Genomic DNA, 72,089 nt, shown 5'->3' with positions numbered 1-72,089 from the left:
ACTCCGAAGGGGCGAATCCTACCCAAGCACTAATATAAAGCCTATAAAGCCTTTTGCTACGTGTAGCCCAATCCATAATAATAAATAAGCCTATAAGGCATGCTGCAGCATGCAACCCGATCGACAATAACACTCATAATCCGGCTCTCAGGCCCACCTCAGCCATCAATCTCTCAAATCTCAAGGGCTCATAAATCTCGTACCACTCAACCCAAACAATAATAACATGTGATGTAATAGTAAATGATAACAGAGACTGAGATATGATATGCAATGAAGAATCATGACTAAGTACATACTTGTAATTAAAGTAGATAATTCAAAACAACAGAAATAATCTCACTAGGTCTCAACAGAATAAACACATAGCCTAAACATGATTTCTAACATGAATCACAATTCAATTACTCTAACAAGTAAGCATTGCACGGATAGAACAAAACTTGATAACAACACAGTATAAAAGAATCAATCGGATCATAATTGCCACGATGCACGCCCACACACCCGTCATTTAGCATATACGTCACCCTAACACAACACAAATAACACATTTCCTAGGGATTTATACCCTCAGTTCCAAGTTTAGAAGTGTTACTTACCTCAAAGTGTGCAACTCAATGCTCCATCAAACCCTTGCCTTGCGAATCAGCCTCCGAACGACTCGAATCTAGTCGCAAACAATTTAATGTAATCAATGCAAGCTATAGGAATCGATTCCATACGATAAAACTAAGATCTTTAACAAAATTTAAAAAGTCAACCCAAAACGTCAATCCTGAGCCCACGCCTCGGAACCCGATAAAATTTATAAAATCTTAACACTCATTCAGTTACGAGTCCAACCATATCAAAATCACCTAATTCCAACCGCAAATCGACCCTCAAATCCTCAAATTTTACTCTCTAATACTTAGACCAAAAATCCCCCAAATTTCACCTCAGACACATATAATCTAGGTATAAAAACCAATGGATATTCCATATTTAAGGATAAAAGTGATTAAAAGTCACTTACCTCTTGAATTGTAGTAAAATCCCTCTCAAAAATTGCCCTTAGCCGAGCTCTACAAGTCCATAAATGAGATAAAACTCAAAACCCTTCGAAATATAACACTGCTAGGCATTACGCATCTGCAATCCATTCTTCACTTCTGCGAAACCGCTTCTGCGGTCTAATTTCCGCATCTGTAGAACTCACTTAAACTCCGCCCCACCGCATTTGCGGTCCAAAGCCCGCACCTGCAGGACCGCACCTACGGAACTTCTCCGCTTATGTGACTCATGCTCCCCAGTTGCCTTCCGCTTATGCGGACCATCCATCGCACCTACGGACGCGCTTCTGCGCATCTATGTCCGCTTCAGCAGACTCCTCATCCCAGCTCCTCAACCGCTTCTGCAGAAACAACACGCAGCATAATCCTCGCACCTGCGACCGACCAGCAACCTAGCCAAACACGCATCTGTGACCCTTGGGCCGCTTCTGCAGCGTCGCACCTGCGGAAAATCCTTCGCAGGTGCAATTGCATCAGAACTGAAGCTCCAGCATTTTTTCTAAGTCCAATTCTCAACTCGAATTCAATCCGACTCAAACCCGAGGCCCCCGGGACCCTATCCAAACATACCAACACATCCTAAAGCATGATACAAACTTAGTTGAAGCCTCAAATCTCCTCAAACAATATAAAAATCACGAATCGCACCCCAATTCAAGCCTAACAAAACTAATGAATTTCCAACTTCTAAAACCAATACCGAAACCTATCAAACCAACTCTGATTGATCTCAAATTTTGCACACAAGTCTTAAGTGACACAACCGACCTATTCCAGCTACTGGAATCAAAATCCGATTCCGGTATTAACAAAGTCAACTCTCGGTCAAACCACTCAACCTTCCAAACCTTCAACTTTTCAACTTTCGCCAATTCAAGCCAAAATAACCTACGGACCTCCAAATCAATATCTGGACATCCGCCTGTAACGACCTGGCCGGTCGTTTTATGTATTTTAGCCCTGATCCCCAATGTATTGCCTCCTCTATGTCATATTAAGGTTATGTGATTTGTCGGGGGGGTTTGGTTTTGGTTTCGGGCGAGTTTCGGAGTGGAATGGGACATATAATCCCTAAGTTGGAGCTTTAAGTGAATAGAGTTGACTGTAGTTTGACTTTTATGTAGATGAATATGAAATAGAGTTTATACAGTTCTAATAGCTCCGTATGGTGATTTTGGTCTTCAGAGCATATTCGGATATTGATTTGGAGGTCCGTAGGTCGGTTCGGCATGAATTGGCAAAAGTTAGAAAGTTGAAGGTCTAGAAGGTTAGAAAATTTGACCGGGAGTTGACTTTATCGTATAGGGGTCGAATTCCTATTTCGGAGTTGACATAGGTCAGTCATGTGATTTATGTCTTGTGTGCAAAATTTCAAGTCAACCGAAGTTGTTTTGGTATGAATCGATATTAGTTTTTGGAATTCTGAAGTTCATAGTTTCATAGGCTTAAATTGGGTTACGATTCGTAGAATCAATGTTGTTCGATGTGATTATTGACCTCGAGTACGTTGTTATGTGTTTTAGAACTTGGTATACTCGGACAGGGTCCTGTGGGCCTCGGGTGTGATTCAGATTGAATCCGGAATAAATTTTTGCTTGTTCATGTTGCTGAAGTCCCAGGCGTGCTGGTGTCATCGCACCTGCGAAGGGATTGACTGCAGGTGCGGACTCGCGAGTGCGAAAAATGAAGCGCATAGGCGAAAAGGAAAGCCCGGGGCTGGGCTCACAAGTGCGAACACCTGGGCGTAGGTGCTCCACTGCAGGCGCAAACATTTCTTTCGCATAAGCGGAATTTGGGAAGGGCCTTTGGGCAGGACCGCAGATGCGGTCATTTTTTTGCAGAAGCGGGCTTGCAGGTGCAAGCAATTGTCCGTAGAAGCAGAACCTCAGGGATTAAGTTAGAACTACACCTGCGATGGATTTTACGCAAGTGCGGCGTCGCAGGTGTGACCCAAGGCCCGCAGAAGCGAGGATCGCTGGGCAGAAAATGGGTCTTCGAGGGTTTGAATTTCATAATCCATTTTTGGACCTAGAGAGCTCGGTTTGTGGTGATTTTTCAGGGTTTTTCAAGGAAATCATTGGGGTATGAAATCCTAACTCATTTTTTATTAAATTACATGAATCAATTGTTAATTTCATCACTTAATTATTTATTTGAGTTGAAAATTTGAAGAACAAATTGTAAAATTTCTTAGGCTAAAATTAGGGATTTGAAAAGTGATTTGAGGTTGTATTCGAGTAATTCTTATATGGTTGGACTCGTTATTGAATGGGTGTTCGAATTTTATAATTTTTGTCGTGTTCCGAGGCGCGAGCCGGGGTTGATGTTTTGAGTTGACTTTTTATTTTGTTTTGCAAAGATCGTAATTTTGTTGTTCGAAATAGTTTTTTATAGTTTATATTTATAGTATGAAGTTATTTTGGATAGATTAAGGACTAAAGCAAAAGGGATTTGGGGGAAGGGAAAGAACCTATGGAAAAGAACGGAAAAGAAAAAAAGACAAAGGAAAGAGGCTAGCAATCTGGTGCTGCAAGATTGTTGTTCCTAGCTACTATCATTTCAGATTTCCAGGTATATTTTGTTATCCCATTGATATGGGTATATTTAGTCTATTTTGGGTTGAGTTAAATAGTGAGTTGATATTCAATTGAATTGGATACAAGAATACCCATGAGCAAGTTCAATTCCTTCGTTCTAAGTAATTAAATAATATCATGTTAGATACTTTATTGGAGAGATTGTGAGTGCTTGCAAAGCACTACGTGAAATAGACAAAAGTATTGATTTTTCAAGAAACACAAACTTTTTTGCCTACTTATAACAATAAATAAAGAAAATATAAACTAGGTTCCTATCCCTTTTAGTACTACCTAAGTCATTAACAAATAATCAATATCCATTTTCTAGAGGAATTAAACAGGAAAATTAATTAAATTAGACAGGGTTGGACCAATTACGTACGCTGCTAGTTCCAGAAGTTGATATATAGATTGGTTTTGTAATAATATAGGTGGTTGAAGAAGTTGAACCAAGTGCTCTCAAGTGACAAGTTCAATATTTGGCACGAGTACTGTGAGTAATAATCTTACCGCAATTTGTGTTTTCACAACCTGCATGGTTTATACATTATTTTAAAATTAAAATGTGTTTACCAAATGTTTGAAATTGCATGTGGGACAAGTCCTTTACTTGATATGGTACTGAATAATTTACTTGAGATATTTACAGTTATTCAAAATATTCTCACTGTTACTAGACATGTTTTACTGTTACTAGAGATATGATTACCGTTACCGAAATTGAATTACATGATTTTGATAAGAATTGAAATGCCTTGTACTGGTTTGAAAATGCTTCCATGTGAAGATTTACTGTTTACAAAGAAAAGTATGAATGGGAGGAGACTTTAAAAGATCTTGTAGCTAACGGTGGGTACGTAAGACATGGTGCACCTTGTATTTATCGATTACCGAGTACAGTTATAGCCCTCACTAGTGGGAAGGTAGAACTAGCATACAGTTACAGTTTTTTCTCGAGTAGGAACCTACAGTTATATTTGAATCCTTTTACGAAGGGGTCCACACAGTGATACAGATTACATGATCCTTTTCTGGAAAACCTCCCAAATATAAAGATTTCTATGACACAGTATTTACCGAGTTTATTACTGAATTGTTAAATTAATTTTGTTACAGGAAACACATGATGAGACTGATTATTATTACCGTTATAAAAAAGGGTATTTTATTTTGTGATTATTATACAAGCATGTTTCTGACTTGTCCCCAATTAAAAACAGTTGTGGTTAAGTATTATTACTCACTGAGCTAGCGACTCACTCCTTGCTATTATTTTTACAGAGACAGCAGTAGACGCAGGCGAGGATTCCATTAGTTAAAGACACGAGTTGGCAATTCCTGGTGAGCCCCGCATTTATTCGCGTGGGCAAAGATTGTTATTTATTTATTATAGTCTCTTTCTTAAAACTCTTAGGGTCGCTCCATAATCATTTTTATGAGTGTCATAAATATTCTTTTATTGATATAGACTTGTGACTCGTATTGGACTTTCCTATCGAATACTTGGAGATGAAGCTAGTATTATTGTGTTGGAAATACTTTGTGAATGAGGATTATAACTTGTTTGGTCGATATAGGTTGGTTGTGTTGTTGATTTCTAAGACATGTTTATTTGTGGATAGTCCTAAAACAGGAGAAACTCTATCCGATTTTCTATAAATTACTGATGAGGCTTACTTGGGAGCACTTGCTTCTAAGCGTCGGTCATGATCCTAAATTAAGTCGTGACAAAGTTGGTATCAGAGCTTTAGGTTATTCTTATGACTAATGGAGCACACGTCGGTAGTAGAATCTCAATTATGGTTATGTAGCCGGTCATTCCCATAATCGTAATTTTATGAGGGCGTGATAGGATGTGTCTTGTCTTTCTTTCTTATTCATCCGTACGTGTGTGGCGATTAGGGTCAAATAACTGAATCTGTTATTACTTATCCTATTCGTGTATGGCTCGGACCAATTACCCTATAATAAGCTTCAAACTTCAAAGACGTCAAATTTTGCCAATGGATATACAACCATCTCCAAGCAAAGAAATGCTACATAAGTAGTATACAAGACCAGTGAAAGGTTCATTGTGCCATATGAGGTGCTTCCCGGTAAGATGCGTAATAGAGTCCAATTCGAAAATTTGTACTAGTCTACCACTACAGCGATAGAGGAGTGCTATCACCAAAAGGTACTTACCTCCATGAAAACAAATTGAGATCTTTATGGATATAATGGATAAACATAAGAAGAATGAGCAACAGAATAGGGGCTCTTAAGTCCTCATGCACCTAGAAGATTATAGGGACAACAAAATATTCTTAATAAAGGTTCCTAAAGTTGAAACTACTAAGTTTACTATTTCTGATAAATCAAAGGATCCTTAAAGGTTTTAGTAAAATACTTACCACGTTATGAGCTATAGGATATTTCATGAAGTGGCCTATGGAACAAGCAACTTTTAGACTAGAGAACATGGCGAATACATGAAATGCTACTATACTTTTAGGGATGCCAACAAGAGCAACACAACTAATTTGGGAATAATTTCACTAAAGTGTTTATGAATCACTTCCTTCTTGACAGTTTATGACGTGAACTTGCTTGTTAGATCATTTAAGAAATTGATTTAGACGATGGGTATACTTACATATAACACCAAACTTTCTCAGCTGGATACGCAAGCAACATCTTAAGTTTAGAGATTATTGAAAGGTTGGTTAATTGTTTAAACAAGGTAGTAACTACATTTATGAAGACTTAAACCTATTCTGTAGTAGTTGCACTTACCAGAAAGATTGAAAAGTTGGACATGATAGGCATGCAAGAATTCACATAAGAAGATCGAGATTAGAATATCTTTTAGTATGGATTTTAATATGAGTCGGAGATCTAAAAATCAAGGACATTTTGAGATATTAAGCGATCCTTTTTGGGTTATCACTTATGTGAAAAATCTATAGTAGTTAGACATGTGTTTAAAGCTTAAGTTTCAAGTTAAGAAAAGGAAACCCTAGCTAACCAAGTTATACTTGATATGGTTGACTCTAACGTACTGATGGGTATGGATTAATTATCTTCTTACCAAGCTACCCAAGATTATTATAGAAAGATTATTAAGTTTGGTGAACTTTAAAAGCTAGTTTTGTCCAAAAAGGATATTATAGGTTTTAGAGATGAGCAAAGTATATATTTTGAAGGTCTAATGGTTATAAAAGAAAGGTTGTTTGGGTCTCATAGATACAGTAAGGGGAACAAGAGAAGAAACACTTAGTTTGAGAAAAAAATATCATAATGAGAGATTCTCTAATGTATTCCTAAGGATTTACTAGGACTACCTCCAATATGAGAAATAGACTTCGGTATTGAGTTGACACTTGACACGCAAATCATATTATATCGCACCAACATAGTTGAGAGAGCTGAATGAACAATTGCGAGACCCATTGGATAAGGGTTTTTATCATACCGAGAGTTTCACCATGTGGTGCACCAATATTGTTAGGAAAAAAAAAAAAAGAATAGGTCCCTAAGAATGCGCATCAACTACAGTTAATTTGAAGTCCGCCTCTAGAACTTGGTACATCCATTAGGAGTTACTTGTGATGCCTTTTGGACTGGCTAATGCTCCGACTACATTGATGTATATAATGGATATGGTGTTCAAGTTGATTTTGGAAAAAAAATAAGTTCATAGTTTTTACTTACTATATTCTGGTATATTCTCGAAGCCAGGAAGTGCACGAGAATCACTTGAAAAATACGTTAAAGAGGCTGCAAGAAAAGCAATATTTTACCAAGTTCTTCAATTGTGAACTTTAGCTAGACTCAGTAGTATTCATAGGACACATTGTATCTAAGAATGAAAAGATGGTAGATTCTGAGAATATAGAAGCACTTCCTAAATGGCCGAGACCCATTTCTCCTACAGAGATTGACTATTTTTTGGCTTGACAAGCTACTATAGGCATTTGTGTAGGATTTCTCTAGAATAGCACCATCACTCACCAAGTTAACATAGAAAATCGTTAAATTTCAGTGGATGAAGGAATGTATGACGAGATTCCAGAAGCCCGAGGCATGTTTGACAATCACACCAATGTTAGCTTATTCCAATAGGCTCTAGAGGATTCACGATGTTATGTGATACTTAGATGGTAGGATTAAGATATTTTCTAAAGCAGAATGGTCGTGTGATAGCTTATGCTTCAAGGAAATTGAAGAAGCTCAAGTCGTATTATGCCACTCGTGATTAAGAGATGGTCATAGTGGTATTTCTTTTTAGAATTTAGAGACACTATTTATACGAAGAAACCTATGAGATTTATACCTAGAACAAGAGCCTGAAGTACATTTAAAACCAACAAAGATATAAATATTTAGCAATGCTTATGGAGGAAACTACTAAAGATATAATTATACTATTTTGTATTGTTCGCGAAAGATAAAATATTATGGCTTATGCAAAAAAAAAAAAAATTGGAGGCAGTGCTTAGCCTTATGCAATAATAGAGGCAGTGCTTAGCCTCATGCAAAGAATGAAGACAATGCTTAGTCTCATGCAAGGAAAGTGTAATACCCCAATATTTTTAAATGAGGACATAGTGAACATTTAACAAATAATTTAAGTTACAAAAATGAAGGAACAAACTAATAAAACAAGGGGGGAGGGGGGGGAGTGCAAACAAAAATGCCGAAGCCCATTATACACACAATCCGCACCAAGAATGAAAGCAAAAGGGATTTGGGGGAAGGGAAAGAACCTACGAAAAAGAACGAAAAAAAAAAAGACAGAGAAGGGGGGAAAAGAGAGAAGAAGAAGAAAAAAGACAAAGGAAAGAGGCTAGCAATCTGGTGCTGCAAGATTGTTGTTCCTAGCTACTATCATTTCAGATTTCCATGTATATTTTGTTATCCCATTGATATGGGTATATTTAGTCTATTTTGGATTGAGTTAAATAATGAGTTGATCTTCAATTGAATTGGATATAAGAATACTCATGAGCAAGATCAATTCCTTCATTCTAAGTAATTAAATAATATCCTGTTAGATACTCTATTGGAGAGATTTTGAGTACTTGCAAAGCACTATGTGAAATAGACAAAAGTATTAATTTTTCAAGAAACACAAACTTTTTTGCCTACTTATAACGATAAACAAAGACAATATAAACTAGGTTCCTATCCCTTTTAGTACTACCTAAGTGATTAACAAATAATCAATATCCAATTCTAAGGAAATTAAACAGGTAAATTAATTAAATTAGATAGGGTTGGACCAATTACATACGCTGCTAGTTTCGGAAGTTGATATATAGATTGGTTTTGTAATAATATAGGTGGTTGAAGAAGTTGAACCAAGTGCTCGTAAGTGACATGTTCAATATTTGGCACGAGTACTGTGAGTAATAATCTTACCGCAATTTATATTTTCACAACCTGCATGGTTTATACATTATTTTGAAATTAAAATGTGTTTACCAAATGTTTGAAATTGCATGTGGGACAAGTCCTTTACTTGATATGGTACTGAATAATTTACTTGAGATATTTACAGTTATTCAAAATATTCTCACTGTTACTAGACATGTTTTACTGTTACTAGAGATATGATTACCGTTACCGAAATTGAATTACATGATTTGATAAGAATTGAAATGCCTTGTACTGGTTTGAAAATGCTTCCATGTGAAGATCTACTGTTTACAAAGAAAAGTATGAATGGGAGGAGACTTTGAAAGATCCTGTAGCTAACGGCGGGTACTTAAGACATAGTGCACCTTGTATTTACCGATTACCAAGTACAGTTATAGCCCTCACTAGTGGGAAGGTAGAACTAGCATAAAGTTACAGTTTTTCCTCGAGTAGGGACCTATAGTTATATTTGAATCCTTTTACGAAGGGGTCCACACAGTGATACAGATTACATGATCCTTTTCTGGAAAACCTCCCAAATATAAAGATTTCTATGACACAGTATTTACCGAGTTTATTACTGAATTGTTAAATTAATTTTGTTACAGAAAACACATGATGAGACTGATTATTATTACCGTTTTAAAAAGGGTATTTTATTTTTTGATTATTATACAAGCATGTTCCTGACTTGTCCCTAATTAAAAACAGTTGTGGTTAAGTATTATTACTCACTGAGCTAGCGACTCACGCCCTACTATTATTTTTACAGAGATAGCAGTAGACGCAGGCGAGGATTCCGTTAGTTAAAGTACACGAGTTGACAATTCCTGGTGAGCCCCGCATTTATTCGCGTGGGAAAAGATTATTATTTATTTGTTATAATCTCTTTCTTAAAAATCGTAGAGTCGCTCCATAGTTATTTTTATGAGTGTCATAAATATTCTTTTATTGATATAGACTTGTGACTCATATTAGACTTTCCTATCGTATTCTTGGAGATGAAGTTAGTATTATTGTGTTGGAACTACTTCGTGAATGAGGATTATAACTTGTTTGGTCGATATAAGTTGGTTGTGTTGTTGATTTCTAAGACAGGTTTATTTTTGGATAGTCTTAAAATAGGAGAAACTCTATCCGATTTTTTGTAAATTACCGATGAGGCTTACTTGGTAGCACTTGCTCCGAAGCGTCGGTCATGATCCTAAATTGGGTCGTGATAGAAAGGCAATGCTTAGCCTTATGCAATGGTGGAGACAACGCTTAACCTCATGCAAGGAAAGGAAATGTTTAGCCTTATGCAGTGATAAAGGCAGTGTTTAGCCCTATGAAGGAAGAGCAACGATTAAATGTGAGAGGGAAAAATAATTCTTTGCTTGACGTGTTTGTGTTTGTCAACTTTTGTTGGTGTGAAGATAGCGATCGTGTTGTATACATTTTTGGACATGTTTGTTATGTCCCTTGTGCCTGCATACAAAGAAAATTCGTGAGTTTTTGGGGAAAATGTTGGTTCGTGCCTTTGATTCTTCATTTCATCTTTGATTCTTCATTTCGCCTTTGATTCTTCTTTTCGCCTTTGCTCCTTGTCTTGCTGCCTTGTTTGAGTCACCCTGGTTAACATTTGGCTATTACAAAAAATGAAATTTTCAAAAATATGCATTTGTGATAGATCATTTATTTTAAAAAAATTGTTGTTCAAAGTATGTGATAATGCATAAAAGCAAATAATTTTGTTGAATCAGCAATTGTGACACGCTTTTGAGACATTGCAACCTCCTCAACTCGAAATTTTGAGGACCCTCCTCAACTCGGAATTTTGAGGACCCTCCTCAAAATTCTACCCCAGTTTAAATGCATACTTCTAGCGATATACTTCTTAGTGATCTTTGACATAATGAGATTGACGAACTCGAAATCTTGCCCCAGCTTCTGACCATGGGGGGGAATGAAGATTTTATTATGATGTGACCCAACCCATAGGGCTGCCTACGTATCCCCTCTTAAACGGGAATCAGGTCAAGTGTAGTTCAGGTTATATCAAATAGAGAGTGCAAACATAATCTTAAACGTAATATCTCTTAACTGCGTCTGAATTGATAGGTCTTGGCCATATTTCTCCATCCATATCTGCAAGTATAAGTGCTCCTCCTGTCAGTACTCGGTGAACTATGTAAGGGCCTTGCCATTTAGGTGAGAATTTCCATTTTGCTTCATCCTAATGCGGGAAGATCTGTTTCAACACCAATTGCCCCGGTGTGAATTGCCTCGATCTAACCTTTTTGTTGAAAGACCTTGCCATTCTATTCTGGTAGAGATGACTGTGACACACTGCGTTCATCCTCTTACCATCAATGAGAGCCAGTTGTTCATACTGGCTCCGTATCCATTCCGCGTCACGGAGCTCGGCCTCTTGTATGATTCTTAAGGAAGGAATATCCACTTCGGAGGGAATAACAACTTCAGTACTGTAGACCAGTAGATGGGTTGCCCCAGTTGATGTACGAACTGTGGTGCGGTACCCGAGCAAAGAAAATGGTAGCTTCGCATGCCATTGCTTGTAGTTGTCCACCATCTTCCTTAATATCTTTTTGATGTTCTTGTTGGTGGCTTCTATGTCTCCATTCATCTATGTCATGTATGATGTAGAGTTCTGATGCTTGATCTTTAATGTTTCACACATAGCTTTCATCAGATCACTATTGAGATTGACAGCATTGTCAGTAATGATTGACTCAGGTACTCCGAATCGATAAACAATACGATCCCGGACAAAATCTGCTACGACCTTCTTAGTCACAGCATTATAGGAAGCGGATTCAACCCATTTTGTGAAGTAATCTATAGCCACCAAGATGAACCTGTGTCCATTTGAAGAAGGGGTTCAATTGGTCTGATGACATCCATGCACCAAGCAGAGAAAGGCCAGGGTGAACTCGTTGCATTGAGTTTGTTGGGAGGTACTCGTATCATATCAACATGCATTTGGCATTGGTGACACTTTTGAACATATTTGATGCAGTCTGTCTCCATGGTCATCCAGAAATACCCTGCTCTTAATATTTTCTTGGCCAAAACGAACCCGTTCATGTGAGGTCCACAAGTTCTAGCATTTATTTCTTCAATTAATCTAGATGCCTCCTTGGCATCGACGCATTGCAGCAATCCCAAGTCAGAAGTCCTTCTATACAGAATTTCTCCGTTCTGAAAGAAATGGTTGGCCAATCTTCGAAGTGTACGCTTCTGAGTGTGCATGGCATTTTGTGGGTATTCTCCTTTCTCCAAATATTCCTTGATATCGTGGAACCATGGATTTCCGTCAAACTCTTCTTCAACATGAGCACAATAAGCCGGCTTCTTAAGAATCTCTATTAGGATAGGATCAATGAAATTCTTGTCTGGATGTTGTATCATGGAAGACAAGGTAGCTAATGCATCTCCAAACTCATTCTGGATCCTTGGAACATGCTTGAATTCTATTTTTATGAACCTCTTGATCAACTCTTATACACAATGCAAGTATGGTAATATTTTAATGTTCTTTGTGGCCCATTCTCCTAGTACCTGATATACCAATAGATCAGAATCTCTTATTACCAGCAACTCCTGAACATTCATGTTGATGGCCATCTTGAGTCCCAAGATGCAGGCCTCATACTCCACCATATTGTTGGTGTATGGGAACCTGAGCTTTGCGGAAACAGGATAATGTTGACCAGTTTCTGATACCAAGATAGCCCTAATGCCCACTCCCTTGAAGTTTTCTGCTTCGTCGAAAAACATCCTTTAACCGTCATATGTTTTAGCGATATCCTCATCTACAAATGACATTTCTTCATTGGGAAAATACGTCTTCAATGGTTTGTATTCTCCGTCTATGGGATTCTCTGCCAAGTGATCGGCCAATTCTTGCCCCTTGACTGCCTTCTGAGTCACATAAATGATGTCGAACTCACTTAGCAATATCTGTCACTTTGCTAACTTACCTGTAGGCATGGGTTTCTGAAAGATGTACTTCAGCGGATCTATCCTTGATATACGATATGTAGTGTACGCACAGAAATAATGTCTCAACTTCTGGGCTATCGATGTCAAAGCATAGTAGGTGCGCTCTAATAAAGAATATTGGTCCTCATAAGGTGGGAAGTTCTTGCTCAGATAATCTATCGCCTACTCTTTCCTCCCAGTTTCATCATGTTGCCCCAGAACGCAGCTAAAGGCTCCAACCAACACGGACAGATACAGCAACAGAGGTCTTTCTGGTTCTGGCGGGACCAACATGGGCGGTTTAGATAAGTATTCCTTGATTTTGTCAAAAGCCCTTTGACATTATTCGGTCCAGTTTGTCGCAGCATCTTTCCTCAACATCTTGAAGATCGACTCGCATATCACCGTTGATTGTGCTATAAAACGGCTAATATAATTTAGGCGTCCCAGGAAACTCATCACGTCTTTCTTGTTCTTTAGTGGTGGCAAATCTTGAATAACTTTGATTTTTGACGGGTCTAGCTCAATACCGCGGTGATTGATGATGAAACCCAGCAACTTCCCAACAGGGACTCCGAAAGCAAACTTTGCAGGATTTAGCTTCAGATTGTACTTTTGAAGTAGGTCGAAAAACTTCCTCAGGTCTGCTATGTGATCTGAACATTTCTTAGATTTGATGATAACATCATCCATGTACACCTATATTTACTTGTGTATCATATCATGGAAAAGGGTCGCCATAGCCCTCATGTAGGTGGCTCCAACATTCTTCAAACCAAATGGCATCATTTTATAACAATATACCCCTCATGGGGTAATAAAGGCTGTCTTTTCGGTGTCCTCCTCATCCATCCAAATCTGGTGGTATCCTGCGAGTTGCGAAGCAATCCACAAAGGATTGGAGTTCATGCTTGGCGTAGTTGTCGATCAATATGTGTATATTGGGCAACGGAAAATTATCCTTAGGGCTTGATCTGTTCAGATCTCGATAGTCAACACACATTTTGACTTTCCCATCTTTCTTCAGAACTAGCACAATGTTGGCTAACCAGGTCGGGTATTCGACCACTCGAAGGACCTGGGCTTTGATTTGCTTGGTAACCTCCTCTTTTATTTTCAGACTCATATCTAGCGTGAATTTTCTGAAATACTGGCGGACACATGGGGTTGGTAGGTAGCTTTTGAGCTACTACGGATGTGCTTAACCCAATCATGTCATCGTAGGACCATGAGAAAATATCCTCATATTCCTTTAGAAACTTGATGTATTCTTCCTTCTCTGGCGGTGATAGATGAATGCTTATGCGAGCTTCTTTGACTGTTTCAGAATCACTTAAGTTAATTGCCTCAGTTTCCTCCAAGTTGGACTTTGGTGTGTTCTCAAAATTCTCTACTTCTTTGACAATTTTCTCAAGTACTATATCATCTTCCAAATCTTCCGAATCACTGTTTCAGAATCCCCTAAGTTAATTGCCTCAGTTTCCTCCAAGTTGGACTTTGGTTTATTCTCAAAATTCTCTACTTCTTTGACAATTTCCTCAAGTATTATATCATCTTCCAAATCGTCCGAATCACTTTCCTGCTATTGCGTTGTCTCATTACATGTCACAGTTGTAGGTTCATCAGGATATGTAATAATTTCGCTGAAAAGAGTGTAGAAAGATAATAATAATTACGAAAAGCAATAATGCATTAATAAAGCTTAAAATTGTCAATAAGTACGACTCGATGGCTCGAGTAATTATTTCAAAACAAAAGACTGAAAATGTCCTAAATGCTCAAAAACAATTTAAAAATAAGTCATTCTAATTCTGCTAGGCTACTCAGGTACTCGGCGAGCCCGGGATGATGCATCGGCCTAGTTCTTGAGAACAGATCCTTCTCCCACTATTTGAATATTAAGGTCTTCCTCCTCCTCCTCTAAAATTGCACTACAGTCCATGTCTTCCTCGTTCAGAAACAGCTTCCTCATACCGTCCAAAATCTCATCTTCCTCGGATCCCAAAATCATGCCAGTCTGGTAGAATGTATGGTGCAGCAGTGGTATGGGTTGTTCCAGCGGATAGTAATCGGTGCCCCACAGCGGTGTCCAATCCTGGTACTCTTGCATGGTATATTCATATTTGAGCCCAAAGGCATGCCATGATATTGTGGCAGTATGGGTTCTGTGATCCCCTGAAGCTTTAGGCCAAGATCAATATGCTTTCTATCTTATTGCTCCACCATCGATCTTTCTCAATTGTGTTTACTCACTCAATGCGGTGGTATGTTTCTCCTCTCAATTTCCTCCTGTTTGCTATAACTGGCGCGGTCTGGTTTGTGTAAATAGGGTTGCTTCCATCTCTATGAATGATCACCTCCTGACGATTCCATTCGAACTTCACACCTAGTACAGGGTAGAAGAGACTGCCCCGACTGCGTGCATCCATGGTCGTCCCAACAACAGGTTGTAGGTGGCGGATATGTCTAGCACTTGGAATTCGACATCAAACCAGGTCAGGCCCATCCATAGATCAAGGTTGATTTCTCTAATAGTGGCTCTCTGAGATTCGTCGAACGCTTTCACATTCATGATCCCCATCCGTATATCATGCAGACCTTTACCTAATCTTTTCAGAGTGGTCAGCGAGCATATTTTCAGGCTCGAACCTCCATCTATCAAGACCCTGGCAATGAACTTGTCTTCAAATTGCACAGTGATATGTAATGCTTTTTTGTGGATCAACCCTTCTGGCGGTACCTCATCTTCGTGGAAAGTAAATTTATGACTCTGTCCGACCATGTTAGCCATCTCCCCGCTAGTGATACTGGCAGGCACATAAGCTTCACTTAACACCTTCATCAAGGCATGCGTCTGAATTTCGCAATAGTGACAAAATGGATATCTGGGCGGGAGTCTTGTTCAGGTGATCAACCACAGAGTATTATCTTGCATGTACCTTCTGCCAAAGATCATCAGTGCTCGTCTCAATCACAGGTGGCTTAGATGCAGCTTCTTTGCTTGTTCCTCCAAGATTTTCAGGTGTATAAACTCTGCCAGTTCTAGTCATACCCTACGCAGCATTTATTTCTTCCATTTTAGCTTTCTCTTTCCTTCTTGCCTCCCAACATAATCCCATGGGACGGTATCGGACTTATAAGACTGTGTGGGAGCTACTATCAAGGAGTAGCTACCTCAGCCTCAAATGGTGCCTGGGTTTGCACCACAATCGGTGAGAGGCTGATAGGAGATGTTTTGGGAGTATCCCCCTCTCGAATAAGTCCAATGGATCCCTTCTGATCCCATTCCTTATCAATTTTTATAACATTTACTCCCTCGCCCCTATGATCCGGGAGAGGGTTATTACGGACATTTGGCACGGCTTCTTTTGCCTATATAACCTTGGTGTCGATCAGTGTCTGAATCTTGTCCTTTAACATGTAGCATTCCTCGATGGTATGACCCTTCATGCCTGAGTGGTAGGCACAATTTTTGTTGGGGTTAATCCACTGGGAAGTGTTCTTAACAGCAATAGCAGGAATAGGGGTGATGTAAACAACGGCCTTTAGTCTCTTATACAATTGGGCTATGGGTTCAGCGATTGGGGTGTATTGTCTAGGAGTTCTGCGGTCAAAGTTTGGTCGTGGCTTTGGGTAGTTTTGGTAGGCGGGTGGAGGTGAATGGTAATATGCAGGTTGGGCATTATAGGCATGTTAGATGGTGGCAGGGTATTGGTATTTTGGAGGTGATGCTTGATATGTGGGTGGAGGTGTTTGGTATGTAAGGGGATACTTAGGGCCCTGGGCCACCATTACGGCACCCACTTACTTCTTCTTTGAAATTCCCAGGGGATTGCAAGGCTTCGTTTGTGGCTTGCAGTGCCTCGAAATTAGTCACCATCCCGTTCTTGATTTCTTCTTATATCCTTTATCCTAACTTGATGATGTCTGAGAACTTGTGATTATCGATAACCATCAGCCTTTCATAGTACTGCGGATCTTGAGCTCTAACAAAGAACTTGTTCATCTGTTCTTCTTCAATTGGTGGCCTTACCTTGGCGGCCTCTGATCTCCAACAAGTAGCATACTCGCGGAAGATTTTTGTCGGCTTCTTCTTGAGGTTTTGAATGTAGAAAATGTCTACCACATTCTATGTATTGAACCTGAACCTATCCATGAAATATGATGCCATGCTTACCCAATTTGCCCACTTCTTTGGATTCTGACTGATATACCAAAATAATGCATCTCCTGTAAGACTTCGCATGAACAGTTTCATGCGGATTTGTTCATTCTAACCCACTCCTACAAGCTTGTCACAGTAAGTTCTCTGATGTACCTTTGGATCGCCAGTGCCATCAAACATCTCAAACTTGTGAGGTTTGTAACCCTCTGGCAGTTCTACATCTGGATGGATACATAAATCTTCATAGTTTAACCTTTAACACCCTTCCCACCTTCAACCCTATGGACTCTTCCTGTCAGTTTCTTAGTTCTTCTGCCATGTTTCGAATGAGCAGGTCCTTCTCGGTTAGCTCAGGTATGTATAGGGTTTGTTGTAGGGTATGGGGTAAGGTTTCCATGTAGATCGGGTTGCCTTGATGGATTCCTGGAACTTGGGTATATGGGTGATCATTGATTGAGGTTTGAGGGGGATCGGGGGTAGGTTGTGGTGCGTTTTGAGGAGTGTGATAAGTGGTGGTTTGTGGATATTGGGTCACGTGATGGTTTTGTTGTTGAGGGGTTTGCACTGGTGGTGGGTTAAGGTTTTGGGAAGGTGCGGGATTGTGATACTGATGCGGTGCACAAAGATTCAAAGCTATGGGTGGTGGATTCTGGTTTTGTGTATTTTGTGGTGGTGTTTGGTTCTGAGTGGTTGTGGTTTGCTGGTTGATGTCAGGAACATTTAGGGTAAGAGGGAGGTTTCCCAGATTTCGGACCTGCTCAAGCTCACCTTGCAACTCCAGGATTTTCTGCTCCAAATGTAAGACCAACTTATTTTGTCCCGGCGTGCTTCTTTCGTCCGAGGTTTCAACATTCTCTGCTATGGTAGAATTGTCTCTTCGGTCACCTAGATCATCCATCTTCCCTTTGCCTTTGCCTTTATTTTTCGAGTCACTAGGTGGACGAGGAGGGGGAGGACCTCTGGATCGGGTGTGGTAAGTTGATGATGCCAGAATGCACGAGCCAACCTTGGGGAATGGGAATAATCAAAAGAAAGAGAAAAAAAGGTAACCAAGTCAGTAAGACGAAGTAAAAGAGTGCTTGCAATATTTAATCATCTATCACATAAGGTCATGCAATAATTTGCGTCCTAACTTTGGGGACCTCATTGTGCCCGAGGTAGGCCTAAGCGACACATAGACCTGGAGAAAATTCATGCCAATGTTTGCCTCATTTCATTAGTGCGAAAATAAGCTAAATCAATCTTTCACTATATCGACAATAATTATAAAGTCACTAATGGCATTAAGCCTTATTACATTGAAATCTAATCTAATCTAGAAAGCAGTAAATGACATTATCTCCTAGTCTACTTGGTCCTTGAAGGACCTTCTCCATGCTTGGCTCTCTTGACCCCATCAATCATATTCCCTAGATCGTGCATGTCCAGTAGCAAGTAAGCCTTTGCCAGCTTCCCTCCTTCATCATCGTCCATGCCTTGACAATCCCAAAGCCTCTTTCTCATCCTCCCTTCTAGTTCTATCAATCCTTGCTCCAGGTATTCTAACCTCTCTGTCGACTTATTGGCAATCTCTTTCCATTCCCTTATCACCTCCATGTTCACTTTATGTTGTTCTGGATGCTTAGCTTCGGACTCGAACACCCTTTTGCGTAGCCTCTTATACTTCACTTGTGCCTCATCCACCTCATCTATGATCCTATCCTTCAGATTGACTCTTGGTTTGATGTCCCCAGCTATGTCGTCCTCCAACCATGAGAGATAGTAGTACATATGACCGGTGTGATACTTGTCTGGTTCAATAGTGTCTTTTTCCATGATGATCTTTTGGTTCCACATGTGTTGCGCTTCGAACTTGAATGGGATGACATCCCCTTTGAAATCTGCCTTATACTGACCCGTGTTAGAAACCCGAGGTATGACTTATTTCCTTCCAGCTTGCCTCATTACCCTTATAGGAGCGTAAGGGTAGATGCCCGTAGTCCGATCAGTACTAAGTGAGTAGTTCCTTTGGATATGATAATGAACTCACTACTAGGAAACCATTCAAACATCCAATGCACCTGCTCATCTGTTAGATTGCTGAAGAAACGCACCCAGCCTACATCATTTCCATGCTTTGCAAACCTGTCTGGAATGAACGTCATTTTATTTGGATGATGACTACCTATGTCATCATTCAGTGGCTTCGCAGAAGCTCCTGGCGATACTCACCCCTCTGAAAGTGTTCCAGCAGCCAAACTTGGAGCAAGAGATTACAACCCTCAAAGTGTCCAGACCCATGCTTGCACCGATCCAGAGCACGGTACATCTCAACTAAGATAATCGGGATGATAGTGTACGTTTTCCCTTCGATACCCTCCATCAAAGTCCTGGCGATCATGGATAAGCGAGTATGAATTCTTCCCTTTTGCATCGGAAAGATCAACAAACCAAAGAAATAGACTATGAAAACATAAACCCGGTAGTGTACCAATCCCAAAGAGGTAATGGTTAGCTCCTCATGATAAAGGCGATATGATTTGCTCTGCCCATAACGCTCATAGAGAAATTCAAAGGGGATGTATGACTTCTTCAGACAGACCAGTTCATCATTCTTCTTAAAACCTAACATATTCAGAAAACCGCGTGGAGTGCAATTCTCTAGCACTAATAGTCTTGGAATATCCCATGGCAGCTTGGCGAAACCCCTTATTTCTTCTAGGATAGGAGTCATTTCTATATTGCCAAATCGAAAAACGGCTCTATTCTCATCCCAGAACATGGTAGCAGCCTCGATCAGTTCCCTGTTTGGTTGAATGTTCAGCAAAGATAGAAGGTTACCCAATACTCTCCTTACATGATTTCTGTTATAGGGTGCAAGGTCATTCTATCAGTCAATTAGCAAAGGCGGGATATTCTGGACCATACCAAACCTCAGGATTTCGTGCTTCATTTTCTGCAAACAAATAAAAGTTAGCCCTTTCCCCCTCCAGATTCGACTATTTACGCAATAATAATCAACATGTTGGCATGTTTTCTCCAAGTAATGCGCATAATATGATAGTGTACTTTGGGATTATGAAAATCCCGTTGGACTTTGGACAAGGTTCATCTAAGTGGGTCGTTATGTCAATGACGTCTCAATCCGTACTAGGTTTAGCATGATGCATGTATATTTCAAATCGGAGTATGGTTTCTAGGAAGGTCTAGAGTGGTACTCTCAAGTGGACAACTTGAGAGGGAAAGGCACGGGACCATCGACTGCATCACTGATTGACTAGTCAACTGCAAATAAGCCTTTTCGGTTTAAAAGGGTATTTTTTAGGAAAGCGCGGACACTCATCAAGCGCTGCTATGTTGATAATAGGCATACATGGAGTATGATGTGGAGCATGCTTTATGCAAAAATAGTAACACGTTGCTAAATATATACATGATGAAAGTGCGTAAAAACAGTAAGTAATGCGATAAAGACGAACATGAGAAAGAAAAGAAAAAATGAAAGACAAAAGAGGGAAGTCAGTTTAACTTATGAAAAGGTGTAAGAACGTAATGAAGCAAATAGGGAAATAGGGATGGGAGAGACATGATACTGGAGCCCGAATAAATCTTCCGATGAGGAGTTTGAAGGGCCCGGAAGAGGAAGTCCTTGCCCTCCCCCCCCCCCCCACACACACACTCAAAACCAAAACAAAAGAGAAAAGATCAGCCAAAAGAACATCTAAGCGAGAAAGAAACAGTCTTAAACAAGATGAAGGAAACAGAGAGAGGATGTACATGTCATATCAATAAAGGGAAATAGGGAGGGGATGTTCATGTCTTAGCAACTTAAACAAATAAAGGGAAATAAGGGAGGGGATGTACATGTCATAGCAATTTAAACAAATAAAGAAAAATAAGGGAAGGGATGTACATATCATCAAGTAATCCACATAAGTCAACTTCGTTATGGTAAGAGCCTAAGTGTAAATCCCCAACAGAGTTTCCATGCTGTCACGCCCCGTTTTCTCGTGAAAGCGGGTTTTTACATGTAGCAACTCTTTTAAATGGGTATTAAAAAATAAGAGTCGTCACCTAATGATTTTTAAGGTGTGTTAGGGCACCTATTTGCAAATAATTCTATTTTAACTAGTCTATGTCACCAACGATCGGGTAAGGGCTCAAATTACCTTGAAGAGAAGGTATTAGGCACTCTTCAAGGTCCACAATTATGGGTCCCGGTCAAAGTTTACACTATGTGGATTATAAATTACAATTGTCCTATGTGATCATATAAGCAAGGGAAGACAAAGAATTTAAAGGTTCTATTGTGAACAAGTGTAAGGAAAATCAGACAACAATTAAACTATATAGATAATCAGTACAAGTCTTTAGAGGTTACACAGTACAACTTAGTTAGTCTATATTTAATGACTAAGTATGAACAATAAACATATAAAAGGATGGGGGGTCCTAAGTTTTTTAGCCTAAAGGATCACCCCGTGCAACATAAATAATACTTCGCAACTCCCTTGAGGTAGGGGTTGCTCATATTATTCAGTGGCCATAGACTATCATCTCCCGCTACCCGATTACTATGTTAAAGTTATTTATCTAAAGACGCTCTAATTCAATTCTAGGTCGTGTCCTATGAGTGCAATACCCGTCCCATGTCTATGATCTAGGAGGCTTTGGACCTACTATTAGGTGGTTCTAGACTCTACTTAGGATGCTCAAAAGTGATAAAACTAGTGTACATTCAAAACATATAGGACTTCACATAAAGACAGTAAAAGGCTCAAGTTAACCTCCACACATAAACAGCAAATGCACGTGGCAGATTAGGTAGTAGACAGTTATTAGAATTAAGATGCATTAGAGTCGTTAAGTCCTATAGACATGGTTTCTATGTGATTCTGATTTCCAGTATCGTACAAGCAGTACTGCAGCTTTAAACTAACGCATAGGCAGATTAAAGGCATTGCAGGTCCTATAGGCATGATCTCTAATTGTTTGCGTGATGAGATGGTACACTGCTTGAAAGCTCAGGATTAACAACGCTGATTTTTATAAACATATTGTCTAAGACGAATAACAGTATCCAATGGGCAGGATTTCTAACAGTTGACAATTGAAATTGATTTAATAATACCTTGTCCCTATAGGCATGCCATCTAAGTGTGGCAATACAATGAAGCAACAAAAGTAATTGATTAGTTGATTAAGATCCTATAGTCATAATATCTAGATAAGCAGTGTACTAAAAGCAATAAGAGCGATTGACCGATTTCTATAGGCATGGTATCTAGATTAACAAAGCATATGTTATTACATCCTATAGGCATGTTGTCTAAGTATGCACTGTAGTAAACATAGAAACAAGTATGGCAAATACTTGGACTAACATGCGTGAACGTTGTACAAGTGAAGTGTGCATGATCCTTATGGGAATGATTTCTATGAGTGTGTAGAATAGGAGCACGTCAAACGAATAGCAAACAAAGCAGTTAAATCCTATAGGCAAGTTTTCTACCCGTTCATGCGAGAATCAGAATACCCCAACCCCTTTCACTAATCTCCCCCATCATTTAATGTTTACAAATTATTACATGACCAAAGATAAAAGAAGAAACAGACTCAAATATTACAAAATCGAGATTATTACAGGCCCAACGAATAGAGTAGACTCAAGAAAGCTAACCCAGCACTGCATGTGCCTTAAATAGACTCTTTCACTCGAATAGCAGGCCTAGATCCAAACATTTCCCAAAACAGAAGAGTATGCAAATTTGCACAGCCCAAAGCCATACATGGACTCATATCCAGCCCAATAGTTACAATATTGACCAATTTACCAGTCTGTGGATTCATAAACAAATAGAAGAGAAAATTAAGTGACAGCAACAGCTCGAATATCAGCAGCAAAGAGAACAACCAAAAGACCCAAATCCTAGTGCGTCAGAGTTCACAGGAGCCTCAAATGAGCCCCGAGTAGTGCTCACACTAGGGAGGTCAATAGATAGGGTTCCGGTGGCCTTGGATTTCAGCCGGCCAAGAGCCAAGAGTGCAGAAAGTATAGAAGAATCATAGTTGAGAGAACAGTAGTGGTAACGGTAGTTAAGTAATGAATCGTTCAGCCTTAAAGGGGAATGGGAAAGGGGGGTTTATATAGTAGCAAAAGTAAACATACAAACAAGGAAAAACATTCAATTAAACATAAAAAGGAAAGAATAGCATGCGAAATCGATTCAGAATCAATTTAGGAGAAATCAGGCGAACCCTAGTTCAAGATGGAGAACAAAAATAGTAACAGATCTCACTGAATCGGAGCCATATGGACTGGAGTGAGTGTATCCGTTTAGAAAATGAGTATAGTACAGAATCGAAGTTGAACGAACACCCAATGACTCAGCTTCCATAAATAATCGAGTACCAAATATTGTAACGTTGAGGAAATGGTAAGAACCATCATGTGAGCAAAAAAGGAAATGGGATATGAAAGATTTTCCATGTGATATCAGATTAGGGCTGGGGTTTGAAATAAAGGCGACTAGGGTTTCTTAGAGAAAAGGGAGAGGATGAGAGGATTTAGGGGCGGCTGTATCAGGAGAATTGGCGTTAGGGTTTGGGCGAGGGTAATTAAAAATGGGGGAGTGGTTGTGGGTCATTGATCATTTGAGATCAACGGGCAGGATCAAAGGAGAAGTGAGGCGGGTCGAATGAACGGGTAGCCACCGGGTTGGATTAATGAGGGTTGTTTGGTTTGGGCTCTGGGAATTGGGGTAGGGATTTGGGGTGTTTGGGCCATTAATTTGGTCCAAAAATTGGCTTAGGATTGGGCTAGATTTTAAATACAAGAAATTAAGGGAAAATAATTTAATAAAATAGTTAAATAAATATCAAAAATATTATTTATGCAACTTAACATTTTTAAATAATAGATGAAGGTTATAAAAATATAAATAATTACTCGGATATTACTGGGTATGTTATTGTTGTAATAATAGATAAAGGTTATAAAAATATAAAATATTATTTTGATCCTGAATAAAATGACGAAATGCAATTAATTATAAAATATAGGCTATTATTGCAAAAATATGTAAATAGTTTAAAAAATGCAGATGTAAGTATATAAAATGAAGTAAAAATGTTATAAAGCATATATGTGGATGTAAACAATAAATTTGGATGATTAAATCATCACAAAATAATTTGAAGGAGTAATTAATAAATATTTAAATAATTTAAATGCAAGAAAATTAATTTTAAAGCCTTAAAAATTATGAAAAATTACATAAGTACTTATATGACTCTTGTAAATTGGTGATGATGCAGAAATGATATTTTGAAAGTATATATATGATATTTTTAAAAATATGAGGGCAAAATTGGGTATCAACAACAGTCTGCCCAGTGATTACACATCGCGATCGCGAAGAACAAATTCTTCAACACCCAAAATCCTTCTACGCGAACGCACACTCCAGGTCGTGAACGGTGACCAATTTCCCTGACCTACGCGATCGTGGACAGCCTCACGCGACCACAATGAACATCGTGTGGGAATCCTAGGCCTCCAATTCCTTCTTCGCGAATGCGTCACCACCCACGCGATCGCATAGAACAAAATCCCATCTTCCAAACCTTACCCTCCACGATCGCTCCTCGTGATCGCATAAGCGAAAACCAGAAGCATAAGCATCAGCAAACTTCAGCAACTCTCCTAAGTCAAATTTCAATTCGTGAACCATACGAAATCCACTCGAGGCCCCCGGGACCTCAACCAAACAAACCAACAAGTCCTAAAACATCATACGAACTCGCTTGAATCCTCAAATCACATCAAACGACACTAAAACCACGAATCACACGTCGATTCAAGCCTAATGAACTTATGAACTTCTAACTTCCAAAACTAATGCCGAAACATACCAAACCAACTCTGATTGACCTCAAATTTTGCACACAAGCCATAAATAGCACAACGGACCTATTCCAACTTCCAGAACCAAAATCTGAGCCTGATAACCACAAAGTCAACTCTCGGTCAAACTTCTTAACTCTCCAAAGTTCCATTTTTTCAACTTTCGCCAATTCAAGCCAAAATCAACTACGGACCTCCAAATCAACATCCTGACACACTCCTAACTCCAAAATAACCATACTGAGCTATCGGAACCATCAATACTCCATTCCGGAGTCATTTACACATAAGTCAACATCCGGTCAACTCTTTCAACTTAGGCTTCCAACCTTGGGACTAAATGTCCCAATTCATTTCGAAACATCCTCGAAACCAAATCAACCACCCCGGCAAGTCAGATAACTATAAACAAACACAGAATAAACAATAAATGGGGGAACGAGGCTACAATACTCAAAATGACCGATCGGGTCGTTACAACTGTGTCCTTAAGGACAAGCAAAGGGGGGTCTTCATACTGATGCTCTCTGATGCGATCATATAAAGAAGACCGAGAAACCACGCAAGGAAGAAATCGATTGGGCTCTAAACATCCAATCAAACAAACTGGTTGGCCAAGGCCTGAACATCCATAGTTAGTGGCCTCTCTACTGTTAGCAGATATGCTAAACTGCCCAAGCTCTCTGCATTTCGACTCAAGGCATCGGCCACCACATTGGCCTTCCCAGGATGATATAGAATAGTGATATCATAGTCTTTAAGAAACTCTAACCACCTCTGCTACCGCAAATTAAGATTTTTTGTTTGAACAGATGCTGGAGACTCCAGTGGTCGGTATAGACCTCAGAAGGGACACCGAACAAATAGTGCCTCCATATCTTCAATGCATGAACAATAGCTGTCAATTCCAAATGGATCATTCTTCTCAGGGACCTTCAACTACCGAGACACGTAGGCAATCACCCTACTATTTTGCATCAACACCACGCCAAGCCCAATATGTAACGCATCACAATATACAGTATAAAACCCTGAACCCATAGGCAACACCAATACTAGGGTTGTAGTCAAAGCAGTCTTGAGCTTTTGAAAGCTCGCCTCACACTCCTCAGACCATTTGAAAGGAGCACCCTTTTGGGTCAATCTGGTCATAGGTGCAGTAATGGATGAGAAACCCTCTACGAAATGGCAATAATACCCGACCAAATAAGGAAACTTCGAATCTCAATAGCCGAAGACGGTCCGGGCCAATTCTGAATTGCTTCAACCTTCTCCGGATCTACCTCGATCCCCTCACTCGACACAACATGACCCTAAAATGCCACCAAATCAAGCCAGAATTCACACTTTGAGAATTTTGCATACAACTTCTTCTCTCTCAAGGTCTGGAGAATGATCCTTAGGTGATGTTAATGATCTTCCCGACTACGGGAGTACACCAAGATGTCATCAATAAACACAATGATGATTGAATCAAGATATGGCTGGAATACTCTATTTATTAGGTGCATAAATGTTGTTGGGGCATTGGTCAGCGCAAATGATATGGCAAGGAACTCATAGTGACCATACCGAGTCCTAAAGACGGTCTTTGGAATATTCGAATCCCGAATCTTTAGCTGATGATACCCTGCCCGCAAATTAATCTTCGAGAACACTCTGCCACCCTGTAGCAGATCAAACAAGTCATCAATACGTGGCAATGGATACCTATTCTTCACTGTAACCTTGTTCAACTGCGGATAATCAATACACATGTGCATAGAACCATTCTTCTTCTTCACAAACAAAACCGACGTACCCCAAGGCGGCATACTAGGCTGAATGAAATCCTTATCAAGAAACTCTTGCAACTACTCCTTTAACTCTTCAACTTTGCTAGGGCCATACGCAGTGGCGAAGCCACATGGTTATAAGGGTGGTCAGTTGACCACCCTTCGTTGAAAACTTGCACTATGTATATAGGTAAAATATTATGTTTTAGAGGTATATAACACACATTGAACACACTTTGTCGAGTTTTTTTTACTTCTTTCAAATTTGAATACCCTTTGGTAAATTCCTAGATTCGTCACTAGCCATACGATATAGTCGAATAGAAATGGGCTGAGTGCCCGGCAACAAGTCAATACCAAAATCAATATCCCTATCGGGCGGCATGACCGGAAAATCTGCTGGAAATACATCTGGGAAGTCTCTCACTACCAGAACTGACTCAACGATAAGAGTATCAGCATTGACATCTCTCACAAAGGCTAGATATGCATCACACCCTTCTCAACCATGCGCTGAGCCTTTAGCAATGACACAACCCTGCTAGGAACATAATCCAATGGACCCCTCCACTCTAACCATGGTAAACCTGACATAGCCAATGTCACAGTCTTGGCATGACAATCTAGAATAGCATGATAGGGTGACAACCAATCCATGTCCAAGATAACATCAAAGTCTATCATATTAAGTAACAATAGATCAACTCTGGTCTCAAAACCACCAATAACAACTAAACACGACCGATACACACAGTCCACAACAATAGAATCTCACATAGGCGTGTACACATAAATAGGAGAACTCAAGGAATCATGAGATATATCCAAATACAGAGTAAAGTAAGATGACACATATGCATAAGTGAATCCCGGATCAAATAAGACTGATGTATCTCAATGACAACCCGGAACTATACCTGTGATGACTGTGTCTGATGCGACTGCCTCCGTCCTAGCGGAAAAGTATAAAATCTGGCCTGGCCTTCCCTCTAGGGCGACCTTTACCCACCCATTACCCACCCCTAGCTGGTTGTGCAGGTGGAGCGGCAACTGGGGCAGTAACCATGGCTTGAGAAGTCTGTGGACCTAACTGAATCCGTGGAGCTTGAGTAGTCTGCGGAGGTGCACTCCTCCTGAGTTTGGGGTAGTCCCTCACCATATGACGGGTATCACCACACTCAAAGAAAGATCTCGGTAGGCGTGGCTGCTGGGACTGGCTTGAGCCTGGTCAGCTGGACTGACCGCTGAAGGCACCCCGTGCAGGAGGTGCACTAGAAAGTGGCTGAGCAAAGTGTGCAACCTGAGACCTTGGAATAACTGGAGCACCAATAGAAGCTAGAAGTACTGAGTGAACTGGACGACTCACATAGCCTCTACCATGATGGCATGTAGCTGCAGCGTGACCACCACTAAATCCTCCAGTACCTCGAGGCCTTTTGGCTTCCCTATCCTCTCTCTCACGGTCCCGCATACCCTCCAACCTCTGTGCGATCTCTACCACCTGCTGATATGGGGTATCTGTCTCCAACTCTTGAGCCATGCTGAACCTAATACAAGAGTTGAGCCCCTCGATGAATCGACAGACTCGCTCTATAACTGTAGAAACCAAAGTAGGTTCATGTCTGGACAAAATACTGAATCTGGCAGCATACTCTAACACTAACATTGTACCCTGGCATAGATGCTCAACCTCTGCACTCCATGCATCCCAAAGGGTCTGGGGAACAAACTCTCTTAAGAACATCTCTGAAAACTGAGTCCATGTAAGTGAAGCTGCATCGGCTGGGCTACCCTCCTCGTAAACCTGCCGCCACTAATATGCTACTCCTGACAGCTAGGGGTGTACATGGACCGGGTTGGTTCGATTTTTATCAAAACCAAATCAAACCAACTATATCGGGTTTTTAAATCTATAGATCAAACCAAACCAACAAAAGTTGAATTTTTCAATCTCGGTTTTCCTCGAAGTTTTTGGGTTTTTTTCGATAAACTTATACTCCAAATATTTCTTTAGTACCTTTCTTTTGAGCCTTTGCTCACTCCTGAAGAATGTTGCACAAGATTTTTTATATTGCATTCTACATACGAATTATCACCAATAATGCTAAAAACTAGCAATGCAATAACAAATATAACTTCCCCCACAAGAATGAAAAAGAACAGACAAATGGGCAAAAGAAAAACTACCTTGTCAAAATAAGTTGTTGGAGGAGGTATGACACCGCCTGCCCCCCATGACTGGTTTAGAAATGAAAGCAGCTATCTGAGGCAAAAAAGTAAATTAATCAGTAATAAATTACCCTAAATGCAGAAACTGAGCAGTAGTGAGTTAAAGTTGACAAAAGTTACTGTTTCAGGCCCCTCTTTGAGGATAAGATCTTCTAGATTTTTAGCCAATCTGGTTGAGAACTCCTCCTCCGTCTCACCTGGCTGATACATTTCAACAAAAATAGTATCTTACACCCCATAAGAACAGGACAAACCTAAGAGCTAGCAAGAATAAGTAATAACCTGGAAGATGATAGTGCCAATAATGAGGGCAGCCAGTGTGCAGTACAAATGGAGCAGGAAGATCAAATGTATTCGAGATTTGCACAAAATTGACTCAATAAAAGTTTATGAGCCAGAGGGATCTGAAACAGAAAAAGCATTCAAGTCAATGAATGAATACTAATCAATTGAACTACTTAGAAAGCTAATTAATTGCAAACACATATATAGGCGCGCTAAAAGTAAATCTTTTTCGTCGCTCTACAATGACTTCCATTTAGGAACCATTAAAATGTCACTACAGTAGAAGAAGCAATGTAAACTGAATAATTTTGTCAAAGGTCAAGTTACAAAGCAAAAGTCTGTAATAAACAATTAAAAAAATAGAAGAACAGAAACTAATTTATTTGCAATGCAATTCAAAAGTAATGGTTTTCTTTCTTTCCCGCTTTCTTTCTTTCTAAGGTTGAAAAACAGATTAAAATGTCATGGATAATACCTGAAATCAAGATGATGAACTGGTCTTAAAAGGAGGATGACAATGACGACTTGAACAAACCTTGAAGTTGAAGGCTAGTTTTTTACTTGCTTTCATAAAATGAACAACTACTGACATTAGGGATTTAGGGGTGTAATTTGCTTTGGGCTTGGGATTATTTTATTGTTCTAAAAGAGTGGGCTACAATTTAATTCCATCCTATTATTACATTGTTAATAAACAAAGATCTTGATAAATTTAAATAATGATTTGGAAATTATATTATATTAATATTTTAATCTATAAAATAATTCTAAAAATATATATATGTAATGTCGGGTTGGTTTGGTCTCGGTTTGACTTTTTTCCGTTAATACCAAACCAAATCAATTATGATCGGGTTTCTTTTTCCAATACCAAACCAAGTCAAACCAAACCACTATCGGTTTTTTTTTTTCCGATTTGGTGCGGTTTGTCGGTTTCAATTGTACACTCCTACTGACAGCTAGAATGTAGTGAAAGCAACTCCGCTCGTCTCCACAATACCCATGGTGTAGAGAATACGATGACACTTCTCTAAAAAATCTTGTGCATCCCCTGAAGCAAAGCCACTAAAAGTAGAAGGATGATACTTCTTGAACCTCTTAACTCTAAGCTGCTCTTCCTAAGATGCTACTGCCCTAACCTCGGGCTGAACCGGAATAATAGGCTGAGCTGGCATAACCTCTGGGACCTGATCCACATGGACCCACTACTCTGGAGTACGAGCCGCAGGGGACTGATCTCCTTCCCCAGCTTGAGATATGGCCGGTGCAAGTGGAATCAACCCCGCCTGAACTAGAGTACCTAACATGCTCAAGAACTGTGCGAGGGTCAACTGAAGTGCAGGGGTGGCAACAGGTGCCTCGGGTGCCTGTCCCCCAACTGGAGCTACTGGTGGCTCCTCAGCCGCAGCTCGGACAGGTGCTCTAGCTTTACCACGTGCCCTCCTTCGGCCTCTGCCCCGGCCCCAGCCTCTTGCGGCTCTAGCAGGGGGGCGAGTGTCTGATCGTCGGATCCAGAAGTGTGTGTCCTCGCCATCTGTGAGAGAATAGAAAGTCAAAGATTTAGATTTCGAAGTCAATCAATTCGCACGATAAGGAATCAAAGAAATGAAGTTTTCCTAACAGTTCCGTAGCCTTTCGAAGATAGGTACAGACGTCTCTGTACCGATCCGCAAGACTCTATTAAACCTGCTTATGACTCGCAATACCTATGAACCTCGAGCTCTGATATCAACTTATCATGACCCCAATTTTCCTCCTTAGGATGTCGTGATGGCACCTAGTCTCTAAGACTAGGTAAGCCTAACATTTAATAATAACTTGACAGAAATAATCAACAGAAATACTAAAGCAAGACTGATAAACTCATATAAACTTCCAAAATAGGATCTCAATAACACACTTCCCAAAACCGATAGAATTGAGTCATAGGCTCTACAAAATAATCTAGAATGTCTACTACAACATTGTCTGAATGAAAAATACAACAGAAATAAAAGATAAGGAAAGGTGACTCTGAGGCCTGCGGGCGCCGAGCATGCATAACTTGAAGTCTCTGGATGATAGCTATAATCAAACACAAACGTCCAGCCCGGGCAGACGTACCTGGATCTGCATTAAAGATGTGTAGAAACGTAGTATGAGTACACCATAATGGTACCCAGTAAGTATTAAGCCTAATCTCGGTAGAGTAGTGACGAGGCTAGGTCAAGACACATTAGGACATAATAAACGAAACGAAAACATAATAGCGAGAAGTAATGGAAAGCGGAGAAATAAATGATACGAAACAAGTTAATAACATAGACTAATGACATAATTGTAAGCATAGAGATAACATAAAGAAAGCAATTAAAGAGAACCACAATAGTCAAACGCGGACAAACTTGATAAGACAAGGAAGGATAAAAGCAACAAGAACTATTTCACCAATAACTCTTTACAACCTGAGATAAACAACAAGAATCACAAACGAAGTACCACCTCATATAAAACAAGAATCACAAACGAGGTACTGCCTCGTATAAAACAAGAATCACAAATGAGGTACTGTCTCGTATATAACAAGAATTACAACCGAGCTACCGTCTCGTATTTACTTTTCATAATTTCAATCACAATCGTTCCTTATGCCGCCACGTGAGCCTTACATTTAAATACTTTTGAAAACATTTTTTCCAAAATAGTTACACGCACTTTAGCCCATCTTATGACGTTGTGTGGCTTCAAGTAATTTCTTTACAAGCAACACGCACATAAGTCCCACCTTACGCCGCCGCATGCACATTAACCCCTATCCTTATACCGACGCATGCACATTGATATCACATCACAATAACAACTCGCACCACAAGTGTCCATATGCCACAACTTACCAATAATCAACAATATCAATATTTTCACAATAATAGCTCATAGCTCAACCACAATGTGTACAAGAATATCAACAGCAACAATGAATGTAAATTTCTCAACAGGAATATATCTCAACAATTAACAACTTCGCCTCAATGTGATAACTGCTTTTACAACTTCAACACCAATAACTCAACAATGAGAGAGATAATGTGTAACCACGATATCAATAAGAATAAATCACAATAGGAGAGATAACATGTAACGGGGACTTCAAATAAGGATAAGTTAACAAGGAAAGAGATAACGTGTAACAATGACTTCAAGTAAGGATAAATCAACAATGGAAGAGATGACATATAGCAATGACTTCAAATAAGGATAAGTCAACAATGGAAGAGATAACATGTAACAACAAAAGAGGCAACAACTTCAACTAAAGCATAAGAGCAAAGTATCAAGCAAGATGTAGAACAAGTGTTAACAAAGTCAAATACGGAATATAAGGATAGACTAACACAAGTAAGAGTAGATTGACTATGAGAATTTAAAACATGATAAGACAATTCAATTAAGGCATGGAAAGAGTCTAAGTAGCCTAAACCGGTCAAATACCACATATAACCCGTGTACCCACTCGTCACCTTGCGTACACGGCTTTCATATAGCACAAATAACACAATCAGTCCCAAATCCTAAGGGGTAGTTCCCCTACACAAAGTTAGGCAAGATACTTACCTCAACTAGGCCAACCCAATCCTCGAAAAATAGCTTTTCCCCTAAAATTTGCCTCCACGCGGCTCAAATCTTACCAAAAGTGACTTAATATCATCAACCAATGCAAGGGAAAACAATTACAATAGATAAAGCTTTGATCTTTACAATATTACCAAAAAGTCAACAAAATTCAACCCCGGGCTCGCCTGGTCAAAACCTGGGTCCAAGGGTAGATTCCGACTACCCATAACCCCACGAGCCCATTTATGTGATTAGTTTTCAAATCTGAGTCCAAATTAACTCTCAAAATTCAAATTCCTATTTTTCAAAAACTTGATAAAATTTTGTTCAATAACTTGATAAAGTTTCACAAATTTTCACTTTGATTCACATGATTTTGATGTTAAATCTAAGATATATTGATGAAATATAGTTGGAAATTGATTAGAATCACTTACTCAATGTTTGTAGATGAAAATCCCCTTTCCAAATCGCCTCCTACCAAGTCTAGGGTTCTAAAATGAGAGAATATGTAGAAAAATCCCGACTCCCATCCCTTTTGTCTAGTTGCAACTCGTAATTGCGGATCAGGTATCGCATTTGTAAACCCCGACAGCCTCAACAATTGTCGCAATTGCGAAGCTGGACACCTTCGCAAAAGCGAACAATTATTCCCAAAAGCAACCTCTGCCCTCAGGCCTGCTGACTTCGCAATTACGAAGGGGCCAGTCGCAATTGCGACATCAGAGACCCCCCTGTCACCTTTGCAATTGTGAGGCTGGTGCTCGCAATTACGATAATTGAGCACCAACAATGGCTGCAATTCATTTTCAGTTTAATTCATTCAGAAACATGTCTGAAACTCATCCGAGCCCTCGAGGCTCCAAACCAACCATCCACACAAGTCGAAAAATATCATACAAACTCGCTCGCGCAATCAACACACAAAAATAACATCTAGAACTACGAATAGGACACCTATACACATGAATTTTAAAGTAAGTTTCAAGAACCTCTAGAATTGCAACTAAACGTCTGAATCCTATTAAATCAACCAAACGATACCAAATTTTGCAGGCAAGTTTTAAATAGCATAGCAGACCTATTCCAAGTCCAAAAACCAAATTACGATTCTGATAGCCAAAAGTCAACCTACGGTCAAACTTTTCAATTTCAAATTGCTAAATTTCAGCAAAACAACACAAATCAACCTATGGACTTCCGAATTCGGTTTCGGGCATACGCCCAAATTCAAAATCACGATACGAATCTAACAGAGCCATCAAAACACCGTCCCGGGGTCGTTTTCACAAAAGTCAACTATTGGTCAACATAAATAATTTAGGCTTCTAAACCAAGAATCAAAGGGTCCAAATTAACCCGCAATCATCCCGAAACGAAACTAATTAACCCCGTAAGTCATAACCATAAACACACATGTGTGAAACATCAAAAGGGAAAACATGACGCAATTACACAAAACGACCGGTCGGGTCGTTACAAAAAAATTATAAATAATGTCATAAAAATCAATTTAGGAGAGCAATAAAAAAGGTGGGACGATTAGTTGATGTAACTACTTAGATTCAATATGTGAATATGGATTATTAGTTTGTTATTAGAATTATTAGTATATTCACGTTTGATATGTAATTAAATAAAGAGTGTCTCCGAAAACGGTGAAGAGTCTGGCTACCGGGCTATGGTTTTTTAAGTAACAAACTAACTTTTAACCAATTAAATGATTCAGAAGTGAATTTGAGAAGACAAAATTTTGGTAAATACACCAGGTAGCCACTCTAAAGGGCTACTATGTAGGAATTAGCCAGTGCGTCATGAATTTCAGTTTTCCAGTTTAATTTTTCGGGGCAAAAATATCATGAATTATCCTGAAGTTAAAATTTTTAGTTTAAAATTTTAGGACAAAATAAGTATTGAGTAATCTCTAAATAGCATCCCTTAGAATAGCTATGTGCACTTGCCCCAAAACTTTGGACATATAAACTCCCCGAACAAATTGGATTACAAGCAAGCTTCTAGGTAATTACTCTTTTTATTCTTGAAAAAAACATATAGCATGTATTTTAGATCATCTAACAACATTTGTAAATGATGTAAGACTCTAAGGTGTTTTCATCGGGTTTACTTTGTGCAATGATTTTTAATTATACTGAGATACCCAAATACTTTTTTGTAATAAATATATTTAATATTATTGAACAGCGTACGTGAATAACTATAAAAAATAACTTAAATAAGATATTGTTGCATAAACGATAATATATGTTTGGGTAAAGGTATACAACGATTTTTTTTTCGACAGCCGGTTAATATTTTCTTTTACATTTTCTGATTTTCAAATGACAATTATCCATATTTAGAGACACTAAAACAAAAGAAAAACCAAGAGATTAAAAGAAGTAATATAAATATAAATTAAAACAGACAAAGAAACACATAGATTGATGAATAATATTAGAAGTCTCAATATACTGTAATGGATTAATTGCTAATGAATTAAAAATTTACAATTAATGTCATAAAAATCGAAATAAAAAAGGTCAAACGATCAGTTCATGTAGTTATTAGGGAAAAGGTCGAATATACCCCTCTATTTTGGTATATTGTTCACATTCACCCTCCGTTATACTATTAGGCCACATATACCCTTACCGTTAGCCAAACTTTTTAAAAATACCCTCCACCTAACAAAAAATCATCAAATTAAAAAAAAATCATTAAAAAAAATATATTAATCCACAACCCGTTAAACCCATCATATAAAAATACGGAACCTAAATTTCTGAGACGTCTTAATACATTTTATTCATTTAGAGAGAGAGTGAGAATGATGGTGGCGGTAGGATTAGTAAAAACTTATATTTTGGTTCTTAGTTGTTCATGGTAGCATTAGGATGTCATGTTATCACTTTCGGTTGTATTTTTGTGTGGTTATATAATATGGCATCCCTTTGTCTAATGTAATGCACACTTGATAGTTGGTTTGTATGTTGGTAACAACTGATATATACTTTAACAATACTTGTGTTTAGTTAATATATGAAGTTAGTGTGCTTATGTTGTTAAGTTACTTTCCAACTTGGTGGTGTACTTTCTTTTATTCTTGATGAATTCCTTAGATTGTAGCTTGATATTAAATTGAATCTCCTCTAATTATTTTATAATTTTTGTTCATTATAAGTCCAGTTGTTACTAAGAATTATGAGTATCACACCCCATAACTTGGACTCTAACTTTGGTTCTTAAGGCGTAATTTAGCGATAATACTCGTAGCTCAAATGCTTAAAATAGAATAATAAAATCATAGTGCTTAAATACTCATCAATAAAGGCTCACAATTGGAGGAAGAAATACCTCGGTAGTTGCCTTAAGACTTCAAAACTGTCAACCTAATAAGATACTATAAACATTCAAGTCATGGTGGAAAGAAAATTATGATGAATACTCGGTACAGTTCGACATGACGAAAAAAAAACAAAGAGAAAAGCTAGAAGAAGAAAAAAGAAATTGGAAAAGGTAGAATATAATAAACATACATGATATTAAAAGAATTGTGACTAAATATATAAATGAATATATGGTTGTCGGTATTTTTATTTCTTTCACTTCTTCAGTTCAACAAGTGACTACGAAAGAGATGACTAATCTTTGAGAAAAAAGTGCAGCAAATAAAAGGGGTTTACGGGTTATTAATGGGTTTAAAAAAATAAGTCTTTTTTTTAATTTGGTGGTTTTCCGTTGGGTGAGAGGTATTTTTTAAAAAATTGGCTAACGGTAAAGGTAGATGTGGCCCAATAGTATAACGGAGGGTAGATATAAACAATATACTAAAGTAGAGGGGTATATTTGACCTTTTCCCCTAGTTATTAAGATTCTACTAGTTAAATTCAAGTTTGAATTCAAGTGTAATATGCAATCAAATAAAGAGCGGAAAATGGTCAGATATATCCCTCTGCTATCAAATATTATTTAAAGTTGTCCTCCGTTATACTAATCGATCAAAATTGCCCCTGACGTCTTACTATTAAACATATTTGCCCCTCATTTGATGGAAGGAACACGTGGCAGCCTTGTAAATATTTTAAATACCCAACCAATTGCCCATACTAAATACCTGATATCCATAACCCTATACGTGACCCATCCCAAGACTTAATCAATTTAATCCCCGTCCCTTTCTCTTAGTTTATCTCTTTCCCAAGTGAAGCTCCTTCCTCCATGCTTCCAAATTTCTTACAAATTGAATCTTTTTTGTTTTAGAGTGTAGACTAGAAAATTTTTAGAACAATCACTTGTTTATTTCCTTGATTTTCAGATCATAAATCATACAAAAAAAAAGGAAATTTCGAAAAGGAATTTTTGTGCTATTGGATGCTTGAAAATCCTAATATTGGTTTGATTGTTTGGAGCTGCTCTTGATTCAGAATTATGCTAGCAACTGATTTAAAGAACTGGGTAAAAATAATCGAACTCCAACTGTTGGGTTCTTAAGTTATCCAAGTTGAAACCAAAATTGTTGAAGTATTAGAATTATTCTACTGAAATAATTATCTGGGTCTATTTTGTTGAGCTAAAATCTTAGATTAACCACTAATTTTTAGTTTGGTTAAAGAAGATTTGCAAGTAAAAGAGTTGTGGGGTTCCTTGATGAATCAGATTTGAGGTTCAAAAAAAAAAAATCTCCACTTTCCGAATCGAAAAATTCGAGCAACTAAGCTTGAAAAATCTTGTTAGTGCTTCTATGATTGAAAAAAATGAAATTTAAGGATTTGACAGTACTTTGCAGTTGGCATTTGAGCATTAATCTTATTCTAATTTATAATGTTTGCTGTTGAGAATTGAGGTTGCAAATATCACTGCAAAATTAGAGTTCTTTGAACTTGAATTGTCTCTATATTGAAATTCTATTAAACATTATTTTCTTGAGAATTGAATCGTGGTGTTGTATGTGCTTAAATCAAAGAGATCAACTACTGCTCGTTGGAAGAATTTAGTGTTAAATTTAAGGACCACCATTTTTGAACACTTCCATATTTTGGAGGAAGGAGTTTTTCTTGTGAAGGAAATGAAATAAGTCTTGGGATAGGTCGGGATTAGGGTTGTGGATATTGGGTATTCAATATGGATAACGGGTTGGGTATCAAAAATACTTAGAAGGCTGCCACGTGTCCCTTCCGTCAAATGAGGGGCAATTATGTTCAATAGTAAGACGGTAGGGACAATTTTAATCGATTAGTATAACGGAAGACAATTTTAAATAATATTTTATAGTAAAGGGATATGTCTTACCCTTCTCCGAATAAAGAAAATCTACGGAAACACTGAAAAGTCGTATCGTTGCTTTTCAAGAATTTGAAACACATGGAATGCAATTGATTTTGTATAACTTTTATTACTATTAGTGAGTGACATTCTATTAGTTTTTTTAAATATTAGAATAATATGAAAAAGTTTTAGACAATGTATTATTTCACTCCACATTTATCTTGATATTAAATATTCATATTCAATTTTTATAAGATCACGTGCAAAGCACGTGTAGAGACTAGTCCTAAAATAAATAACACCACAAGAATTAACATAAAATAAAAAAATTGAACATTAAAGCGTAAAACAAAATCTTTTTATTTGTTCTTTCTTCTTGTCTTACCCAAGTTTATTGATTTCTTTTTTCTTCTAAAAGAAATTAACCTTATTTTGGTACAATAATTCCAATCGAAAATTAATATCCTAAATAACAGTAAATTCAAACAAATTAATTAATAACAACAAACTAGTTAGTCACTTCATTTCAAAGAGAAAGAGTCTTTTACTATTTGGGGATTCAAACAAGATTTTCTTTGATCATATTTTTTGCAAATAGTTTTTACATATTTTGAATTGTTAACTTTGCGGCTTATAGTATTTTTACGTAGTTTCTAAATATGTTAATTTTATTTTAAAAAAATGAAAGAATCAATTCACACAAAAAACTAATCAATTTTACCTTCGTACTCCGAGAGTGTTCAAACAAATTGAAACGAAGGAAGTACAAATCCCGACAGAGTGAACCTCAATAATATTATACCCAATTATAAAGATTAAAAATTAAAATTTACTCTGAACAAATGTTTATGCTTACCTCAATATTATTAATACCCAATTGAAAAGGTTGAAAATTAGAACATACTTATTGATCAAATATTTATGCGCATTATGGGTTATTTCTAAGCCTACCGTTACTGACAAAATTTAATCCTGATTTGCATTTGAGTTTATTAGTTAGTATTACTGTTATTTTAAGGTTATGAGTTTCAACCAGATTTAACTTTTTTTTTTATTTTTTATTTTTATTTTTTTATTTTATATTTAACCCAAAGGAAAGGAGCTTTCGTCCGGACCTTTAAACGTAGCTTCAGTCTTCACTCATGTTATTTTTTCCTGTGTCTCTTTTATTTAATTTGTTTTTAAATAAATATTAATTTGGTTAAGCATGCTCGGTTAAATTATGCAGGTATCAAAGCTGAAATATAGGTATGAATGAAATCATCGTTTTTCCTATAATAATAGTATATGTAAAGAGCAATTAATGGTAATATTGGATTGTTTACCTTATTCGTTCTCTTTTTTTTGGGGTTTAACAGCTGAGGGCGGGAAGAGTAGACTGTCGGCGAGAATGAAGTTCGCGGTGAAGGCATGGAGCAAGGGCAAAGCCCGAGTTGGTGTTGTTCAGCTGGGAAGCTGCCCTCACCCAATAGAGACACCTGCTCTCCTCCTTACAACTCGCAAAGGCTTGCCTGTTTTCATTCCTCCTGACCACTTCCCTTCCCTCCCTTCCCCTGATTCTCTCCTCTTCCATTTCAGCCCTCTTCACTTGTAAGTTTCCTTTGCTTCTCCGCTAAGTTTCTCTTAGTTTTACTAGCTGTCATAATTCAATGGGTCGTAGACAAGATGTTTGTTATTTTGTCCGTGCTGTAACTGTCAAAGTAAAGCCATGTAAATAAGTTAAAGGGATCCTTCAAGTTAATATCCACTAATAACTCGATTCAATCAAATATTTTTATATATATATATATATATATATATATATATATATATATATATATATATATATATATATATAGGATTCTTGTAATGCATAGATCGTATTGGCAAAAGCTACTAGATTCCATGAACCCACAAGTTACTTTGTGGATCTGCCACTGTAAATACGGGTGCTCTTTTCTTACTTCTTCAAGAGTGAAGACCAATATCAGAAAAACTAAATAAAAAGGTCTACCTCTCTATCCGTTTTAGTTTTAGATAAGGTGGTTCGCCACCACTGTACGTGAGGGGTGCACTCTGTCCCTTGTTGAAGACCAACAAGAATAAATTTGAAAATTTATAACCAAGTAAAGAGTGTTGGTTTTAGAACAGTTTAACCTTTTAGATGAGGTGATTCAAACAATTCAGCATTTTTGAATTTTCTTGTTCTAGCCTGGAAGGCATTTCCCTGAAAGCAATCTCAACCATTGGAGGATTGCACCCATTGCTTGGTTTACGTGATCATATACTTGTAGCTGTACCAAGGGATTCTATTATATCTATCCCAGACCATGACAGTACTAACAGGATTGGAGCTTCCTTTGAAACTCCTTCTGGTCGTATGTTGGTAACTTATTTATCCCTTTCTTTCTTATTTTTGTTTTTAATTTGACAGCCTTTTTGTTTTAGTTGCAACTACCCTAGTTACAATCCATTCTCTTGTATGTTTTTCCTCCCATTAAGTGTATTTGTTCAATGACAATTTTCTGTGTTGTTGGCAGATTAAGCCTGCAGAATACATGGAAATGATTTCTTCTATGAGGCCAAATTTATGGACCACTTTAGCCGATGAAGTTCCTGCTTGGGCTTCTGAAAAAAGGAACAAAGCCTCAGTTGAACGTACTCTAAGGTGGCTCGACGAATGCATCATTTCAAACTCGGTAGGCATGTCGTACTAGCTATTTATATATTCTCTGCTTTGCTGGCACTGTGTATGTGGATTTGATTATTTACAAGCCCGATTGTGATGTCAATATGCAACATGAAAAGCATGCAAAGGTGCCTATATAGTCTTGTCTATGGAATGTTTATTGTTGGTTGAACACCATTCACATGGCTAGACGCAGTAACTTAAGAGTTCCTTTTCTGTGAAGTGCCTAAAAAGGAGGTGCATTTATTACATTTTCATTGTCTGGACATAGGACACAATGTATTTTTCATCGTCTAGAAGAACAGTTTTTGATAAAACATATGGGAACTTTTGATTTTTCGTTGGAAATAATTAACGTCTCTGTTCTTTCTATTGAAATCATGCATGCAGGTCCTCTTTTCTTTTTTTACATTTTTGTTCTGTGTGTCATCTTTGCTGACTTTTGTCACGCTTAATTGGTCATTTTAGCGGAGATATTCACGACCAGACAACAACATGCCATATTAAAACTGAAAGTACAAGTTGAATGACAAGTTCAATCCATACTTTGTGGGGCAAATAAATTAGGAAGCTAATGCACTTTAAGTTGTTTTCTAGAATAATTTGATCAGGTAGTAGTGTGAACAGCTTAACCACGTAAGGTGTTGAATATTAACTTTAGGGTCTAGTAAAATTAGCTGATAAAACCTGGATAAAAACAATACTAAATAGTTAAGGTCAGCAGTGGTGATAAATCTCAAAATATTATTTGCACAACTAATTTCTTAATAGGAGATGAATGCCATAATGAGGCCAACCTGCCCTTTCCCCCTCTCTCTCTCTCTCTTATGGGAAAAGAAAATTTCGAATTAGCGAGAACTTGCAATTAACGCTTTCTACATGTTCTAATTTCCCATTATAAAATGAAGTCAAAATATGAAAAGAGAAAGCCCTTACATGATATAATCAAAGTTAAATCAAGTTATAAAGGTTAGGCATTGAAATTTAATAAATGAAATATTTATTAGATCTTTTGGTCTTCACAAAAGTTGTAGATATGTGTCTTAGTTTTCTCCAGAATTTTGAATCACCTTAATCCGAGTTCTAGAAAGATAGTTATAGTCAATTTACTAAATGTTGTACAGTAACAAACGAGATCAAGTTCTTAATATCAAGTGCACTAACTAAAAACTCAACCATGTCAAAAAATAAAGTTTGATTAATAGTCTTACCACAAGGAGAGCGATGTCTTTTGATTCTTCCAAAACCAAGTCTACATTATTTGTTTATATGGAAGACATAATGGATTTTAAATGTAGAGTTGTGTTTTCATGAGAAAAGAAACATGCTATTGAGAGCTTTAATGGGGGAAATGAAGAAGAAGATAAGTTGTGACAAAATGAGATTCTTCCAACGTGAGTGACAATAAAGAGGAGTGGAAAAGTATCCACTAGATCTTAGGCTTAGAATTGCTAAAGTAAGTGATTTCATGGTTCAAATTAAATGACTTAGCAAATTTGCGTTATAGATCCTCCCTGTCTTGGAGAAAGTACATGGGAGTCCTTGAGGTTCTAAGTCATGTAATAGTCTCCTTCCAAGATGATTTTTAACTTTATTATATAGTGTTCAATCTATGTCTATATTTCGTGAAGTGCAATCACTCGATATTACCCGGTAGGAATAATTCTCCTCAATTCAATTTATGTCTGAATATTTCTAAAGAATTGGAAATACCTTCTAATCAATAAGCATAGATTATATAGATTTATTCTCTATTAGAACAAAAATGTTCAAATAACACAAATATTTGAATTTCAAGAAAGGAGTGAAGAAAACATTTTGCACACCGTATTTTAAAAAACAATGAAGTGTCAATTATGATGCATATAATGTTTTTATCAAAATTTGAGTGTTACAACTCTCTTCCCTTAAAAAGATTCCCAAACAATTTATCTATACCAGTGTTTTAAAAGGCGTGGGCGTAAGGCGAGGCGTTTTACATATGCCTCAGCGGGGCGTAAGCCCCATAGGTATTTAGTTTTTAATATTTTATAAAATAATATAATGACAGTAAATATTTATAAACAGGTAAAATTGCATAAATATTGAAGAAAACTATATATGTGTGTGCTCCATCCCCACAAAAAACTAATCAAAACAATCTATTATACGTTACTTATAAGCACAAGTAATTTGAGTCAAAGAATAAAGTTTTCTATATGGAGGAACAAAAAGGATGATTAACCTGCAATTTGAACTTTGAATTTGCTGCTATGAAGAAGAATGTAGTTCTCTTTGTATTTGTAAAAAAAATTAAATATTCGTTGCTTTTGGGAGATATTAGCAGACTAGCGGACAAGATAAAAAATTGGGAAAACAATGAATTAGGGCTTAAATCAATAAAAAAGGTCTTTACTTTTAAATTTAATACTTTTGAGTTCCTTTTTAAACCTTTTGAGTAATTAACAAACTGACTTTTGAGAATTTGGGTATTATATGAAGGACTAATTCAACAAATTTTGTTTTAGTTTGAAAAAGTTTCTGGGGCTTACTCCTTACTAAAAAACGCGCCCCGAACGCCCGGGCGTACGCCCCAAATTGCGGGGCGTACGCCTCTTGAGACTTTCGCCCCACACCATCGCCCCAGGGCGTTTTTGGTACGCCTCGCCCCAGAAACGTCTTTTAAAACAGAGATCTATACTAGTCATGAGTAATGTGGATACTGTAGTCACATGTACTCTCCAGCTCCCAAGTAGCTCCTTTCTACAATGTTTCTCCAAAGGACTTTCCCTAAGGGAGTTTCATTACTGCTTTCCATCCACAAATAGATGGCCAGTACGACAGGGTAATACAAATCTTGGATGATATGCTTCGAGCATGTTTTATTGAGTTTGAGGGTAGTTGGACGAGTAGTTGGCGTGATAGAAACCTTGGATGATATATTTCGAGCATGTGTTATTGAGTTTGAGGGTAGTTGGATGAGCAGTTGGCCATGATAGAAATCTTGGATGATATGCTTCGAGCATGTATTATTGAGTTTGAGGGTAGTTGGACGAGCAGTTGGCCGTGATAGAATTTGGATATAATAATAGCTACTAATCAAGTATCAGCATGCCTCGTTATGAAGCTTTATATGATGTAAATATAGAACTTCTCTTTGTTGGAGTGAAGTTGGTGAAAGAAAACTTTTATGTCCTGAAATTATGCAACAAACTGAAGACAAGGTAAAATCATTAAGGACTGATTAAAAACTGCTCCAGATGGACAAAAGTCCTATGTTGATCTTAAGAAGTGTGAAATTGAACATGAAGTGGGTGATGAGGTACTTTTAAAAGTTTCTCTGTGGAAGAAAATTATGAGATTTGGCCAAAGGTGAAACTTAGTCCTCGATTCATTGGGCCTTAAAGAAGTACTTAAGAGAGTTGGCCCATGATCCAGTTGAATAGAAACTAGCCTTAGCACTTGAGTTAGACAAGATCTGTAATGCCTTCCATGTTTCTATGCTGAGGAAATATCTCTTTGATTCATCACATGTTTTTCCTGCTGAGTTTATTGAAGTCAATCATGACTTAACATATGAAAAACCTATCCAGATCTTGGTGCATGAGGTTAAGGAGCTTAGGAACAAGAATTTTCACTTAATGAGAGTCCATTAGAGAAGCCATTCTAGGAAGGAAGCTACTTAGGTATGGGAAGAAGACATGCCACTATAACGTCCACATTTACTCCATGACTAGTATCAGGTAAGTTTCAGTCAAATTTTTTTAAGGGCAAGAGTTGTAACATCCCAACTTTCATAAAACAGTATATGCATTATAATTGACCCTCATTTTCTATTTTTTAATATGATGTGTAAAAAAAAAAAATTGCCATATTCTTGAAATCCAATTATTTGTGTTATTTGAAAACTCATTTACTAATAGAGAATACGTTTGCTTATTGGTTAGTAAGTTCTTTCAATTCCTTAAAAATAGTTAGATATAAATTCAATTGAGTAAAATTATTCATATCAGGTAATTGGCAGTTAGTGAATGTTGAGGACCCAATAATAAACTTATAAATCATCCAACGTAAAGGACACCCTCCAAGAGAAGGAGGGTTTATAATGGAAGTTTGCCAAGTAATTCAATTTTAATCATTGGATCACTTAGCCCAACAATTCTAAGCCCTTGGATCTAAGGGACCCACCCCTCTTCTTTTTGAATATTTTTAAATATCAGATCTTATGTAAGTTTTTTATTTTATGTTTAAGGTGCAAGATCTACTTATACAAGCTAAGGAGAATTCTTTAAGGCAGTTGATGAAATCGTTTTTGCATGCTCTAGGTCATTTTTGAGCAGACCACTAACTTTCATCAAGTTGTTTTTTTTAAAAATAAAATAAAAAATGATATAGGAAAATGTCTCTCAATTGAAATTTTAACTTGTTAGAATATGTATATGCGTAATTAGTCCTAGTCCCATATGTAGTAAGAATAGATGTATTATATATAGGATTCATTGTACCATTGTTAATATATCAATAATATTTTTTCCCGTGTATTATTTCTCACATGGTATCAGAGCGCGAGTGAGACACATCCGAGAAAGTCAAACAGTCGCCGTGCGTCAATTTCCGGAGACTTCCTAGGGTTGTTTTTCGTAAAATCAGTTTCTATTGGTGTTGTGCGAAAACCAGCATCACTACAAGGTCCCCCATCCCTCGACTACCAAACCCAAAAAGAATCTCCAGCAATAGAAGCTTCATGCGCTCTCACGCGCTGGTAAGAGAATTTTTTTTCCAGCGAGATCTGTTCCACGCGCCTGCGCGTGGGACCTCTTCGGACCATTTTTTGGCCGACCTTCTTCGGGACAACTTGTTCTCAAGGCTCTTCCGACTCTACCTATCCGGTTTAAACCTAATTCCGATGACTTTTTTATTTTTCGGCGTTTTATTTGCAGTTTTCGGCGACTGTTCCGACAACTAGTTTCTTTTTCCAGCAAGCTACAGTTTCTGTGAGTTACAGTAGTGCTAAACCTATCTTCAATCCAACATGTCTCTAGGGTTTGATGTTTTTGGTTCTAAAAACACAGGTTCTGCAAATTCAACCTTTATGATTACTTCTGAATCTCTACTTGGGAGTTCAAATTATTTATCTTGGGCTTCGTTATTGTTGTGTTCAGAAGGGGTATCGTTATTACTCACCTGATCTTATAGGTACCTTGTGTCAGCTGACGTCATATTTTTTGAGTCTAGACCTTGCTTTACCTCTTCTAACCACCTTGATATATCTGAGATCTTACTTGTATCGAACTTTGAGGAGTTTACAATAGCTCCTCCTACACCCTCAACCACATAAGTCTTACCCATACCAACCGTTGAGGAGTCTAGTGTTGCTCCTACTAGATCCCCAGCTACAGAAACACCACTCTTGACTTATCGTCGCCGTCCGCGCCCAGCATCAGGCCCAGCTGATTCACGTCCTGCACCTGACCCTTCTCCGATTGCGGACTTATCTCCTCCTAGTCCACCGATTGCACTTCGGAAAGGTATATGGACCATACTTAATCCTAATCCCCATTATACTTTTGTATCTTCTTTGTCCTATGTTTTCATTCCTAAGTCTATAGGTGAAACACTGTCTCATCCAGGATGGCGACAAGCTATGATTGACGAGATGCCTGCTTTACATACGAGTGATACTTGAGAGCTTGTTCCTCTTCTTTCAGGTAAATCTATTGTTGGCTGTCGTTGGGTTTATGCAGTCAAAGTTGGTTCGGATGGCCAAGTTGATCGACTTAAGAACCGTCTTGTTGCCAAATGATATACTCAGATATTTGGGCTCGATTACAATGATACTTTCTCTCCCGTGGCTAAAATAACATTAGTCCGCCTCTTTCTATCCATGACTGTTGTTCGCCATTGGCCTCTCCATTAGCTGGACATTAAGAATGCTTTTTTTCGCGGTGATCTTGAGGATGGAGTTTTTATGGAGCAACCACCTGATTTTGTTGCTCTGGGGCGGTCTAGTGGCCTTGTGTGTCACTTACGCCGGTCACTTTATGGTCTAAAGCAGTCTACTCGAGCCTGGTTTGATAAATTCAGCACAATTATCCAGGAGTTTGGCATGACTCGAAGTGAAGCTGATCACTCTGTGTTTTATCGGCATTCTGCTTCAAATCTCTGTATTTATCTGGTGGTTTATGTTGACAATATTGTTATTACCGGCAATGATCAAGATGGTTTTACTAAGTTGAAGCAAGATCTCTTTCAACACGTTCAGACTAAGGATCTGGGCAGATTAAAGTATTTTCTGGGTATCGAGATCGTTTAGTCTAGCTCAAGTATTGTGATCTCACAACGGAAGTATGCCTTAGACATTCTTGAGCAGACAGGAATACAGCCTGTTGACACTTCGATGGATCCGAATTCTAAACTTCTGCTAGGACAGGGAGCCGCTTAGCAATCCTGCAAGATATAGGCGGCTGATTGGTAAGTTAAATTACCTCACAGTTATTATACCTGACATTTCCTTTCCTGTGAGTTTTGTAAGTCAGTTTATGGATTCTCCTTGTGATAGTCATTGAAATGCAATTGTCCGCATTCTTCGGTATGTAAAGTCAGCTCAAGGCAAAGGGTTATTGTATGAGGATCGAGGCCATGAGCGGATCGTTGGATACTCAGATGTTGATTGGGCAGGATCACCTTCTGATAGACGTTATACGTCTGGATATTGTATTTTAGTATGAGGTAATTTGGTGGCTTGGAAGAGCAAGAAACAGAATGTGGTTGCTCGGTCTAGTGCAGAAGCAGAATATCGAGCAATGGTATGGTGTAGATTTTGAGAAGAAGAAAAGGCTTCTTATATTTCTGTGTGTGTTCACGTCCCATGGGCAAGAGAATTTATACAAAGCTTCTAATGCTAATTAAGGAAATAAAATAAATCTATACAATCAATCCATCTATCAAATCAATTCAAATCTCCTAAATACAATCAAATCTTCTAAAATCATGCTAATCAATAATCTCCTAAATATAATCAAATTTCCTTGAATCATGTTAATCAACACTCCCCCTCAAGTTGGTGCAAAAATGTCGCACATGTCCAACTTGCAACTCAATGTATGGAAAGTTCGCTTGTTGAGACCTTTGGTAAACACATTAGCTAGCTATTTTTCCGATAGCACATGAAACAAACTCAAGACACCAGTTGTAACTTTTTCTTTAATGAAGTGTCGATCAATTTTTACATGCTCTGTTCGGTCATGCTGGACTGGATTATGAGCTATACTGATGGCAGCCTTATTGTTACAATTCAAGGAAAGCTTTCTTTTTTCAGACAATCTCAATTCCTCTAGTGACTTTTGTAGCCAAAGCAGTTCGCAAACACCCTGGGCCATAGCTCTATATTCTGCCTCTGCACTTGGTCTAGCAACTACATTTTGCTTCTTGCTTCTCCAAATAACCAAGTTTCCTCATACGAGCGTACAATAGCCAGATGTAGATCTTCTGTCATCTAGAGATCCAGCCCAATCCGCGTCTGTAAAGGCTTCTATTTGGAGGTGATCATGTTTGGAGAAAAGTAAATCTTTCCCTGGAGCAAACTTCAGATACAAAATATGACAGACAACTTGCATATGAGTATCTCGGGGATCATGCATGAACTGACTCACCAGACTAACTGAATAGGCTATATCTGATCTAGTGTGGGAGAGATAAGTGAGTCTTCCAACCAGCCTTTGGTATCTTTCCTCATCAACTGACTCTCCAACTCTGCTTTGTAACTTGTGATTTCTTTCAATGTGCGATTTTGCGGGTCTGCAACCTTTCATAACAATTTCTTTCAAGAGATCCAGAATATACTTCCTTTGAGAAATAAAGATTCCTCTTTTTGATCTAGCAACCTCAATTCCCAACAAGTACTGCAATTTTCCTAGATCCTTAATTTCAAATTCATGTGCCAACAACTTCTTCAATCTGGCCATCTCATCTTTGTCATCTCCTGACATTACTATGTCATCAACATAAACTATGAGAAAAGTGAGTTTACCCGTTTGATGTCTTATGAAGAGGGTGTGATCATCATTGCTTTGTTGGTAACCGAAGGAGATCATTGCTTTGCTGAAACTGTCAAATCAAGTTCTGGGGATTGCTTTAGTCCGTACAATGCTTTCTTCAATCAGTATACCTTTGCTTGACTTTGTGCAACATCAAATCCAGGAAGAATCTCCATATACACCTCTTCTTCTAAGTCTCCATTGAAGAAATGTATTCTTCACATCAAACTGTTGCAAGTCCCAATCAAGATTAGCTGCACAAGACAAAAGAATTCTAATAAAGTTCATCTTAGCAACGAGGGCAAATGTCTCTTGATAATCCACTCCATCAGTCTGAGTGAATATCTTAGCCACCAATCTAGCTTTGAATCTTCAATTGAGCCATCAGCTTTGTGCTTCACAGTGAAGATCTATATGCAACCAACCAACTTCTTGTCTGGTGGTGAAGTGACAAGTTCTCAAGTCTCATTTTTGACAAGGCCTTCATTTCTTCAATCATAACTTGCTTCCATTTAGGATCTGCAAAAGCTTCCCTCCAATTTTGGGGAATAGACACGGAAGAAATAGACAACGCAAAGGCTCTATAGGAGGGAGACAATGAATTATAAGAGACAAAATTAGATAAAGGGTGTTTGGCGGTGCAAGATTTGACTCCTTTTCTGTGAGCAATAGGCACATCTAACTCATTAGGAAATGTAGACAACTCACTAGTAGAAGAGGTTCAACTTCGGTTGATTGCATGATGGCTTCTTCTGCTCTATTTCTCCTTGAGTAGGTTTTCAAATCAGGCCTATCCAAACGCCCAATAGTCTTCCTCTAAATTCTTTCTCCAATTTCAATTTCCCCCGTGACAATGTCATTAAGAGGTCCAGTAATGGAACTAGGTAGAATCACGATCACCTCTTCCTCCTTACTGTTCTCTCCCTGAAGAGGTGATGAGGTAATACTGAAATAGGACTTAGATTCTCGAAAGGTAATTTCCATGCTAACAAAAGATCTCCTTGAGGGAGGATGATAACATTTGTAACCTTTCTGTGTTAGAGAATACCCAATGAAAACACACGTTATAGCTCTAGGATCAAGTTTCCCAGAATTCCTAGTGTGGATAAAGCAAACTCACTCAAACACCTTTGGAGAAACAATATATTCATTTTACCCTTTAAAACTTCCAGAGGACTTTGAAAATTGAGGGTTTTAAGTGGCATTATGTCGATAAGATAGGCAGCCACTAGAATAGCATCCCCGGTAAGGTTTTGGTAGATGCATGGTGAACATAAGAGATCTTGCTACTTCTAATAAATGCCTTTTTTTTCTTTCAGCGACCCCATTTTGGGCACTAGTGTAAGGGCAACTAGTTTGATGGACTGTCCCATTGGACTCTAAATAAGCACAAAATAATCCATGTATTTATTGCCATTGTCAGTTCTCAAGATTTTTATTTTGGCATCAAACTGAGTATAGATCATCTTATAAAATTGACTGAAAACAAGAGAAAACTTCACTTTTGGCTATTATCAAATATACCCAAGTCATCCTAGTGCAGCAATTAATGAATGTAACAAATCATCGACTACCAGACAAAGAAACAGTTTGGGTAGGACCCTATACATCAGAATGAATGGTCATAAATGGAGTTGTGCTTCTATTATCACTACTCATAGGATAAGAGTTTTTAGTATGTTTGGTGTATTTACACGCATCACAGAACAAAGATTCAAATCGAGTCTTTGAAAACAAATCGGGATATAACTTTTTAAAAACAAAGAATGATGGGTGTCCTAACTGTCTAGCCGCTGTATTATTTCTTGGTTGACATCCTTACTTTCTCCCAAAAATGGCTTGACCAGAGTTTTGAATATCCATCTAATATATACAAGTCACCTCGCAATTTATCACTGCCAATCCTTTTCCCTGTTTGAAGATCCTGAAAAATACAATGATCGGGAAAGAACTCGATTTTACAGTTTAGAGCTTTGGTGATGGCACTAATAGATAAAATATTGATGGGGAACTCAGGGACATGGAGCACAAATGATAGTTTAATATTAGGAGTACAAACGACAAAACTTGTTCCAAAGATAGGTGTTAATGATTCATTGGCTATTTTAACATTATCTCCTTTGAGACACAAAATAGTTTTGAATGTCTTTAGAAGAGCCTGTCATGTGTCTATTTGCACAAGAATCAACAATTTAAGAATTAAGGTGAGTAGTAAAAGCATTACCTGATTGCACATGATCGGATGTGGCAATATTAGCGGAGTCAAGTTTTGGCTAGGAGGCGACAGAGAAGCTGAATTTCATCCGAAGACAAGATTTCTCTAGAAATCGTCTCCTTGAATGTCTCTATATTTCTGCCCAATCAGAAGGAAATCTGAAGAAAATTGCTCAAAAATAATATGCCTTGAAAATCAAATTTGTGTCGACAGAACCTTAACTCTGGTGAACGGAAAAATCAAAACTGGTAGGGATAGGCTCAGAATGTTCCAGCGACCCCAATAGAAAAGAAAATTCCAAAAACAAAACTGACCAGAAGGAGTTTGTGTTGCGGACAACCACCAAGAGAGAAAACTCGACCTCTCTGATAAAAAAAGAATCCTAGTGCTACGAGGGAGATAACTCACCTAAAAAAGGCAGCTATGGCTCTGATACCATGTAGATTTCGAGAAGAAGAAAATGCTTCTTATATTTCTGTGTGTGTTTACATCCCATGAGCTAGAGAATTTATACAAAGCTCCTAATGCTAATTAAGGAAATAAAATAAATTAATACAACCAATCCAGCTATCAAATAAATCAAATAAAATCAAATCTCCTGAAATCATGCTAATTATCAATCTCCTAAATATAATCAAATCTCCTTGAATCATGCTAATCAACATATGGCAATATGTGAGCTAGTTTGGATCAAACAGTTGCTCAAGGAATTGAAATTTGGTGAAATCAGCCAGATGGAACTTGTGTGTGATAATCAAGATGCTCTTCATATTGCATCAAATCCGGTATTCCATGAGAGAACTAAACACATTGAGATTGACTGTCACTTCGTCAGAAAAAAGATATTCTCAGGAGATATTGCTATAAAGTTTGTGAAGTCGAATGATCAGTTTGCAGATATTTTTACCAAGTCCCTTACTGGTCCTCGTATTAGTTACATATGTAACAAGCTCGGTACATATGATTTGTATGCACCAGCTTGAGGGGAAGTGTTAGAATATGTATATGTGTAATTAGTCCTAGTCCTGTATGTAGTAGGAGTAGATGTATTGTATTATATATATATATATATATATATATATATATATATATATATATATATATATATATATATATATATATATGTATATGTGTGTGTGTCTCTATCGGAAACAACCTCTCCAGCTTCATAAGATGGAGGTAAGATCTGCGTACGCATTACCTTCCTCAGACCCCACTTGTGTAATTCCACTGGGTTTGTTGTTGTATCATTGTTAATATATCAGTAATATTTTTTCCTGTGTATTTTTTCTCAAACAACTGATTGCAAATTAAAATCCCGATTAGGTAAGCTCTACATGGTTAGAACAAAGTGCTACTCATATTTCTTAATCTTTGTTTAACTGGGTCATATTATGATATTTTAGAATGAAATATACGTTCACATTCCATTCCAAAGCAATGTGGTAAAGTAAATCTTTACATTCCAAAACCCCTAATCATAGATTGCTAACACTAATCCCAACAGATATCTAAAAATATACTTATTTCATATAAACAAAAATGAAGCTACCCTCTATTGGAGAATCACACGTGATAGGTGGCTTGAGGTTGGAGGTGGGGTAAAAAAGAATTGTGGAGTCTGAGTTGGAGTGCTCAGAAATATGTAAAAGCTAGAGAACAGATGAGCGATCAATGTAGTTTTTTTTTCTTTTCTTTTCTTTTGGGGAATAATATTAAGCAATTGAAAAGAAAAAAGAGTTCTTGATTTTTGAGACTTTATTATCCTAAATAATGAAGCTTCTTTAGAGCCATGATTGTATTTGTTTTCTTTTTCACATGTTTTCTTGGAATTCAGCTGAATATCTTTGCTGATATAGTTGGTGTTTAGTGTCATTTTGGGTTCTTATTTAGTTAGTTGTAAAAATAAATTATGATGAAGCCTGTATGTGGAATTGAAACCTTGACTTTTCATATGGCAAGGAATGGACATGACACTGGATTGGAACAACTCCATTTGTCAAGTGGTGTTGTCCAAATATAATTATTCCCTATTTCTTTTTTTAATTATTATCTGCATATATATTTAGTAAAGTTCAGCATGCAGTGTCACATGTAGCAACGCGCATCCATCCTTATGGTCATTATGTACTGTATTTTTCTTGCAATATGTTTTAGGAGGGTATTTTTTGTGTTTCCTTGGTCATGTATATATAATTAATAGAATGTGGTCATATCATCTTGCTAACTAGGTACATACTTTCATCCTATTTGTTCCTTCTCCTATTTCCTTTTCTTTAAAAAAAAAAATTATATTCAGGTGTTGTTAGACCTACCAAGTATATTGCTATACATAATCTCATCAAGAAGTGTTGTAACTGCTGACGTGTAGAAGGATGGAGCAGTGTTTGGATCTATTGTTGGAGGCTCTAGGGTTGAAGTGCGCCGAAGTTGTGCCCAAGAAGTTGCTAGGAGGAATGTAGAAGGTTTGTTCTCTCTTTGAGGACATTTACTTCTATTGCCACTGTATTCGTAATTGTAACTGAAATCCAATCCTATGAGTAACACCAAAGTCTAGGTCAAAAAACACCTAGAGTATGTGGCAATTGTAAGTGAAATCCTCTTAATAACGAATAAAGTCAATTAGAATTTTTATAAAGTATTAGGCTTTTTCTAAGACATGCCTAAACTGATCTTCAACAATGTCGGAGAAAGTTCTTTTGTTTCATGTGTATCTTTACATCTGAAAATATCTTGCACCCACTAATGAATTTCCTTTCACGGAAAAGACTTTTCGGCAGAATTGAACAATTACAGCTATTATCAGAGAGGGGATTTTGGTCCTTTCTGATCTGCCATCTTTTACAAGTGATTCTGTTGCACTGAAGTTTACTTTAGTTAAATATTCAAAGGACTCATGTCTATATATTTATTTTGGTCACTTGTAAATGTCCTATTAATCTTTAGAACTTTTTTGGTCAATGCAGGATTTTGGATTGGTGGATTTGGACTAGGGGAAAGCATGGAAGAGCGCAACCCCCTCCTTAGTGCTGTTATGGTATGGTTCTCTTATGGTATTTCAGGCTTCTGTTCTTTTTCTTTTGGCAGGAAAAACTTTTGCTTCTAAAGAAGTTCTGCTCTTGAGACGAATGTGGAAGGCAAGGATAGGCCCACCGCTGTTTTTGAACTTACCTAATGGGCATAAAGATAGGATTCTGATCGTAAGATGTCTTGATAAGCAATTTGCTTTAGGTCTATTCTCCGTATACCAATTTTTTTGCAAGTCAAATGAAGAAATCTGTTGTTTCCAGCTTCGAAACTTAGTGGATAATGGGCCCTCTCCTCTAATTTTCTCCACTTAAACACTAAACTTGGTTCCCCGGCAGAATTCAAACTCGTCACATGCGCCTACCACATTTTCGCGCTCTTCTACTTTTGCCATTGGACCAAACCTTTGGGTGCTATTCTCCTTATACTTTAAGGAGCTCTGTTGACTACTTAGCACCTTATGTAATGTAAAGTGTAAACTGATCTGAGTTTGACTCGAATGCCGCATGAGTCAAACTTTTATCAGGTTTTTAGTTTATTTGAAGGTTCATATCGATAGTCTGCACCTACGTCATCCCTCTCGAATCGGGTGCATATGGTCAAAGTGAAGAGTCCATAACATGGGTTCTTAATATTAGTTGTGGATCATGTATGGTCCTGCGTTTCTTGGAGTAGTTTGGTGCTGGTGCTTATGTCATGAGAGTGGATTAAGCGGTTCAAGTGCCACATTTGCTATGCATGTAATCTAGTTATAGGTGGTTCTGTATTGTGTAAAGATTTCCTTTATGATCTCCTTCAGGTCCATAAATTGCCACTCATTTTCATTCAGTCTCTTCACTTGAAGGTCAATGTTCATGCTAACTTTTTATTTTTACTAATGTTAGTTTAGGAGAAATGGGTTTCTGCGAGTTATGTTTACAATGGTACTTTATTGGATTTGGTACACTGTAAATGATTTCACTTGTTTGCATACAGTGGAAAACTCAAGTTTTTGGTGACTTATTATGTTACTGATTGCAGGATAGTTTACCTGAAGAAAAACCACGTCTTATAAGTGGCCTCGGACTACCAGGTAAAGACATCTTGAATGTTCACAATTCCTTGTTCATCTCTTCCTGTCTTCTCCAGTCGGTCTTCTTCTTTCACTCATTCACTGTTGCACTCACAGAGAAATATTTGCATTACCGGTGCATGCCAACATAGTGATTGATATTGTGTTTGAAAATAGAAGAGGAGCTTGTTTGTTTTATAGCTAGTCTAAAGAAATAACTTCAATATACCAGATTTAACCCACTTGCTTTCCGCTGTGAAAACTTTTGGATATTTAAATTAATAATTATATACTTTTTTGTGGCTGAATGGATTAAATCTTTTATGTTTACAGAAGAGGTCTTGCAAGGTGTTGCTGCAGGTATTGACCTATTTGATTCCACGTAAGTGCTAGCTCAGCATATTGGTGACTTCTTTCCTCTCTATATCTGATTCTCTGAGCTTTGCTATCGTGACATTGGAATTATTTTCCAGCTACACCTACCATCTTACACTGGGAGGCTTTGCTCTCACCTTTCCGCTTGAAAGAATAGAAACACAAATTACAAAATACCAACCAAATAGTGATTCAGGAAGTGATGGCACAAAGATAAATTTGAAAGCAACCATGTATAGGTAAGTCTTATTCATACTTCAGACTTCTAGTGATACTCAGTGTAAGTGAAATTAGCAGCATACTGGCGTAGCTACAATTTATGACCCCTCAATAACTTAGCTTGGGGCCTCCTGGGGTGGCTTTCTGGCAAAATAATGAGATGAAGTTCTCTGATAATGCATTTTCTGTCCTCCCTCGCACCCCTTCTTGCAGGAAGGATACATCTCATATCGTCGATAATTGCAAGTGTTATACTTGCCAAAATCATACAAAAGCATACATCAATCACCTCTTCAATGTCCATGAGATGCTTGCTCATATTCTTTTGGAAATGTATGAAGCTCTTGTGCCCTTTTCTCTCGCCTTTGTGGTCATGTCTTCATGATACCTAATGTGGCTTGTTTTCATTTCCCAGACATAACACACATCATTATCTGGGATTCTTTCGCTCTATCAGAGAGGCAATTCAAGAAGGAAAATTCGAGCAATTCCGGCAGAAGTTCATAGGAAGTAGGCGTGAACATCTCTTTTCTGCTGCTTTAAGCATCTAACTTGAAAATTACTGGTTGTTGATTGACATCTTATCATGTCCTGAGTCCTCTGCTTTTTACTTGGCTAGTTAGCCGCATGAGGGTAATTTTACATTTAAAAAAGAAGATACTAGATCAATGCAGATATGCAATCTAGTTAAACTATTTGTGGAGATTTTGGAAAAGAAATAGATTTTTTTGGACAAGTCTTGTGGAGATTTATTGAGAAAAAAAGAGTTCACAGTCCAAACTCTATTAATTCTGTGATTGAGCAAAAACTTTTGGTCCAAACGAATAGATTGGATAATTGTCGGCAAAGAAACAGCCGATAAGATATTAGTTGAAGGAGATGACAGAAGTCAGGAGGTCATTATCAACCATTCTGCTATAGCAATCAATTATATATGTAAGGCGCACTTATTCAACTGTAAGCTACAAAATTATATTAATCGCATTAAAGTAATTGAATTTTATTTATTATAACAGTCAGTAATTTTCCCCCGGCCCACCATTAAAGTGTATAACACTTGTATATAACATACATAATGTATATATATACAAAAAATATACAAATTTTATATATTTTTTTGGCTATTATTTTTATAGCGGCTATACAATGTCATTTTTCCAAAGATTTTGGGGTATTTGTTCAATGGATATTTATTTCTTTTTCATACTGACGTGATTTTTGACTTTTCAGATTGTAGAATAATTTTACCTTTTAACTTAAAGGCTTTATGATTAAAATTTGTGAGATCCACGAGTTGAGTGTAAATAACATTTCATTCATAAGTCCGTGTGAATTTCACATGGTAGTAGTTTCCAACTGAAAGCCAATTAATATTTTCTTATTTATCATAAGTTAAATTGCTCAATAAGAATTAAGAAAGCCAAAAAAAAAAAGAGGTGCAAATCACTAGACAATTTTTCTTTTAACATTGAACCAAATTCGAACTACTCGAGAAAGCATGAACATGAAGACCACATGGCAGTATATGCAAAGTCAACGTAATTAGAGCAACATGGATATTGTTTACCCGAAAAATGGATAACAATTGAATTTATACGTGGTTTTAAGGATACGTGATATAACTTGGTATAAATAGAAAAAATACACATATATGTATCGAAATTAGCTATAAACGAAATAAATATTGAGAAAATAAATATGTTAGTATTGAAATTAACTGTAAAAGAAATAAATGCAAACCAAATGAATCAATTAGCCTTGGCCCTCAAGTTCGATCACCCTCAAACCAAGTGGAGAATAAACTGACACGAAAACAAAATGACTAAATATTGAAAACCAGAAGAAATGCAGTATATTGCTTTATATTGCATAAAAAATCTCTCCCTCTACAAATGATCAGACCCCCTTTATATAATAGGGAAGTTCTACTCTTGATATAATTCTAAATACAGTAAGGAATCTCATGATAGGTTAATTAATTGGCCTTTCCTTAATATGCGCCGGGATTTCCGCCGTGATTCTCGCCCAATTGCGGATATTCCGGCTTTCTGTTTTTTGGCTCGATAAGCTTCCCCCGGTTTCGCTCGATCTCTATCTTGTTTGGTCTCGATCTTGGACGGTTCCGATATCGATCGATCTGTAGGTTACGAGCTCGACACTTAAACTTCGCATCATGATTCGATATTGCACAAGTTCGAACCTTGTCCTATTATGTTCCAATCTCGATTAGTCATACGAAGGGCATCTCGGTTTTGACCATATACAGATAGTCCCCTCGTTTCTCGGAAAGAAGATGGCGAGAAACGATATGAATTTTCGAACTCCGACTAGATGGGTAATGACGTCAGCGACGAGCCCGATTATGACGTATGCGATGAAATGTCCCGTCGGTCCAGTTACCAAGGCATTAAATGCCTGTCAGTTGATGGTCGGCCATTACCGGTTCCGAACCGTCGCTAGCAACCTATAAGAATTCAAACTTTCACACTCAAAGCTCTTTCTACTTTTGCTTCTTCTTCAGAAAATCCCTTTGCTTCACAATTTTCACACCCAAATTTCTAGAACTCTAATCAAACCGCATACCATCCTAATTCTCTTTTCCCTTGTTCATCAATGGAGAAAACTTCCAAAACCGTGCTGCAGAAGCAAAACGCTTCTTCATCACGATCCTCCGGTGGCGAGGCTACGGCGGACCTCACCCTGAGAAATTCGTTCTGGTAGTGTGCCCAACCATCACTGATTTTAGGGTCTAAAAGGCCTCCTCGGTACCAGGCCGATGTGAGCCGGTCTCGAGCTATATATGCATAATCACCGAAAAAATCCTCGACAAAGTTATAGAGGAATGCAACAGGGACAAAAAAGCATGTAGTAATCCCATTGCCTGAGGAATCGATTACTACCCACGTGGAGGGGTTTCTAAGTATTTACACATACCTCTTCACGTTGGGTCCCTTAGACCCTATCATCGTCGCCTTTTGCAAGAGATACGACATGACCCTTGGCCAGGCCTATCCTTCATTTTGGAGAATAGTGATTCTCATCCGATTTTTCACCAGCAAAGCCGAGGGATGTCTTTTCACCCTCGATCACCTTATACGCCTTTACAATCCCTATCTCTATCGGGGAGGGCTGATCAAGCTTGCTCGCGGGCCAACACAGCCCCGTTCTCGAGCATAAACGAGACTCGTGACCGAGGTTGGATGGACCGATTTATCCGAATAAGGACTTTGGACCTGATCCCTGCTAAAGATATGCCGTTTCCTGAGAGATGGAACATGAATCGTGAGTAGTATTTTGCCGTTTCCTGAATGTTCAATTTTGCTGTTTTACTTCTTATCTTCTTTCCTCATCTATGTTTTTGGTGTTTCCGCTGTGGCCCAGATGCCGGACCCGATTTCGAAACTCAATCAATGGGTCGAGGGCCTGGTGTCACAGAGACCATACTCCAAGCGTGCCTGGATGGAGTTATCAAAGGGTCGGTGGGAGGCCCGCAATCATGGTAAGTTTCTCTCTTAGAACAGTTATTGTTCTGGCTTCTTCTCTTGTTTACTCCCCTTTTTTCCTTTGTAGGCCTCGGGAAGGATGTTGCAATGAGGCCCCCATCTGGTGACGAAGAAGCCCTTCCACCTGCTCCGAAGCAGGCGAAAAAGAAGAAAAGAAAAGGGGCTCCGAGTTCCCCGGGCTCGGAAAAGAAGAAACGGACGAGGAAGTCTCGCAAGCCCAAGGTGGACACCGGTGTTATGCCTTTGGAATTAATCCGCCGATTAAGGGACGAGCCCGAAGAAGGAGAAGAGGAAGATAATTCCAAATTAGTGGCCCGTGTGCGGGCTGGTACTTTGATACAAAAGTCCTCCGAACTGGCGGAGGTCGATGAGGGAGCTTTGGCCGAAGTTCCTGAACCAATAAGAGTTAAGGCCACCCCGTCAGCTGAGATGGTCGAGAGAGAGATCGGGGGCGATGCTTCCCGGGCAGCGGAAGATGTCTCGAGGGACGAGCTCAGAGTGATCGATATTTTTGGATCCCCTTAGATTTTGGACGCTATGATCCGCGAGGCCAATATGTTGGAAGGTCGCTCTTACGAAGGTATTTAGGGGGCGACTGATATCCATGGCTTCTTGGATGGGTTTGAGTCCGCTGCCTCGGAGGATGTTAGCGGGCTTGGTGGTTTACCGGTACCGAAGAAAGTACCATCATCGGGCGCTACCAGTTCTTCATCGAGCCTAAAACTGGTGGACCAATTCCCGGCCCCAAGTGTTAACCCCCATCGCAGGAGGAATATAGTGCTTTCTATCCCGGAGGATGCCCGAATTTTCTCTCCCCCCATGTGGATTGCTAGCTACCTTAGATCCTTGGTGACCGAGGAAGACCAAGCTGTGATGAACGCGGTGGGAGCCGCTTGCCTTTTTAATGAGGCCCAACATGCTCTGAATCGGGTAAATTCGAGGGTCTCTCCATTATTTCTTTTAAACTAGGAGTTGTAGATAATTCTAACATCTTCTTCCTTGTTTGCAGGCTTCGGTGTTGCATCACGAGGCTTTCCTCCAAATCCGGGAGGAGAAAGAGGTTGAGGTTTGGGACCTCACTGAGAAAAGTGATACCTACAAGCTTCTTAGTGAGAAGCTTCAGGCCGATTTAGTAACGGCTTAGGATGAGCATGTCGAGATGGCCGAGCAAGTATTCCAAGTGCTTCACGATAGTGAAGATGAATTGAAGATAACTACTAACGATCCGATTCTGCAGGTCCGGTAGAGGCTCGAACAAATCGGACGGCTCCAAATGTAGGTGGATGTGATACAGGCCGAGGCGGAAGAATTCAAAAAGAATATGGACATCTTAGCTTCGAAAAAGGAAACCGTCCAAGTGCAATTGGAGTCAGCCGAGACCCAGCTCCAAGCTGCAAAAGAGAAGGCCTCGGTGAAGGTCGAGAAGATCAAAGAGCTTCGGTCTCAGTTGGATTTGGCCGTTTCTGATAAGGCAAGCTTGGCCAACGAACTCGAAGTGGCCAGATCTGAGGTGGCCGTGGCCAACACAAAAGCTGATGCTAAAGTGGCCCAGTTTAGGGTCGACGTCGAGGCTGTTCAGGCCAAGGCCAATGGCATGGTGGATCATGCAAAATGGAAAGCTCTAAGGGAAGCTCTCGAGGGAGTTAATTCCCAGGGCTTTGATATTATGGCCGAAATCGAAAATGCCAAAGTAGAGGAAGCCAGGGCCCGAAGGCTGGCCTTCCTTGAGGAAGACTCCGAGAGCTCAAGTGAATTCGAAGTTGGAAAAGATCCCGAGGATGGAGATGCAACCTCCGATTAAGATCAAGCCACTTAGGACTTTATATGTTTTGTTTTTCTTTTGCATTTTTTCTGAGGCCGTTTTTGGCCGTTGTAAATTTTTGTTTTAGACCGATTTGGCCTTTGTAAAAAAAACTATATAAATATAAGGCTTTTCTTTCCCTTTCGGCTCTCATATTTTTCCTTTGCTTTATTATTTGTATTCACAAAGGTTGAAATGACTTAGCATGAAACAATAAGGTTGTGTTCGGGGGTTCGAACAAACCTTGCCTTTATTGCCTTTCTGGGTTAAGGCATTATTGGGGTTCGATGTTACCAAAGTTTTTCCCGAAAATATCTTAAGTTTGAGACTTTACCGAGGGTAGCCTTTAGAACCGGTTGTGAAAGAGCATTTTCTTTTTCGAAGGCCTGTATTTGTTACGGATGTCGGACGTCTCCAAGCCGTATTAAATTGCCCGTAGCCTTTTAGTTCGAGAGCTATCTATTGGGCTTGTTTTGTGTTACAACCCAAATTCGCATACCATAGATCACGCCGTAAGTTAGTCGACGTAAATCCAAGAAGAGATTATCTTTGAGATGATAAGAAGTTAATCCTATTGGTCTTAAACGATACAAGGGTGTATAAGAGTGGTTAACAAGTATTTGAAGTTAAACGAATCAAGGATGTTATAACCCATATTTTCGGGTAACACTAGAGGTAATTAATTGTCCCAAGAGGTCTTGTTTTAATGTATTTGAATCATATAATATCCGCATCATAAGTCTTGAAGTCAAGCGAGTTATGAAACAAAAGTCGATAAAAGTTATCGCAACCTAGGTTTATAATTTTACTTAAACTTTAGGTCAAATGTTACTGCATTTTTCTCCCAATGTGCTTGGAATTATGGGGTGATCTACCTATCAAATTTAAGATCTATGAGTCTAGTTTCCAACTCATTAAACCATTCGTCAATACGATCTCGGAATAGAGAGATATTCGCGTTTTTGCGAGAGTGCGCCAAGCTGCTCTCTATGGGGCCCACAAAGGCGGTTTAAGACATATGGACATATATAAGATACCTCAACCCCGTTTTAAGTCATTATTTTTCAGTATATTCAGACCTTATAACCCTAAAAACAGTCTCTCAAGGTTCTCTCATGATCCAAGACCCAAACAAAGGGCAAACAACACAAATCAAATGTCGGAAATCCCGTGGCGCTAGTAAGTTTCTTGTTCTTCTTGTTGTTGCTGATTTTTGTGTTGTTCCAGCTCGTGTGGGAGGCTGTTTTAAGTGTTTTATGTCCTGTAAATACACCTTCAAGTTTTTAATGTCAACCCTAGGTGATTTCAAGTCTTCTAAAGTAATTCTAGTGCCGAAAAACCCGAATTAATTGCTAGTTTCGCTTCCTTGTTCTTGTGGCAGAATTGAAGGGATATTTCGTGGAAAATTAAGGTCAAATTGGAGTTGTTCTTTCTGTTTAAAGGTAAGGAACCTATTACTCTATATATATTTAAGATTATCCAAGTTGCAGCTAAGTCGTTGAAGCTAGAAGTTGTGAAATATATATCGAAAGGCTTGGTAGTAATGTTGTTGGTTGGTGGACTGTTTTGGAGGCTCAATATGATTATTAATGATGTTGTTTGGGCTGTTTGGTGATTGTATTGACTTTTGGGAAGTCATACAAATAGGGGAGGTGCTGTCCGTTTAATCGTAAAGTAGGTTGTGGTCGATACATAATAGTTACGACGCTTAAACGATAATGATAGTGTCATTTGTCTTATTGTAGACTAAGGAGTCGTGACATTTGCATAGCTTGAGGTTGGGCAGTATATACAAGGTATGTGAGGCTATCCCCTTCATTCTTTTGCACGACTCCGATTGTACATAATGTAATGAACGAGCTCCCAAAGATACTCTACTCTTAGAAGCTAGCAGTACTTACATTGCTGCCCTTCTTATGAAACGATTGATATTGATGTTACTTCTCTTATTCTTATATTATCAATGTTGTTGGTAGTTCCTGATTCTTATAAGATTCTTGATGAAGAGTTAATCCTAATAACGTGTACGAAGGATACCAACCTTATGTCACTCCGAAAGGTTCAAAATGTGATTCCAATGAGTCCAGCATGCATCATATATATGTATCTATTTTACTCTACCGAGCCGCGCTATAGTCGGCCGGGTACGGCACCTATTATGCAACCACTGATCAGTTGGGTTTTACCGAGCTCCACGTGGCCGGGTACGATTTTACCGAGCCCTATGATGGCCGGGTACGTTTTACCGAGCCTATTATGGCCGGGTACGATATGATGATGGTGATGCCCACAAAGGCGTATGTTTTAAAATTTATGTATATATATGTATGTATCATGTATTTCATGTCAGTAGCCCTCAGAGGTACCCAGATGTCACAGGTTGTATATTCTCTATCCCTGTTTACATTACTGTTCTTACTTATGCTTTCTTGCCTCACATGCTCAGTACTTTATTCGTACTGACGTCCTTTTTATTTGTGGACGCTGCATGTCGTGCTGCAGGTCCTGATAGATAGGTAGACGTAGCTCCCCCACCACAGTAGGCTGTCCAGTTCAGCGGTTATTGGCGAGATCCCTTCTCCGGACTTGCCGTGGTCTTGGTATGCATTTTTGTAATAGACATTATGGGTATGTCGGGGCCCTATTCCGGCAATGTTGTAGCACTTATGTTTCTTTAGAAGCTCATAGACAGGTGTCGACTTATGTATGGTTTAGAATGCCTTGTCGGCTGATTTTTGTTGTATAGTCTTTCATGGCAGCATGGTAGCTTGTACCTTATATATAGTTTCTTGACAGTCTTGTCGTCCCAAGTTATGTATATTCATGACATTATCTTTCATTGTTGGATGTTCATGATCCATGTCTACTATTTATATTGATCTTGTCGGCCCTTAAAGATAATAAGGAAGGTTAGATAAAATGTACGTTGGTGCTCGGCAAGTATGGCCCGGGTACTAGTCATGACCCTCCAGTTGGGTCGTGACATTTTGGGATTTTATCTAGGCTTGCCCAAGATAATAGTCCCCGAGTGGGATGGCCGTGACCTTTAGAAATTGGGGAGTTGCCTATTAGGTCTTTTGCTCCCGAGGCCCGATAACTTGGGCTGTTTGAATCGGACAGCAGTCCCCAAGTGAGGGAGCGACCGTTTGTATTCCGGTTAAGTATTGCCCTTTGGGTTCGTTATTAAAAACATAAGATATTTGTAAAGTACTTCTCTTTATTCTCGATCAAAATATGGCTCGAACAATCTACGTGGGTACGGTTCGTTTTGACCGTTTGACCCTTATGATAAATCCTATCTATCGAGACCCTCCCTTTATGAAGTAGTCTTCTCGCTAGAGTTGATATTCGAAGATAATGCATATCCGAGGGTAGGCCCCCATTATTCTAGGTTGATTGCAAAGGAACCTTGGATATTGTTGGATTGATCTTCGGTGCTGATTCGTAGTCGGGCTTGATTCTAAGTTAGCACGATTCATCGTTGCCTCGTCAAAAACCTCTCCGAAAAAACCCATTTGGGACAAAAATAAGTATGAGGGAAAAAGAGTGCAACACGTGCTTTCATACCTAAAGACTTCGTGCCGTTCGCTGAAAAATCCATCGTCGTTTTTTGTCGACCCCCTGTAAGTGTTAATCTGAAATAGAAAAGGAATGGAAAAAGGGGCGTACCTTAGCAGTAGTACTATTTTAGGTGAGATATGTTCCAATTGCTTGGTAGTTATTCCCCATTCATCATTCCGAGCTTGTAGGACCCTTTTCCGGTGACCTCGAGAATTTGGTACGGTCCTTCCTAATTCGGACTCAATTTCCCTTCATTGGGATTTCGGGTGTTGGGGGTGACTTTTCTTAGCACTAAGTCCCCGACATTAAAATATCGAAGATTGGTTCTTCGATTGTAGTATCTCTCGATCCGTTTCTTTTGGGCGGCTAATTGGACGAGAGCGGTTTCACGCCTTTCATCCAATAGTTCTAGGCTCGTATTCATGGCCTCGTCATTTGATTCCTTTGTTGCATATCGGAATCGGATACTCGGCTCTCCGACTTTGACCGGTATTAGAGATTCGGCATCATAAACTAATAAGAATGGAGTATCCCTGGTGCTGGTCTTCGAGGTTGTGCGGTATGCCCAAAGAACTTCGGGTAGAATTTCCTTCCACTTTCCTTTGGCGTCGGTTAGCCTCTTCTTAAGATTTTGGATGATGGTTTTGTTGGTTGATTTGGCTTGTCTGTTCCCGCTGGGATGATAAGGTGTTGATAGGATTCTTTTGATCTTGTAATCCTCGAGAAATTTGGTTACTCTGCTGCCGATGAACTATTTTCCGTTATCACACTCAATTTCGGATGGCATCCCGAATCGACATATGATGTGATCCCAAATGAAGTCCATGACTTCCTTCTCCCTAACTTTCTCGATGACCTGTGCTTCAACCCACTTAGAAAAATAATCAGTCATAAACAAAATGAATTGAGCTTTACCAGGTGCCCATGGAAGAGGGCCAATGATGTCCATTCTCCACTTCATGAATGGCCATGGTGACAAGACCAAATGGAGCAGTTCCCCGAGTTGGTGAATCATTGGTGCATGCCTTTGGAATTTGTCACATTATTGAAAAAACTCTTTAACATCTCTTTCCATGTCGATCCATTAATAACCGGCTCTGATTACCTTTTAAACCAATGATTCGGAACCGGAGTGATTTCTGCAAGTGCCCTCGTGAACTTCCCTTAGAACATACTGTCACGACCCAAAAATAACCCCTGTCGTGATGGCGCCTATCGTGGAACTAGGCAAGCCGTATCATTTCCAAAACAAAACGATATTTTCATTTCAAAGATAATTTCAAGGTTATTTAACATAAAACCTTCACTAAAGGAGTTCAAATCAAAGAAAATCAGAAGTGCGGAAAAGAAAAAGTCCAACATCGGGGTGTCACTAGTGATGAGCACATACTAAAATTTGTCTAACAATATCAAGGCTAACTCAGCCCGGAATATAGCTAAATACAACTAGAGGAAGATAAGAGAGAGAAGAGCAGGGGCTGCGATCGCCAAACAACTACCTTGCTATCTCCAAGAAAAATCTGCAACCAGAACACTCAATAACCGCTATCGTGTCCAGCTACACCTGGATTTGCACACAAGGTGCAGAGAGTAACGTGAGTACGCCAACTCAGTAAGTAACAACAATAAATAAAGACTAAGAAGTAGTGACGAGCAATAAAGCATATAACGTTCATATCAGGAAATCTCAGTAAAATACCACATGCTCTTAAAAATCAGGATTTGAATCAAACATCTCGTTTAAACCCAGTTCCACTAAAAATCATTTTAAAGACATTTTTTCAATAGTTTTTCAAACAAAGGCTCAATGCAAAGGTGAGCAAAAATGATGAAATCATAAACAGCCACTCGGGCAAACCTCACAGTCACTCGTGCCACTCGGGCATACCTCACAATCACTCTTGCCACTCGGGCATACCTCACAATCACTCTTGCCACTCGGGCATACTTCACAATCACTCATGCCTCCCAGTCACTCAGCACTCGGCACTCGCACTCAGTAGGTACCTGCGCTCACTGGGGGTGTGTACAAACTCCGGAGGGGCTCCTTCAGCCCAAGCGCTATAATCTGCACGGACAACTCACGTGCGATAATAATAAAGTATGCTGCAGGAGGGCAGCCCCGATCCACACTCATCCTCACAAATTAGGCCCTCGGCCTCACTCAGTCATAAACCTCTCAAGCCACTCGGGCATTTCAGTAAAACAGGGAATTCGGCCCAAAACATTTATATGCATCAAAATAGAGTCATAAAACAGAGTTATGCAGTAAACAAGTATAAACATGACTGAGTATAGACTTTCAATAGAAAACAATGAGAGGATGGTAAGAAACAGCCCCTAAGGGTCCAAACAGCATTGGCGCAAGGCCCAAACATGGCATTCAGCCCAATTTACAGAAATTCTTTCTAAAATATATAAGTATCATATGGTTTCAACAAAGTCTGCAACTTTACAGTTGTTACGGGATGGACCAAGTCACAAATTCCCAACAGTGCACGCCCACACGCCCGTCACCTAGCATGTGCGTCACTAAAATAGTAGAATGATACAAAATCCGGGGTTTCATACCCTCATGACTAGATTTACAATCATTACTTACCTCAAACCGGTCAAATCTCAACCCCGAAATGCTCTTGCCTCTGGACTCGGCCTCCAAATGCTCTAAATATATTCACAATCAGTATAATACCATCAATATACGCTAATAGAATGAATTCCACAAGAAAAGCTTCAAAATTAGACCAAAACCCGAAATTGGCTCAAAAATCGCTTGTGGGGCCCATGTCTTGGAACCCGACAAAAGTTACAAAATACGAAAGCCCATTCAACCACGAGTCTACCCATATAAATTTTACCAAAATCCGACCTCAACTCGACCCTCAAATCTACAAATCTTATTTCCAATTTTCTAAGTTCCAATCTCGGATTTACACTTCAAAATCATGTAATCTAGTCAGATTATTCGAGGATAATTCAATATTATGGAGTAGAAATGATTACAAGGGACTTACCTCAAGTTTTCCTTGAAAATATTTCAAAAATCGCCTCTCCTCAAGCTCCAATTTGTCAAAATGGCAAATGGGACGAAGTCCGTGTTTTTATAATTCTGCCTAGACAACCTCGGTTCTGCCTTCGATCTTGGCCTTCGATCGAGGTCCTCGATCCTGGTTCTCGGTCTTGGCCCTCGATTATGTCTTCTTCCCAACCTTCGATCGTGACCCTCGACCCTGAGCTCGATCATGCCTTCGATCGTGACCCTCGACCCTGGGCTCGATCATGCCTTCGATCGTGACCCTCGACCCTGGGCTCGATCATGCCTTCGACCGTGACCCTCGACCCTGGGCTCGATCTGGGCTTACATCTAGGCTCGATTTCTGGGCAGAAGCAATTTCCAACAGAAGGAAATTACAGCAGCTGTTCTAGTTCAATTTTTGATCCGTTAACCATCCGAAACTCACCCGAGGCCCTCGGGACCTCAACCAAATATACCAACAAGTCCTAAAACATCATACGAACTTAGTCGAATCCTCAAATCACCTCAAACAACGCTAAAACCATGAATTACACCCTAATTCAAGCCTAATGAACTTTGAAATTTCTAATTTCTACAAACAACTCCGGAACCTATCAAATCACGTCCGATTGACCTCAAAATTTGCACACAACTCCCAAATGACATAACAGAGGTATTCCAATTTTCAGAATCAGATTCCGACCCCGATATCAAAAAGTCAACCCCCGGTCAAACTTCTCAAAAAATAAAACTTTCGGCATTTCAAGCCTAATTCCTCTACAGACTTCCAAAAAAATATTCCGGACACGCACCTAAGCTCAAAATCACCATACGGAGTTTTTGGAATCATCAAAATTCAAATCCGAGGTCGTTTACACATAGGTCCATATCCGGTCCACTTTTCTAACTCAATTTTTCAATTATGAGACTAAGTGTCTCATTTCACTCCGAGTTCTTCCCGGATTCGAACCCACTAACCCGATATAACATAATATAGCTGAATAACATAAAAAGAAGTAGAAATGGAGAAAACGGGGTTATAACTCTCGAAACGACCGACCAGGTCGTTACATCCTCCCCCTCTTAAATTTCCGTTCGTCCTCGAACGGGTCTAGAAACTTACCTGGAGTCTCGAATAGGCGTGGATATCTGCTCCGCATCTCCCGCTCGGTCTCCCAGGTGACCTCCTCCACAGGCTGACCCCTCCATTGCACCTTCAATGAAGCTATATCCTTTGACCTCAACCTTCGAACCTGCCAATCTAAAATAGCCACCGACTCCACATCATAAGTCATATCACCCTCCAACTGAACCGTGTTGAAATCCAAAACATGGGACGGATCTCCAATATACTTCCGGAGCATGGAAACATGAAACACTGGATGCACACTCGACAAGCTGGGTGGCAAGGCAAGCTTATAAGCCACCTCTCCTATCCTATGAAGCACCTCAAAAGGCCCAATGAACCGGGGGCTCAACTTGTCCCTCTTCCCAAACCTCATAACACCCTTCATGGGTGATATCTTCAGCAAAACCTTCTCCCCAACCATAAAAGACACATCACGGACCTTCCTATCCGCATAGCTCTTCTGCCTAGACTGCGCCGTGCGAAGCCGCTCCCGAATCAATTTCACCTTATCTAATGCGTCCTGGACCAAGTCTGTACCTAAGAGCCTAGCCTCACCCGGCTCAAACCATCCAATCGGAGATCTACACCTCCTCCCAATTATACCACAATCAAATCTGATAGCATCCATTCTAGGCCCAATGACCTCGTCTCATCCAACACGACCACTCTAATGATATGACACATCAATACAATCTAAAGCCATAACCCGTGCAATCCGTGTACCAGATAGCAATATTCCAAATGTACCCAATCGTAACAATGACCCAAACAGGAGAACCGTTCTGCAAGCTCGACGAGTACCACCCCGACGCAATGCTAAGAACCCATCACACACCGCAGAACCATAACACACGAATCTTACACGAGGGATCATATTTCCACATAACTCTACTGTAATACGTGACCCTATCCAAATACTGGTCCATATGAAACACCTCAAGTCACCCTGCTAAAAATCAATAACCATGCGCAATTCGACATCAAGTACTCAAAGTGCATTACCATAACCACAGAGAAGCAAACGACACCATGCCACATAAAACCCGAAAGAACACGACCAATACGTCATCAACTAAGCGATATCCAACACTATTCTCGCTCAAATTCCGCTATAAGGCCATAATAGAATCACACCATATGTGCATATAACCACGAATCCCAACTCCTCGTAGCCTAGAAGAGTAACTCACCGATCATTTCAGAGCACGAATAAGCTTCACATCAACTGAATGGCACATCCTTCAACAATAGTAGTATGGAGCTAATCAATCCGGTTCAGTGTAAAATAAACATCATAATTGGGCCTACCAATGGGCCCCGAATCAACTATGGTCAGCCACCAATAGATAAACAACCTCCGAAAGTCCACAATGAAAGAATCATACCATCTTCTATCATCTGGCTAGCTCCGGCCACAACTTCACAGTCCCCACCATGAAACAATCTGCTCATGAGAACTCCCAATCTTCAATTCCATAGAACACATGAATCACCCTATTTGATTCCACCTCCACCGCCCGAATGCCTAACACCTCTCTCATACACAATCCTCCCATGAGAAATACTTTGAAACTTCTTCCGTGCTACCTGGCAAAAATTTGAATATCAATAGTCGATCAACCAGGAGAGTGTCGCAATACCAGCGAAGTACCCATTAATCAAAACACACTGCCCCTTCTGAAATGTACACTTTCATCAAGCTATACCAGATAGTAATATCATTTACCTAGTCATTGGAAACCGTTCATACTGCCTAAGAATTTATGTCCTTCCCTTCAAAACTGAATAGTGACCTAGTACATGTAAATCATATTCCCGCACAACACACCACATCTATTATGCCATCATGTGACAAGCATAAGAATTCCATTATCAACTCTGAGTCACTAGCAAATTACATACATTATTAGTCAGAAACCTCTTTCTTACTTCTTTCTAGGAGAAAATCATAACACACAATACGCTCCGTACATCAATAGAAATTATCCGGTTTAAACCATGGTAGAACCCATCATGAACACTTTGAAATCCATTTGCACATAATTAAGCTATCTGGACCGAATTCCTCTAACTTCACCAAGCCACACGGGTTGCCAAATCCGGGAGCAATTCCACGAAGCACATATAGATACTAGCCACGTCATAAGTACACAAATAACCGATCATACCCATTACTGTGCTACCCCAACCTACTTCCAAACTGCCCTATTTCCCCAAGTCCTTTCCAAATTGCCTTCAAATTGCTATTTTATTTCCTTATTAGAACACTTCTATCCTAAACTAAAACTGCCCCCACAAACTCTAGCATAGAATCACACCGCCCTAAGGCTTATAAGCCGCCGAATACCCTTTTTATGTATTCCAAAGGTTCCACAACCAAACATGCTTACTCGGGAAAAAAAAACTTTATAGGAACCTAAAACCATTTCCTTCACCTTCTTGATACTGAAATGCATAATTCACAATGATATGAGATGCAACAAGTCTCAACACCGTTCAATGGAACTCCCAATTTTCTAGTCATATTTATAAATCTTGAATCCATTGTACCCATTCTCGAATTAACCGACCAAACAAACCGAAATGACATGTGCCCCATTAGCACATCAACACCCAAGGGAATAAAGAGTAACCCTCACTCCTACGCAACCGAGCAAATTCCCGCTCCATGTACACTACATTCTCTGTGAATAAACACTCAATTATTTTTATGGTCCTCCCATAACCATAGGGTGTAATACAACTTGTGTCCAGAAATTCCTTTACCCGAGTTATCCTCGATCTCGACCTCTGTAAGTCATAACTGATTCACCGGTACACCCCAAACCGAAACTAATACGACCTATAACCGTGCAATCAACTCGTCGATAGCAGACTCCCCCACTTAGCCTTAAGCTGCAATTATATAAAATTAGAACCCATAAGGATTTCTCCTTCTCAATTACCAAGGTCTCGCACCGTTAACCTGCCAGACTTCTCGAAGTCTTTTATTAAGCCTTTCATGAACATTCTGAATCTCCAGCCAAAATTACACACGCGACCTCCTACTGGGTAGTTAGTAATATTCCTCACAAAAGCTTCATCAACATCACGCCACTACTAGCTGCACACAGGAGATAACCCACATGTGGAATTCCTTACCGACATCTCCCAATGACACTGCACTGAGTGCAACAACCACGAAATTCGTAAATTCCCCTAAGTTCATGCTCGTCCACCATTTATATAAGTCTACACTTTCCCTATTGACATCAACTATACGTCAAAAATACCTTCCGAACTCAAGTCATATTGCA

At 38.8% G+C, this 72,089-nt stretch overlaps 1 protein-coding gene across 2 annotated transcripts; it reads left to right on the top strand.

The window, feature by feature from the left end:
* The first annotated feature begins 39,330 nt into the window (after nt 1-39,330).
* Nucleotides 39,331-56,563, top strand: LOC107796861 (uncharacterized). Of its 2 annotated transcripts, XM_016619692.2 has the most exons (11): nt 39,331-39,461; nt 39,572-39,803; nt 40,404-40,578; nt 40,733-40,891; nt 53,483-53,576; nt 54,078-54,148; nt 55,159-55,210; nt 55,523-55,571; nt 55,663-55,803; nt 55,997-56,116; nt 56,199-56,563. In XM_016619692.2, the coding sequence occupies exons 2-11, from the start codon at nt 39,604-39,606 to the stop codon at nt 56,332-56,334; spliced, it is 1,197 nt and encodes a 398-aa protein (XP_016475178.2). In that variant the 5' UTR covers nt 39,331-39,461; nt 39,572-39,603; the 3' UTR covers nt 56,335-56,563. The 2 variants fall into 2 exon arrangements, with proteins under 2 accessions (XP_016475178.2, XP_016475177.2); XM_016619691.2 differs by lacking the exon at nt 39,331-39,461 and having other exon boundaries at nt 39,497-39,803.
* The last annotated feature ends 15,526 nt before the right edge of the window (nt 56,564-72,089 follow it).

This window comes from Nicotiana tabacum, chromosome 21 (assembly GCF_000715075.1).
Source record: "Nicotiana tabacum cultivar K326 chromosome 21, ASM71507v2, whole genome shotgun sequence".
In the NCBI taxonomy this organism is placed as follows: domain Eukaryota; kingdom Viridiplantae; phylum Streptophyta; class Magnoliopsida; order Solanales; family Solanaceae; genus Nicotiana; species Nicotiana tabacum.
The sequence above is the reverse complement of the archived record's forward strand: the minus strand, read 5'-3'. Positions and strand labels throughout refer to the sequence as shown.

Coding starts and splice junctions, on each gene's coding strand:
- LOC107796861 (XM_016619691.2), top strand. CDS start 39,517: ATGGTAATATTGGATTGTTTACCTTATTCGTTCTCTTTTTTTTGGGGT. Junction 55,211..55,522: donor AAGTGGCCTCGGACTACCAG/GTAAAGACATCT, acceptor TTATGTTTACAG/AAGAGGTCTTGCAAGGTGTT. Junction 55,572..55,662: donor ATTGACCTATTTGATTCCAC/GTAAGTGCTAGC, acceptor ATTATTTTCCAG/CTACACCTACCATCTTACAC.